Here is a 72,089-nt window from a genome sequence, read left to right as displayed (position 1 = left end):
TTCCTATTGCCACTGTACTCTGCAGAAACTTGTAGCATCGCTTTACCACATTTGCTGTTTAGACATCTTTCTCTGTGTAGACTCCTCTCTTTACATTCAACCTCCTCTCCCTGGGTGAGCTCTCCTTGCTCGTGAATTCTATGACTGTCGATAAGATGATGAGTCCCTAATCAGTACTGTAGCTCAGCTGTCTTTGTTCAGCTCCATATCCTTGTATCTAACCGTTTACTGGACCTCTGTTCCAGAATGGCCCAAACCTAATTGATCATATTTTTCTCTAATTTGCTTTTCCTCTAGATGCTTAGTGAATGAAACCCTATCTGTATGCTCCTCAAGCCAAAAAATTTGGAGTTGTCAACTTCCCCCCCAATTCTATCTTTATGTCCTGTCTATCTTTGAATTTTATTTATTCTAGGCCTATCTTATTAATATGTTTTGCACCCATCACCTTTCTCTCCACCCCAGTCAGCCACTTCAGATCACCCCATTATTGTACCATCCTCCTAACTTGTTGCTCTACCTCCACTCTTGCCAAAACAGTTCTCATTCTCAACCGAGTGCTATTTCTAAGGAACAAATGGGATCTCACCAGTCACTCCATGGCCTGTCGGATAAGGCGTAAGCTCAGAAGTGTTACAGAGTCCTGCATGCTTTTCTCTCCAGCCTTGTCTCTCTCTGCTTCTCTTCCTCATGTAAGTCTTTCAGCCTCATCTAACTACTCACAGTTCTTCAAAGGGAGGTTTGTGCACGTTGATTCCTCTTGGGCTGAGTGAATTGTGTTTTTTTTCTTCATGACTTGGCTCGGAGGATCTCTAGTTTGGAGTGTCTCCTCTATGTCCAGAGAACTCTGCCTCTGACTTTGCACACTGTGCACTTTAAACAACTTACAGGTAGGAACTGTGTATCATCCTTAGAGCATAGCTCAGGGGCCAGCATGGAGGAGGTGAGGTACAGGCTGAATTAAGGAATGAACTGCTTCTGAAGGTGTTGACCATGGCACTGTCGACCTAGTATGTATTTGATTGACCAATGGACAGGATCGCAAGTCATCCCAGTGACCAGTTCTGCATTCCCTGGAAAAACCACATTCCTAGAATCTTATTGATGCTGTCTCTTGTGCCTTCAGAGACAGGTATAATCTCAGTCATGCTTCCTCTCATCCTCTGAGTTTCAGTGATAACAACCATCCCCAGCATTGAAGAAAATTCCAAATAGCTTCAAAGCAGGCAACAAATGACCTTCTGCATAATGTTTGCATGATGCAAAGTGTTTCTATGTCACTAATTTTTTTTCATGAAAATATAATGTGCTTACTGGTTGCTATGTTATTTTTGACTTGCTTATGTTTTAATTTCTTCCATCGGAGTACTAACCAGGCCCAACCCTTCTTAGCTTCCAAGATCAGATGAGATCAGATAGGTTCAGGGTGGTACGGCCATAGACAAACTCCTATCTATTCTTCTTTCCTCCTGGTGACGCTAACCACAGGGTTGGAGGACTCAAATGCCCAGAGCCATTTGGTAATAATTTGAATCCACTAAAGAAAAAAAATTTCTTCCCCATGGTAGAATTTTTTTTTAAATGGTTATAAGCAGGTTTTGTTTTTTTTTTTTTTTTAAAAATGATGATTTAAGCAGAACTTGAAAAATAAAATACAAAAATAAAAATACAAAATAATATGTATAGCATGACCCCATTTTTAAAAATATGAATAATCTTGTTAGCATAGTTTAGAAAAAATTAGAAGAATATGCACTTGGCTTTTAAAGAGTTTTTGTCTGGTGGGCAGGATTACAGGGGACCTTCACTTTTAACATTACTTATTTCTGGTTTTGCTATGAAAAAAATGTGCAGAAAACACTCGTTAAAATTTTATTTATAGGTTTATCCTTGGGGATATTTTGCTTTTCTTCATCCTCAGAGTGGAAATGCTGTCTAAAACAATCAACTAACAAGTTGGCTAATCACTGTTGCTGCCCTGATACCAGGAAGACTATTTTCAAGCTTGGTCCTTTCTCCATGAAAATGTTACCAATTTTTACAAAAGAAACTGTGTACCATCCTCAGTTCATAGCTGAGTCTAGCATGTATCTCTTGTTTAAATATTTGGGGCTATGTTATTCTCTAATGATATCATTATACTGTAAAAGTCTTAGATCTTTATAATTCTGAATAATGATTTCCCAAAACGCTAAAATTTGTCGATTACTTACAGCAAGTAATTTCCAAGTTGTAAGACGACTTCGACAATGCATGGAACTCTGGGGTGGGGGTGGGAGGGCACCTCCAGCAGTGAAGCGGATGAGGGCTTGTGTCATTGCCATTGGGGCCACACTGTAAGTCAGAAATGACCGCGGAGGAAAGGAGTTCAGATGTCCAACCAATGCAAGCCAGAAACCGGTTTAAAACTCTTTGACGGCTTCCCATTTTCTCAGGGCAAAATCCAAACTGAGCACTTACTGTGTACCGGGCATTGTTTTGAGAACAGGATATATATAACGGTAAGCGAAACAGACAAAATTCCCTTGGAATTTTAGACCACATTCCTATGGTTTAAGACAGGCAATAGCAAATAAGTAAAATATGTTGTGTCAGGTTGTAATGAATGCCATGAGGAAAATAAAACATGGAAGATGTAGTGATTTAAAATATGTGCACAAATTCTTTGATACTCTTCCCTCCAAGAGGTTGGGTCTAATTTCTTTTTCCTCTAGGATGGGCTGGAGTTAGTGGCTCACTTCAAACGAATAAAATAAATCAGAAGTAATGGTGTGTGACTTTGGAGCCTAGGTAATAAAGGCACTGTGAATTTCTCCTTTCTCTCTTAGATCACACACTGTGGGAAATGTTAGCTACTATGTCATGAGCAGCCCTATAAAGAGAGTCCCACGTAGCAAGGCACTGAGGCCTCCGACAGCAGCCATCTCAGTGAACCTTCTTGGAAGTGGATTCTCTGGCCCCAGTCGAGCCTTTAGATGACTGTGTCCCTGGCCAACATCTTGACTATAATGTCATGAGTGACTCTGAGCCAGAACCCTTAGAATATATGGGATAACAAATTATTGTTTTAAGCTGCTAAGGTTTGGGTCAATTTGTTACATAGCAAAAGGTAAGTAATACACAAAGAAAATAGGGACTGTGTATGTTGGGTGGTGCTGGCAGTTGCCAGGGCAGTGAAGGAAGGCCTCGGTGAGAAGGAGCCTTGGAACAAACACCGAAGAGGTGAGGGAGGGAGTCATGGTACACCTGGAGAATGTTTCTTGCTACTCTTCCCACGGCACCGTAGTCATACAGAACTTGCCTCAGTTATTGGAATATACCATTTTCCTTCTCCCTTTTTTTTCTTTTTCTTAATACTAGCAATTTCCATTTTTGTTGTTGTTGTTGTTGTTGTTGAGACAGAGTCTCACTCTGTCACCTTGGGTAGAGTGCAGTGGTGTCGGCCTAGCTTGTAGCAACCTCAAACTCCTGGGCTCAAGCGATCCTCCTGCCTCAGCCTCCTGAGTAGCTGGGACTACAGGCGCACACCGCAACACCTGGCTAAGTTTTCTATTTTTAATAGAGACAAGGTCTCACTCTTGCTCAGGTTGGTCTCGAACTCCTGAGCTCAAGTGATCCTCCTGCCTCGGCCTTCCAGAGTGCCAGGACTATAGGCATGAGCCACCATGCCTGGCCACCATTTTTCTTCTTAACACCCGGCCTTCCCACCTTATTTCCTCTTCCCATAACTCACACCTCCTCACCCTTCCCTGCCACTTTACCCCAACCCCCATGCTGGCCACCTCATTAACTCCTCATTTATCCATCAGGTCTTGGCTTAGATGCCACTTCTTCCAGAAAGCCATTTATATCTGCACAGTCTAGGGTAAGTAAACTTTCTGTGTGGCTCCTTGTGGCCTCCCTGTTGTAGCACTTGTCACAATGTATGATGATGGTTTTCTCCCCCCTTTAGAGGGACTGTACTCTGTGAGAACAGGGCCACATCTATTGCAGTCGCAACAGTCATACCCAGCCGAACAGTTGACACTTGTAGAACTCAGTAAATATCTACTAAATGCATGGAAACCTTCTGCTTCTGCTTGAATACAACTCCACCAGCAAATAGCAGTCATAGAACCCTCTGAGGCTCCGTTTCCTCACCTCTAAAACACCTCCTGGAAGGATGATGGTGAGGATGTAAATCACCTAGCAGAGTAAGCTCTGTAGAGTGGTGGCTGAATTGCTCCCTTGTAAGATATTCTATTCCATCCCATCGCTGAGCAGCTCTATTTAGAAGAAAGCTGTTTTCTTAAAACTGGCAAAATTGGGAATAAATATGTTCTTTGCATGGGGCCCATTTTGATTCCTCAACCACAATTAGATGGATATTTTAGGGGATAAGAGAAAAATACTAGTCAAATGCTCCTTTCCTTCATTCCATTCATCAGGTTTATTGAGGTATAATTTACATATAGTGAAATTCCCCCTTTTTAGGAGTTTAGGTCTATGGGTTTTGACAAATGCATACAGTCTCATTATAGTCACCAAACTTTCTACTAATTCTCTGTTGATGACAACTTGAAGCAGTGTACAGTTCTAACCTACACTGCTTCCACTCTCTGCCAAAATGATTCTCTAATTTTAAAAGATTTTAGCTTGTTCTCTCATTGTTTGGGGCCTGGACAACCAGGGGGCGACTTTTTGGCTGAGTCTCTGCCAGCCTGAAGGGCTGCTACTCTGAAGCTTGACCAAACTGTCACCAAAATATTACTGCATTGACTCTGATCCCTTTTATTCCCATCTCTCTGAGCAGAAATTGTGAATGGGCAATACTCTTTAGTTTCCTTTGGGATCCTGAAGGGCAAATTTCTTTCTCTTCTTTAATGAAAATAGAAAAAGCAAGATGGTGACATTTCTAAACAAAAAGGGATTTCTTTAACAAAAAAATTTGCACATGTGCATGAATCTCTATCATACTTGATGTCAACATGTTTGTAACTTTCGCACTTCCTAATCACTTCTTCTTTGTGTTTGTTTTCATTAATTTGATTATAAAATGAGGAAATTTTCCTTATGTTTCTTCCCTCCCACATAACCAGGGCCAGGCATACCTTTAAAACTCAATAAATGCTCTTTTGAGAGACAGTCTTGTGCGGAGATGTGGCTTTGGGCAAATTCATAGAAAGGTCCTTTGCAGACAGATCAGAATTTCTGCACAGAACTTCTATTCAGAATGGCAGATATTTTAATTTATTATGACAAATGAAATTCTTGGCAGTTTAACTGTGGTTTTACTAATTCATGAAATAAACCACCTAGCAATACAGGGTGACAAATGTAGACATCTAGGAAGGTGGATTATCTCAAAAGATCAAGGTAGAGTTTTGGTTCTATCTGTGGGTGCCAAGAAATGAAAGAAGGAAATGTCTGTGGCTCTTGAGGTGAAGTGATGCTCGCGTCCAATTCTTTCCCCCAATCCAGCTCAGTTAATAAGTCATTGTCGAGAAGACTAAACCACCAGGGCAACACAGGGGAATCCCATAGGTGAACACGACATTAGAGTGTGTTTTCAGAGGGGTCTCTGGGAGAGGTTTTCTGGACATCCTGGGGAAGTTAGTGGATATCTGGTAGTAAGTATGCAGTAATGCCCCAGAAATCAATGTGGTGCCAAATAACGCAATTTTCTATTCTGGGATCCTTTACAAAAACCAAAAGTACCTTCTACTCTTTCTCTGTGGCAGTGAATGCAATCAACCACAAATATTTCCAAAGAGGTTATAGAAATTTTAATGTCATAAGAAAGTCAGAGGGTCAGGGGTAGAGTTTAGCCTAATACGTATGTGCAAAAGTCACCAAGAGACACCTAAAATCTTTATAGGTCTGTAATTTTGCCCAAATTTTCTATTAGTTTATTCTTTTGAGCTAACATGTTAAAGAATCTTGCAAAAATACCTATCTGCATTTAAGCTTTTCTAGCTATTAGTGCCTAGGTATGAATTAGTTGGCCATTAGAGTCTCAGTTACCTGGTGCCAGCTTGGGTAGCAGCAACACAGGCCAGGTAAAGTTTTGTTAAGGTTGAGCAGGATGGAGGGTCCCGAGCATGGGGAGTTTACACTGAGGCTGCGCCTCAAGGGGGAAACATTCCAAACCCTGAATAGCCTGGAGGTCAAAAAAGCAACAAGGGCTGGCAGAACCACAGGAGGAGAATGGGTCTAATAAAGAAGATGTGTGTGGTTGTCGTTGTGGCTTTGCATGTAGACTATCCTCAACATGGACCTGCAACTGCTATGCAGAGAGGAGATCAGTGGTGAACTTGGGTAGTCATTACCATGGGCTCATGCTGGGGGTGTACGTGCTGGCTAGTGGTGGGAAGAACTGGACATCTCTTGAGACACAGAGACACCATCCTTCCTGACCCAGCCTTCCTTGAGTGGGTCTCCCAGGCCTGACCTTAGCCCAGAGGATAAGGCACAAGGAGCCTGCTGAGGTCATGTGAGTGCAGGCTTTTTCCTTCACAAAGTGAGGAATGGGCCGTCTGCCCCAGCTTTTCCCTTGGTTCCACAGGCACTCTCTTCTTTCTTGTCATCCTCTCAGTCTCTGTTCCTAAAGTGCGGGAGAAATTTCCTTAAAAACTCTTCATGTTCAATTTGAATAATCATGTAGTTGATTGGAAGTTTTATAGGGTAGCTATATTCTCATTTCCTGTTCTTTTTATTTTACTCCAGGCCATACCCAGTAAAAATATATTAATAAAATGGTATTTTGTGTGTGTGCGTGTGCGTGTGTGTGTGTGTGTGTGTGTGTATAGGAAGAAGCAGGTAAAAACTGACCTATTCGTGCTTCCTGCCCAATGGAATGGGACACCTAGTTGGGAAGATAGAGAAATAACTAGGTTATTTTAATTCAGATTGCCATGTACCACATGCTAGAAAGAAACACAAGGTACTATGTGCCTTAGTTAGGAAATCATAGGTTTTTATGGATTCTAGGAAAGTCTCCTTTGATGACCAGGTATGCCCTTTGCCTGGATCCCTAATGGCTGAAATTCTGTACGTGGAGATGCATTTAGCTGACACTGCATGCTGGGGTAGCATGGCGAATGGCAAACGCCTCCATTAGTCCTGGATTTGTCGTTATGCAGCAGTGTGACTCGGAGAAAGTTATTTCACCTTTCTGAGCCTCATATTTCTTATCCGTAGAATTGGAATAACATACTTTGACAGGTTAATATGAAGATGAAATGAGATAAAATCTAGGGGAGCAGCTCAAAAATTATAGATGGTATTAGTTTTATGATTTATGACAGTATGAATATAAAACAGAAGTGGGTGGAAGTGGGGGTTGGAGAGAAGAAGGAGGGAGGCAAGGGTATAGAAAGGAAGAGATGAAGGTCCTCAAAGCACTCTTGTTTTATTCCACAGTTTTGCTTCCTAATTGAAGATAATAGTCATTTAGAAGTGCAGATAATTGACATTATGGCATTGATGGAGAAAAGGTAGGAAAGACTCTAAAGTGTGTGATGCAGTCTGCCATTGCTGTGCCCTCAGATAAACCATCTTTTCTCCTTCCAACAGAAACTATATTGACATAATCTCACTTCCTTCCTTTTTCTCAGTCCCAGAGGATCTGATGGAGTTCCAAAGAGCCCAACAGGAGCAGCACATTTTCAGAGCTGGTGGAGAACAGCCTGAGAATTTCTAAGTGGTGATGAGAACAAGTCAGATTCAGAGACCAAGACGATGCCAAGCATGAAGAATTTTAATTCTTAGGGAACCTGAAAAGAGACATTCTAGTGGGATTACAGGATTGGGAATGGGGAAAAGAGACAAATGGTGGGCTTCAGTTGGGGTGTTTGACTGAGAATGAGAGAAAGAGAGAGAGAGAGAGAGAAAGGTCATATCCCAAGCAGGAACATCTCTGGTCACTTCCCTGCTCACTTTGGATAAAGGCTTCCCTTGGGGTAAAGTTCAGCACAAATCACCTTCCCATGTGCTTCTCTCTACTGGCAGCATGTGGAGGTGGGGGGAGCAGACATTGAAGTCAAAGAAATCGGTTCTCATTACTCACTTGCCTCCTTATTGTTTGAGTTTCTGATAAGAGATAGAAAAATCTTGGTCTTACTCAACTCATGATCTTGCTCAGGCTGTGTCATGAAGTCGTCAAAACAACTACCTGAAAGTAAAAAGCCTTTGCCAACCAACTTATTATTTTGTTTACACCATCAGTTCTCTGGCTTAGGTGCCCAGGCCATCTCTATGGGGGTAAAATCCATAAGCCACCAACTCCCTTCGCCTCTCTCCCCAAACGCCCTATCTCCCTGGCCCCAGTGCTCCCATTCACACCTGTGGGCCCTACCCTGCCCCCCTCCATAGGGGAAGCAGTATTCGATCTCTGCTCCCGTTGGTCCCCCTATTATTTCAGCTGGAGTAGGGGAGGGGGAGAAACAACAGAGGACAGGGTGGGCCCCTTGGGTCACTGCTCCATTCCTCGTGTGCCCATGAATCGGCAAAGAGGAGGGAGCGGTGAGAAGCAGCATTTGCCAGCTGCTGGAAGGGTCAGTGGCAGCAGCAGTTTGCTGATTCTGCCTGAGGTCTTCAAATATGGCTTACATTTCTCTCACTGCCAGCAGTGCCTGTTCTATTTGTCTTTTTCTCCTAAAGTGGCTGCGCCTTTCTCAGGGATTGCCACATGCCATTTTTGCATTCTGGATACACCAATTATTTGCCAGGTCTTTCTGACTGATCACCAGTACTGTATGAGAGTACTGTTTAAAAAGAACTAGTCCTTAAACCATGTGAAAGTATTAATAGTTGACTTGTTTTTCTACTGAATTGCCTCAATTACAGTTTTGAATAAACATTTTGTGTTGTCGTCGCAAACTGGTGTTAGGTCTAAATCTTACCCACTGGTGGCTCAAGTGTTTCCAGGCATTGACCATTGTCATCCTTGCTCCTTGACTCACTAATAGTACTAAACTGCACCTGCTGTTGGCGTCGCTGATACTAGTTTCTGCCTCTCCAATTCATGCTTCACGTAACTCTCAGGCTCTCTCATTAGGTTGCTGCTTTATGTGGGCTCCTTCTCTGCTCGCCTGCCCGTAACAGCTCTCTACGGCCCCTTGGGTCAAGTCCAGACTGTTCTGGCTGGTATTCAAGGGTGCTCATAAGCTGCTCCTACCCTTTCTATGCATCCTTCTTTGCCATCACTTTCCAACAAGTATATCTACTCTAATCCAATCAGCTGTTACTCTTTCTTCTATTATACTAGCCCCATCTCTAAGCTTTATTTTTATTCCATCTCCTTCTTCTTACAGAGCCCTTCTTTCATTCTTTCAACTGGCCCAAATACTATTAATATTTAAAATTGTACTCATATCCAACATCCTTCTTAAAGTCTTGAATGAATTTTCAATATCAGTTTCTCGAGTCAAGCATCTCTATTGTAGTGGTTGTTACAATTGCATTGCAACATGTTCTGTTCATTTAAAGTTAATGTGTGGGATAATATTACACACTCATTCAAGTGCTTTTACTTTTTCTAAAGGCATGTTAATTAACTAATATAAAAACAATTGAAATTCCAGTTCTCTAATAGATATTTATGTACATTGAATATATTTTTTTTTCAAAAGCAAGTCCACTTCAGATTAAACCTAAGGCTACTACAACACAATCAATGTTAGCTATTTTTGTATTTTCTTTAAAGTAAGAAATGTGAGTCCAAAAACCCCTACTTGGTAAAAGCTAGGAACAAAATTGATATTTGTTAGACAGAATGATATATTATTAGCTTAGTTTACTTAGTTGTGAGAATGTGGAAGTAATAACAAAATTACACCTCTTTTGAAACAGACTACATCTCAGACTTGCCCCGATTCAGAGTGACATCTTGTTCAACTAACCCAAATCTGTGATGCTTCACCCTATTTATAGCCCACGTACACAGGCTTTGAATTAGAACAGTGACAAAGAGAAGGGAAAAGGAGCATTTTCTCAGGAGTGACGTCTGTGATGTTTTTAAGAAACTGTGTTTGATTATTCATATTTTAAAAAGGTCAACAGGGTCGTGAGAAAGTAGGAAATGTTTAGTTTACTGGGCCCACAATTTTCCAATCAGAGACTGAGAGGGTCTGGTTAGACTACACCAAGATACATAGTTTTGAATATGAATTTTTAAAAGTTAGGTTTTAAAATAATCTGTCACCTCTGCAAAATGATCATGAGAAACATTAATAATCCTAAAACTAATTAGAGAACTGGGATGAAATATTCACTGATATTAATTAATTATGCCTTTGAATCTCTGGTGACATAAACAAGTGTGAGTTATTACTCTTTACATCCATTTCCTAGCTAAAATAATATTAATAAATGGAAAGAGAAATGAGATGTACCTATGGACTTTTAAAAATCTGTTACAATAGAGGGCAGACGTTAGGAAGCCGGTGTCAAATTCTGTTTGCACTAGAGTGGTGAGAAATTTGCATAAATGTTGCTTCCCTCTGTCTTTTAAATGGATTTTAGTACTTGGTATTACTAAAAGGAAAATATGCTTCTTTATATTATGACACGTTTCTGTGGGTAGAGTCTTCTTTTTAAACTGAGATACAGTACTGGTTGGCAAGATTTAGCTCCCAGGAAGAAGGGAAAAGTGGTTATGGTTGGCAAGTGTCTTTGTGGGCAAGGTGTGGCAGGTGAGGTGGGCATAGTAGGAGGTTATTTTCGGTACCATTGGGGTTAGCTTAGAGCAGAACTAGAAAGTCAATGAAGTTTATGTTTGAAAACCCTAGTCTTAAGGTTTTATTCTTTGCTGGTATCTCTCTCCCCTCCTCCTCGCTGACCCTGAATCATTTGTTCTTCATGTTCTCAGGAGATGAGGATCTCAATAGTCTCTTTCTCCGAGCCGCCTTGGTACTCGTTCACACCAAAGTAAAAGTGGCTAATAACAGCTTCACATCTTACTTAGCCTATAAAGTAACTAGGAATTAAAACTAATATGTAAGAACTCAGTGGAGAAAACTTTGAAACACTATCAAAAGTGTATAAAAGATCTTTAGTAGAGAGATGGTCGATGCTCTTGAATGGAATGAGTTCACATTATAAAGATGTTAAATCTCTACAAATCAGTCTTTACATTAAATGAAAATCCAATAAAAATTTCTGCTGTATTTTTCAAAGAATTTGACAAATTTATTATAAAATCTATATGAAAGGTCCATGAATAGCTAAGTAGAAAAAGTAGAGTGGAGAGGGTAGACTTTTCTTTCCAGTTATAAAGACACTCGTCAGTAATAAAATATGGAACTGGCTCAAGAACAAAAAGGAAAAAGGAACAAAATAGAGAACTCAGAGATAGCTATTTTATACATATGAGAAATTTATATATGGTAAAGGACTCATTGTTCAGTGGACTGTGTTGGAAAAACTGGCTCCCAATGTGGAGAAGAATAAAACGGATTCCCTACTTCCGTCATATACAAAAATGCATTGAAGACCTGACTGTGAAACATAAAACCATAGAATAAACAGAAGACAAGATAGAAGAATATCTTTGTGACCTAGGGATGGAGAGAGGCTTTTAAAACAAAGTCTTATAAAGTGCAAATCATGCACTGATGACATTCAAATTAAGTTTTCTGTTCAAAGAAGGCCAAATATACGAAGTTAATAGATCACAAATTGGGAGATCACAAATTGTTATGTCTATAACCAAAAAGGGACTAATATCTAAAACATACAGGGAACTCTTATAAGTCAGCAACAGAAAAAGGCCAAAGCCCTCCAGAAAAATGGGCAACTGAGGTAAGTAGTTAATTCATAAAAGGAGGAAACCCAAGTGGCTATAAGTGTATGAAGAAAAATGCAAATTAAAACCATACTGAGGTGCCATTTTAAACCTTCAAAGGCTGGCAAAGTTAAAGCTGGCTAATACCAAGTGTGGGTGGGGAAGTAAGGAAACAGAAAAAGCTTTATTTGCCGATGTAAGAGAGTAGATTAATGCTGTCTTTCTGGGGAGCAATCAGGCAGTATTTAGTAAATGTTAATACACTTATCCCTATGACCCAGTGGATCTACTCTTGGGTAACTATTCCAAAAAGATTCTCAAACTATATCATTACAATGATTCAAGCGAGGCTGCTTAGTGCTGTGATGTCTGTAGTATAGGCACCTGGAGGCAGTGGAGGTGCCCATCACCGGAGGATGAATAAGTAAAATGTGATGGGGACACACTCCAGAATGCTATGCTAGAAGCAAGGGCTACACACAGCTACACCGACAGATTGCAAGATGATCATGCTGAGTAAAAAGGTAAGAAAGAGAACTATTCCTATAAAATAAAAATACATATACACAGTAAATAGCACTTCCTGTTTCACAAACATGCACACGTATTCAGAAATACATATCCAACATTACAGCCGCGGGTATAATGACGGGGTAGTAGGGATGGTGATGAGTGTTTGGCGGGGAGGGAAGGAGAATAATGAGGGTGGTATCTCACACACACACAAACACAAACACACACACACACACACACTCTCATATGGAACAATGATCATGTGTATTGGACTGAGGAGTATGATGAATACAAACCTTTTTGCCTGAGATACAAAAGGTCTTCCTTCTCCTAAGGAGATATGTATTTTAAAGAATGCATTTCCAGTCATGGATTTTCAAGCATCAGCCAACGAGTTGGGAAGTAGTTTTATTCATGCAGTCAAGGAATATTTATTTTGCTGCTATATGCCAGGCACTGTTCTAGGTGCCAGGGGTAGCATAATGAGTGAGACAGCTAAAGCCCACCTCCTGGCTGGGGATTCTTGTTAGCCTTTCCTGGCATTAGACCAGGTAAATTGTTGCATATATCTAAGATCAACCATGGGTACAGTCTGTCTGGGTCCTGGGAGGATGGTGCTAGGGTTACCCTTCATCTGAGGTGGCTTTGGGAGACACTTGGAAATTCACAAGGAAACCACTAAAGAGAAGGCCCATTATGATCTGAAATTATTTAGCACACATACGTCTCCAGTTGCTTTTTCACAGGAGCAGCTTTACGCTATATCCATAATCTCTCTTTTGAGACTCCTGGTATGACTGTTCAGAAAGCCACTCACGGCCCCAGAGAGGGTTTTCACTTTAGTGAGTTTTAGTCAAGATCACTAAAACCTAAGACTGTGGCTCGATTAACACTATCTTATTAATAGCTGGTCCATCAGGGGCACGTAAGAGTAAGAGACATATTGTTGCCATGAAAGACTACTTTGCACTTTTCTGGCATTCTGTTTTTATTTCACAGATATTTATTTCCTATTCAGGAACAATAATGAAATTGGTAAGTAGGACTGGATCAAACTCCACCTTTAGAAGTATTAGGAATGCAGTCCCCAAATTACCTCCATGCACGTTCTCCAAGATAACAAATTATTTATCTATTTACCTATTCATTCAGCATGCTTTTATTGAATCCATCCTAGTGTGTACTACTGTTTTACGTGCTAGAATTACAAACATGAAAGAGACAGAGACTCTTCGTACAAAAGCATATAATTCGTGATGTTATAACTTATTTTTCCATGGGAACAAAATTATGTATCCTTGTCAGGTTCCCAGGCAAAGCAACAAAAGCCTATTTAATCTATAGAATAGCTTAAATCTAGTGCAAATATAATTATACAGGGTTCTGGACAAAAATGGCCATATCTCATATAATAGAAAATTGGGGCCAGGCACAGTGGCTCACGCCCATAATCCCAGCACTTTAGGAGGTCTAGGTAGGAGGATCACTTGAGTCCAGGAGTTTGAGACCAGTCTAGGCAACATAGTAAGACCCCCCCCCCATCTCTACAAAAATTTAAAAAAAATTAGCCCGGCTTGGAGGCACATGCCTGTACTCCTACCCTGAGCCCAGGAGTTCCAGCCTGGGCATCAGAGTTAGACCCTGTGTCAAAAAACAAACAAAAAAAAAAAAAAAAAAAACAAAAAAACAAAAGAGAGGAAAAAACAAAGAACTTGGATAAGGAAGAGTTTCCTCATCTTTTCTTGGGCTTATGAACAACCCCAAGTAAACATTTGAAATGGGTCATTTTTTTTTTCATTTAGAAAAAAGTTCTTTATTTTTAATTGGCAAATAAAAATCATATGCATAGCATTTATGTTGTACAACATGATCTTTAAAAATTTATTTGACACATTGTATTATAATAGTACATATTCATAGGGTTCAGTTTGTTGTTTTGATACATATCAGTGTAGTTACTGTATCCATCATCTCATGCATTTATCATTTCTTTGAAAGATTTATCTTTCTTTGTAAGAACATTCAAAAGCCTCTCTTCTAGCTACTTTGTAATATGCAATATTTTATTGTTAACTATAGTCACCCTACTATGCAACAGAACACCAACATTTATTCCTCCTAGCCAATTATAACTTTGTACCCATTGACCAACCAATCTCTCTCCATCCTCCTCTCCCTCCTCACCTCCCCTGTCTCCGGTAACCACTATTCTACTCTCTGGTCCTATGATAATCCATTTTTTATTTTTTTGATTCCACATATGGGTGAGATGATGTGGTATTTGTGTTTCTATGTCTGGCTTATTTCACTCAACATGATGTCCTCTAAGTTCATCCATCTCATCTCAAATGACAGGATTTTCTTCTTTTTTATGCCTGAACAGTATTCTGTTGCATATACATATCACACCTTCTTTATCCATTCATCCATTGTTGGACACTTAGGTTGATTTCATGTATGTTTTGATGTATGCATATGTCATAGAATGGCAAAATCAAGCTAATTAATATATGCATTACCTCACATACTTATTTTTTGTGATGAGGACAGTTAAAATGTATGCCCTTAGCAATTTTTAAGTATACAATATATTGTTATTAACTATAATCACCATGATGTACAATAGATCTCTTGAACTTATTCTTCCTGAGAGTTTGGGTCCACATTTCCCCAACCTCCCCGTCTCCCTAGCCGCTGACAGCCACCATTCTCCTCTTTGGTTCTGTGAGTTCAATTTGTTTAGATTCCACATATAAGTGTGATTATGTGGTTTTATTTACTCTCTCTAATCTCCTCTTTTGCATCTTTCTCCATCTTCCCAAATGCTCGGTGTCTTCACACAGTTCTGATCCTATATTTTGGCACCTCTTTTATGTCTGTGGCATCTCACAAAATGGTTCAGTTTCTGTGATTATTCACATCCCTTCTCCCAGTTCCTCAACACTCCTGATCTTAACTAGCTGTGAGAAGAAAAATCTGATCGAACAAATTTGCACTAACTCATATTCCTTCCCCCAGAAATAGATATTTGCATTTTGATAGTTGCACTTGCTCTCTGCCCCCACTCTTTGGGAGGGTTTCCAGTTTAGTTTTTAGGTGTTTTTAAAAGATTCAAGGCATTTTTAATAATTTAAAGGCATACAGCCACTATATTTCTAGATTCTTTTCTTCAGATATCCATATGTATCATAAAATTGTTATAAAATTATTTGGAAATATTATTTTGAGATTTTTATGTTGTTTAGAATTAGATAAAATTTCAAGATGAATTACTGTCTTCACAGAATTCTTTTATCTAAAAAAAAGCTTGCATGTTAAGAAAAATGAGGATCAGGTTGTTCATCATTAGTATTTCCAAACTTAAATTGATATTCATTATCATTCAATGAACAAAAATTTTAAAATATATTTGCTTCTATCACAATTATTAATACCACTTAAGAATAGTCCCAGAATGGGAAGAAAACAATAATTAGATTAGCCAAGACTGTTATTTTTAAAACATAAATCTGGTTTAGGATTCAACATGTTTTAAAAAATGAGATTAAAATTATTTTAAAAAATAGGATGCTCTCCATTTATTTTAAAGCGGAGGATATAGGACAAGGGTCCTTTATTTCTCTGATCACCTCTCGTGAGATAAGAATCTATGAAGCTGGTAGGAAAATGAGTCCGTGACCAAAATGCTTACTCAGTTACTCTGGGAGATCAAAGAATATTATACCAAATCTGGACTCTACTAAGACACAGCAATTGTTTTCTTTGAAAAATATGTAGGGTTTAGAAAATTTCTGGGATTTGTCTGTAAAAGCACCCTCGGCCCTAATAGTGACGTTTTAGGAAAACGTATGTATCTCAAGGTGGGAAGGACAGGAGGTGGTGCTTGTGGGCTCCTGTGGTGGTTAGGTAGTTCTCAGAAGATAGTACTGGAAATTAGATAATTGCTGATGTCATATTTTTCACAATAAAAAAAAAATTGGTATCTTGGGGGCTATAAAAGCAGCAGCTTCTATCTTTCCCATCACAAGCAGAATCATCCGAACAGGTAAGTGTTTCAGCACACTTGGTAGAATTAGTTTGTTTGGTGTGATGCTTCTCGACTGATTTTTTTTCCCCTCATATTCTCTTTGCCTCTTGTTTTCTTGATACCAGATTCTCCTTTCTCAGTTGCCACTTGCTCGAGTTAGAGTTGTTTGCAATGGCCGCCCTGCACAAATCTGTGAGCTCCTTCCTCCTAGGGACTCTGGCCGCCAGCTGCCTCCTTCTCCTGGCCCTGTCAGTGCAGGGGGGAGCAGCCGTGCCCATCAGCTCCCACTGCAAGCTTGACAAGTCCAACTTCCAGCAGCCTTATATCACCAACCGCACCTTCATGCTGGCTAAGGAGGTACGCATCTCAATCTCATTGCATCTCCTTGTTCTTAAACTTTTCTTCAGAGCACTTCTAAGGTCTTTAGGAACCCATCATTTATTCCCACAGGTGGATAAATCTTCTATGTCTCTTCAGAGACTCACTGGAGATTGGTTTTTTACCAAAACTCCTTTCTTCCATTTTGGCCTTTACAGTGCGTATGTTGAGCTTTATCCAAAGAGCAGCCATTCAGTAGCCCATCTGATTATTAATTTTGTTCTTTCCCCCATTGGGCATTATTCTAAACTCATGCGTGCATCTGAATTCTGTCTTCGGCCTTTATGAGGTTGGGGAGAGGGGCTGGAGTACATCTCCACTTACAGTGTTTGCTTCTATCTCCTCCATGTCCAGGCACTTAGTCTTTTCTTCTGTTCCAGGCTAGTTTGGCAGACAACAACACAGATGTCCGTCTCATTGGGGAGAAACTGTTCCGTGGAGTCAATGTAAGCTACAGTCGTGATGAGCAGGCAGTGTGCCATTTGTGGTTCTTTGGCGTGGTGGTGATGCTGGTTTAGGTCTTCTGGAGTCCCCTCATGTGACCCCTGCTGTTTCCCTTCCACCTGCAGATGAGAGAGCGCTGCTATCTGATGAAGCAGGTGCTGAACTTTACCGTTGAAGAAGTGCTGCTCCCCCAGTCTGATAGGTTCCAGCCCTACATGCAGGAGGTGGTGCCCTTCCTGGCCAGGCTCAGCACCAAGCTAAGCCCATGCGTGAGTTCTTCCCTCAGCCCACGCCCACCCCCCTGGTTCCCTCCTTCTTCCCTTGAGATCCGGTTCCCCCAACCTTCACTTCTTCCCCCTACACCTATGTTGGCCGTAAGAACTGCCTCTGCAATGCCATTATTGGGAGGCATTGGGAGTCGTAGGGTGTTGGTTTTTGCTATAACCGAGTCACATCTTGAGTTCATGGTGGTGAATGGGGTCTGGAAGTCAAGTGTACAGAAGCCTCATTTGTTTGTTCCTTGAAAAAAAAGCAACTCAGTGTATGCTGGATGAGAAAGGTGTTGGGAGCTGTGAGGAAAAATGCCTAGCTATGGAAATGGTTGAGAGGAGAGAAAAGTGAAAGAGAAAGAAGGAAATGGGAAGGGTTAATGTCAGTGGTGGGTGGGAAGAGACTGCCGCTCCTTTGATGTCATGGGAAGTGACAAAATCGGAGGTGTGTGAAGTCAATGCCTCTGACTATTAGAAACTATGAAGAAAGGTTTGAGTGGAGTGAGGCAGAGTGAAAGCAACCTCGTGTTTACTGAGGCTGAGGAGGGCTTACTTTTCAAGTGAGGGGTTTTAGGTATGTTTCTTGTTCTGAGCAAGCAATTTCGATGAGGGTTTTATTCCTGACAGAATTTGCATAAACCACTCTACTCTTTCCACAAGGGCAGACCTCAGTAGGATTTCTCACAGATGAAGAGGGGTCCCCTGTAAGGGAAGTGACTGGATTTTGGTGTCCCAGGGAATTCAAGAGCTCGGGAAATCTAGGTCACTGGTGAAATCTAGGTCATTGTGGGCAAAATTACTAAGAGCCTTAATTTCAGGTGCATTTGTAACATAACTCAGATGGGGCCTGAGGTTCATGAAGCTTCAGCACAACAACGTTAAAATAGTTACTCTTGTTTTTATTTTGTAGCACATTGAGGGTGATGGCCAGCATGTCCAGAAGAATGTGCAACAGCTGAAAGACACAGTGAAAAAGGTACACTGATAACTATTAAATAAATATTAATGCTAAGTCATTCAATAGGAGAAACGAATGTTTTCCTTTCCTGTCCTTTCTTTTTATTCCTCCCACTTCGTGATGTTTCACTTGATTCTCCTACCATAGGGTTGATTACTTAGGTGCATGTATATATAGATGTGTCTACATATCTATAAATCAATTTCCAAATTTTGTAAATCATAGAATTCTAGAACTTGCCGGGAACTTAGGTCATCTAGTCACACTTCTCCACCGTCTGGGGATGGCCGGTGGCAGAGCCAGGGCTGGAATGCAGGCCTCCTGAATCCCAGGCCTCCACTTTTTCCAGCAGTAATACATATTAGTTTTAGTATTATTAACTATTAGGCAAATTGACTCATGTTAATCTGAAGCACTTGTTCAAAAACAGAAAAGTGCCTGGGGACAAATTTATTTGAACTGATTTTTGAAGCCTTGAATTCGATGCTTTAAAACTTGGAGAAATAAACTCAGAGCAACAACGAAAGAGCTGGACTTGCATATAGGGTGAACTTCTGGAATGACTGATACTGATGTTTAATTATCATGATATAATACCCAATGGCTATTGAATGTAGTTTAAAAGCAAGAGCAGACAATCCCTGATTTCTTTTACACAGCGTCAGATAGAGTGAAAATATTAATAATGGATTTGCTATAGTGAAATGGAGTCTGAATTGTTAATCTTCTCTTCCTTTCTCCCTTCATCTTCCTTTCTAATTTCCTCCTTCTCTCCCTCAACAAATCCTTAGTGGGCATCTGTTTATTGTGAACTAGGGCACATTTCTACAGTGAGTGATACCATTATGTGGCCCATTTGGTGGAAAGAACAATAGTGGAAGGTTCAGACTAGCACTTGTGACTCACCCCAAAACCAGAGGAATGATTAATAGCAGTGAAAGTGATGCTCTTGCAAGCAGGTGCAACGAAATACTCAAACACAAAGGCTCTCGTTGGAGGGATTTTCAGTAATGAGCTTAACCTCATTTCCCCCTTTTTTAAATCTTGATTTTTTTAAAAAGTGTTTCTTCCTTGGTATAATTTAATGAACGCGACCGTTTCTTCCTTTGATAATTGAAGGCTTTGGATTTTTTTTTTTTTATTGTGAAGTTCAATTTCCTTGTTATAGAACTATTACCTAGAGGTGCAGGGCTGGATGTTAGCATGCCATTGACAAGACGTGCTTTGCACTTCTTTACAAGATTCCTGATGTCAGCTTACTTTGGTGTCTTTAGAAAAGTAAAGTGTGAGAGAGAAAAAGCTCACGATGATCCGTGTGGGAAGACAGAGGTTTTTAAAGTCTCTAATCCATGTTGAGAGAATCAACTGTCACGTTTGGGATGAGTTGCCACGTGGAAGAGCGATGACGCTTTTTTCTCTGTAGCACTGGCAAGAGAGGAGTGTTATTCAGAGGCAGCTCCACAGGGGGAAGCATTGGCTGAGCTGTCTGAAGTGGGAGGGCAGTCTTGGGAGGCGCTAGTTCCCTGTGGCTGGAGCAGAACACACGACAGACAATAGGGCAACACAAGCCTTAAAATTCTTTATAGTCTTGGGAGTCGTTGAGAGATATAAAAAAATCTTTTCCACATTATGTCAAGAGAAGTCCGGAAAGGTGGGAGTGTGGAAGAAAGCAGGAAGAGAAAGGAGAACAACACACTTAACAGAAGACGATGATGACAGGATTTTTCCTGAAATAATGCCAATATAATAGATTAGATGAATTTCAGTGGGTGACGCTTTGGGCTTGAATGTGGGTTTTCTCTCCCATTGAGTTTGAGAGCCTCCCCTGTGAACTGCTTGGAAGGAGGAGAAAAAATGGATGTCAGGACTTTATCTGGCGTTCTATTAATTAAAGCAAGTGGAAAGGACTTAATTTGGTATTTTTCTCACAAAAGTGACAATCTGTTCTTTTTTCCTCTTTTGTTGAGAAGGTGGGAACAGAGAAAGCCCCAATGTATCGGTAATTATATGGTTCAAGGCTATGTAAGCTGAGTTGCTGTAAATAATTGGTCATAGTCACGGGCTATGAAGCCCTAATGGGTGGTACTTGGGACCCCCCAGATCCTAGCATTGCTTCAGTCTGCTTGCTCTGGTTAGGGAGGGTGGTCAGCGCTCCGCCCAGCTGTTAAACAGCTTCATTAGTGTGAGGTACACCTGAGACTGATGCCTGCAGGTGCCCAGGTAGCCATCATTTTAAGGTCTTTGGCAAAATCATATTATACTCTTGCTAAAAGGATATTATTAATTTTTCACAAATGGCTAAAACTGGGTTTCTCTCTCTAGTAACCTAATCATGCCATTTCTCTTCTTTAGAAAACACATTATAAATGCTCAAATTCTTTTGTATCCTTATTTTCACAGCTTGGAGAGAGTGGAGAGATCAAAGCAATTGGAGAACTGGATTTGCTGTTCATGGCCCTGAGAAATGCCTGCATTTGATCAGAGCATAGCCGGAAAATGAATAACTAAACCTTCTTGCCTGTTAGAAATCACAATAATATCCCCGAAGGGTTTTTTTTACCAAAAGGAAAATGGGAAGCCAAACTCCACCATCGTGGGTAAATTCCGAATGAACCCCTGCTTCACTTAAAAAGGAAACTGAGGTCACTTCTGTTTATGAGACCACAAGGTAGACCTTCTAAGTATAAAGATATTTATAACATTTTATTGTACCTAGTGTTTGATGCACAGAAAATAATTTATTTTTTAAGCAATTGTCTATTTCCATAAAAAAGATTACTTCCCATTCCTTTCGGGGAAAAAAACCTAAATAACTTCATGCTTTTATAATCAATACCTTATATTTATAAATTTATTTATTGTTATAAGTACTCTATTTATGCTATTTTATTAATATAGATTTATTTATAGAAACATTATTTGATATTGCTACTTGAGTATAAGTCTAATGTTAATATTTATAACAATAATTATGGAGCTATAACATGTTTATTTGACCTCAATAAACACTTGGATATCCTAAGTCTTGTGGCTTTGTGATTTTTCTCCTTCAATATCATCATCATTATCATCTTCATTGTCATGTAATCATTCCCATGACTTTATTCTTGACTCTAAGCCAATGAGGTAGCTATTAGTATTATCCTACTTTATAAATGAGAAAACTGAATTAGGGACATGTTAAGAAACCTTTTATAGCTATAAGTAGCTGACCACTATTGAGTCAAGCCTATCTGATTTCAAGGCTCTCTGCTATGTTGCCTATACTGATTTATTAGATTGATTCAGCACACATGTAATTCTGAAAGAAAAAAAAGGTAAGAAATTGAAAAGAATCCATCTGCATCATTAGCAGTTTATGAATAAAAGAAAGGAGAATATTGCTGGGGAGAAATACACGCGGCCTCTCTATCGCTATACATGAACTATTTTAGTTTCAGTTCAAGCCTATTAGAAAGTGCATTCTCCAGTTTTCCTGTAAGTAAGGCAATAAAATATCAGGGAAGCTGTGTTTCAGGAGTCTTCCCTATGAATGGAGCTTAGCACTGATAGAAAAGTCTTACAGGTGGAAGATGGCAAAATATGAAACACACACACACATACACACACAGAGGGAAGGTTGTACATCTTTAAAATCTGTACAGTGCTACAGAGAAGAGAGAGCAGAGGTAAAGGCTGGATTTGTTCTACTGAGAAATATGAACAAAGGATGCCAGCACTGAAGGCCCATTCCTTGTGGGGAAAGGATTTCGAGAGATTGTAAAGGTCTTTTCATAGAAGTTCAACGTCAATGATCAGAAGAAGTCAGTGGCCAGCTGTTTAAAGTGTTTCCTTCTCCAATCAGAAACCATGTCTGTATTCTGTAGGTCACTCACCAGTTGTTTGCCAAGTTCCCACAGGATTAGGTCACGCCTGGTGGTGAGAGGTGAGAACACACGTGAAACTGCAGGTTCACGCATGGATAAAGTGGGGTCGGTATTGTACTCTTGGGTTTGGGCTCTAAGTGCTGAGAGGTACCAACGCTGAGCTCCAGGGATGATAGAATTATTATTTCTGGGGTCCAGGACTCTTTCCTGTCTTCTTCTAAATGCGTCTCAATGTAATGACTTAAGCAAAATTTGATATTTTACTTGTTTTTGGCCAATCTTCTAGAAATTGAGCCATAAAGTGGAAGACTACCCCTAAAATTGGAAGATTTTTCTAAGAGACATTATAGCTTTTCCATCATGTCAGATATATTTCAGAAGCAGGTAGAGTCAGCCTTGGGTTCTTCTTCCCCAACCCTGCACACTGAATGTGTCAGAAATCCTCTCCACTTTAACTCCAAAATGTTGGCTGAATCTGATCAATTCTCATTCTCTCAATGGCTAAAGCCAACCCAAGCTACTGTCTTCTTTCCTCAGAATTACCATAATATTGTAGTTTCAAAACATCTTCCTACTGTCTGTTTTTAACTCAGGAGCCAAAGTTAACTTAAAAATCAGAAACATTAGGTTGGGCACTTCCCTGCTTCCCCCAATGGCTTCCTTCACGTTGAGAATGAAACCTGAAGCTTCGTCACAGTCCCACCTCCTGGCCAGCCTCCCAGAGGGCCCTTCCCTGCGCTGACACAGCCACAGCCCTCCTGGCCGGGCCACCAACGCACCAGCCTTGCTCCTGCCTCAGGGCCTTTGCACTTGCTGTTTCCTGTGCCCAGAACAATCTTCCCACAAATATTCCATGATCATTCCCTCCCTTTAGTCAGGTCTGTGCTCAAATGTTACTGTCTCAGAAAGACCTACTCTGGCCACCCTGTCAAATACAGCCTCCTCCCTGCCCTCCACACCCTCCCCTCTCCCTCTCCCCCTACCACTTAATTTTTCTTTGTTGTACTTACCACACTTGATGGACGTTATTTATGTACTTTGGCCATTGATTTAATTTTCAGTGTGTGCTCTCTGGGTGTTAACTTTATGCCGGGGGACACAGTGGCACAGGCCATGCAGACGGAGCCCCTGGCCTCATGGAACTCACATTCTCATGGAAACAGAGCAGAGGACATACAGTATAGTAACAGGTGCCGATAAGTGAAGAGAAAGAAAGGAGGGCCTGGGTAGAACTCGACAGGGGTTATTTCAGGTTAAGGGGACCAGAGAAGGCCTCTGGGAGGAGCAGATATCTGACCTGAGTGAGGGCGTGAGGCGAGTGAACACCTGGGGATGTTGCCCTGAGACGGGGCAAGTTTGGGGTGTTCAAGATGCAGTGGGGAGCTTGGGACTGGAGCAGGCGGGGAGAGGGGCAAAGCTGAAGATGAGCCAGAGAGCTGTCTGGGACCAGGCCTGGAGGGGTTTGCAGGCCAGAGTGGGACTTTGGATCCTGTTCCAGGCTAAGGAGAAGCCACCGCAGGGTTTGGGGCCTGGGGAGACTTGATATGGCTCGTGCTTTATGCAGCTCGCTCTGGCTGAGGGTGGAGAGTGGATCCAGGAGGGGTACGGGCAGAAGCAAGGCCAGGGCGAGGGTCTAGGCCAGAAGTGACGGTTGCGCTGGAGCAGGTGGGAGCAGAGCCAGAGCAGCCGTGTGTGACTGTCACCGTGGTGCCCCGCGTGGGTTGCCTGGGAAATAGCAGTTACATACGGATCATACCTAACAGCAAAAGGAATCATTTGGTTTTTCTTCTGGTTCTCCATTTAGACTATGTTATTTCCTAGCAGAATATGCTTCGTATAGGAGTTGAAGTAAAGGCAGGAGGCTTTGTTCTGAAGGGAGGTGAAGATTTGAAGATTTGAATGAAGACACATAAGATAAGGAAAATGACACGTGACACCAATGGTTGAAGGCTGAGGTCTTCTTATCTCAGAGGCAACCACAGCCACAGTGAATTTATCTCTAAAATCTATTTTCAAGGAATGTTTATTATTGAGAAGAACAGGTGGAGGAGACTGAGATAGCTGATCTCAATCAGCAAGAGGAGCAGGTACCGCTGCTGCGCCAGGAGGGCTGGGGGGACCGAAACCGGCCCAAGGGGACTGCGGGCTGTCTTACAATACCCGCTGGCCCAGGGATCTTGTCAGTGGAAAACCGCATCAGCCCAGAGGGGCAGGTCATCAAGCACTCCACGTCTGTGGGAACCAGGGTTTAAGTCACTTTACCGGGTAAGGGACTTCATCCGACTGAGAAGCAGGCAGAGGCTGGGGGCGGGGGGTGGGGAGGAAATGGAAGGGGTGGTGGAAAAGGAAGACTGTGATTCTTAACTTAGATCTTGTGAACAGCTATGGAAGTAGGAATTGCAGCAGATCTGATTTCTGTCCACTAGTCGTTTGTCCTCTCTTCTCCCCTCCTCCCCCCGTATGAAGAGTGCTTGTGGTGGCTGATAATGCAGCTTCCAGGTGGGAACACAAACCTGTCATGGCAGCCGGTGAGATGCTATGTGTTTCCTACATTGGGGACACACATTTTCACCTGGACAAACACAAGAGTGGATGCTGAGGACAAAAGGCGTGGAGGCTGCCCATCTGGCCCTCCAGACCCACACTCTGTCCTTTCCCACTCTACTGTGTGCCCAGAGAGGCTGACATACATGGATCGCCCCATACACATGTTTGCTTTCTATTTTTTTTTTTTTTTAAGACAGAGTCTTGCTCTGTTGCCCGGGCTAGAGTGCTATGGCGTCAGCCTAGCTCACAGCAACCTCAAACTCCTGAGCTCAAGCAATCCTTCTGCCTCAGTCTCCTGAGTATCTGGGACTACAGGTGCACACCACCATGCCCAGCTAATTTTTTTTTCTTCTATTTTTAGTTGCCCAGCTAATTTTTTCTGTTTTTAGTAGAGACAGGGTCTTGCTCTTGCTCAGGCTGACCTCAAGCAGTCCTCCTACCTCGGCCTCCCAGAGTTGCTCTCTGGCTTTTGATAGCATTTGGCTAATGGGAGAAATTAGCCGGAGATTGAAGGTTGGGAGGAGAATAAGGTCAGAGGGTTTGTTCACGCCAGCTCCCTGCCGGGTGTTCGTGGGCTTGGCTGTAAACATCTATTAGAAGCTCCTTGCAGACAGCCCTTCTCCTTCTAGGCCCCTTTCCTAGTTCTGAAAACTGCTCTTAACCCTGGCCTCTACAGGCTACCAGCTAATGTCTTTCTTAGCCAATTACACTATTTCTTGTTGGCTTCCTTAAACTCTTTTCCAAGCCTGTTATGGCTTGAATGTTTGTGTCCCCTCCAAGATTTGTGTTGAAATTTAATCTCCCATGAGATGGTATTAAGATGTGGGCCTTTAGGAGGGGAGGAATAGGAGTAAGGCCCTCATAATAGAAGCTTCACACAGGCGTAGGTCCCCTTTTTGCCCCTCTACCTTCTGCTTTGTGAGGGCACGACATTTGTCCCCTCTGGAGGGCACAACAACAAGCTGTCATTTGGGAAGCAGAGAGAGTATCAGACACTAACCCTGCTGGTGCCCTGATCTTGGATTTCCTAGCCACCAGCACTCTGAGACATAAATTTACCTTCTTTTCAAATTACCTAGTCTGTGGTATTTTGTTATAGTAGCTCACATAGACTAAGACCAACACCTTTAAAAAAATCAATCTCTAATTAGACTCTTCTCCATTACTCAGTTTGAGTGTGCCATGTGCTCTCTACGGGGATTCTGACCTATTCACCCTGCTTCCCCCCCCCCACACCCCCCCGCCCCAGCCAGCAGCAGGATGGAGTCTGGGAATTTAGATGAGATAATTTATGGAGAAAAAAATAAAGTCAGTTTTTGGTATGTCTGAGTTGTAAATTTTTGACCTTGCCATAAAACAAATTTAGAAACAATAATATTTTGGTTTGTAAAATTAAAACCCCTTGTTTAACACAAATTTTTTTTTTTCTGATTTCTCCAACAGGTTTTTCCACAGAGAGGTAGAGGTGCTTAGGCCGATGTGCACTAGCACCTGAAGGAAGCGCAAGGTTTCTTCTCCCCTTTGGCCCCAGAAGCGCCCTCGCTCCTTTCTGCCGTTTCTTTTTCCTTCCTGCTTCTTCCATACACAGGAATCTTTGTTTAAATTGGGCCACTACGTTAGCTAAAGCATGGGAGAATTATTACACCTGAAGAACTCAGACTCCTCTCAATCTTGCATGTTGGCCGATTCTCTTGTGTGCGGCCCTTTTATCTCCTCTTTCCTTGTAACAGCTGCTAAAAATATTCAGGGCAACCCAGCATGTTCCTGTGAGTCACAGTCCTTTCGTTATGTCTATGGGGGCTTAATCATCTGGGGCCGTTCTCTGCATCTTGTGTCTTATTTTAGCAACGTACGTGCAGTTTAACCTCAGTAGCACCTAGACATTGGCCAGCTGTGTCCTTACTAGTAGGCACTGTTTCCTTTTGAAGTCCACATGCTGTGAGATGCTTTTGTGAGCAGCTGTTTCATCTGTGACGTTTTCATCTTGCCATCCCTGCAGATGCTATATTTAGGCACAGTGACTTCCCAGGAATTTTATATATCATATTGCTGCTCACCTCAACGACATGCATAGAAATTTCAATTCAATTTAATTCATAAACAGCTATTTAGATCATAGGGTGTACAAGATCCTGTGTGAGGGGCTGTGAAAACACAAGGTCAGGTTTTATTTGGGTGCTGTCCTTAAGGACCCTGCAGTCTTGTGAGGAAGACAAGCACACAACAGCCCAGGGCACAAGTGGACTGACATATGCTGTAGGACGGGCACCGACATGACAACAATCACCCTTGGGGAAGGTGCCGAAGGTTGCATTTGAGTGATCTTTTGAAGGGCAAGAAGGGTTTCAGCAGGTTCCAATTTCCCCCTATGAAATTTCCCTGTTTTCTTCCCCTTTGCCACCTAGGCATAGCTAATCCCTCCATCTTCAGCACTTGCAAAGCATAATTGCATCTTTCTTAGCGTTTAATCACACTGAAGTTTAATTCCTTGTTATGTGTCTATCTAGAGAGCCTGTCAAGGACGGAAACTGTCGTTCACATTTGTCCTCCCAGAGCCTGAAAATGCCTCACACTTTATAGGTGCTCAGTAAATGCTGGGGATGGATGCACAGAGATTGAACGACATTCCGCGACAAGGAGCCAGATGAGCAAAGGGTTGAACATGTGAAAGGGGACAGAGCGCTCAGGGGAAGGCCAGAGGTCCAGGGTGGCCAGAACTCTGTGTGGGCTGACACAGTGGGAAACAGGGGCAGCAGGTAACATTAATTCTATACAATCCCCTATTCCCTGCCTCTGGAAATGCAGTCGTTCATGGCACTTATGAAAGGGGAGCTCAGTGGACAACAGGATTTGGGTTCACATTGTGCCCCAGCCGCTAACCTGCTACAGGCCAATACAACAATGACGTCAACACTCTGGAGTTTGGGCAGCTGATGCTCTCTGACACTTCCCGCCACCAAATGCCTCACAAGAATTATGGGAAAGCGGATGCTGCAAATTGTATAGACTCACATTCATTCAAAAAGCTCAATACAAAAAACAACCAGTTTTCGACACAGCCGGACAAGAGCTGCTACCACAAGGGGGACATTCAAACAGCAGGAGACCCCTCCACAGCCTACTTGGACCACTTTTGTTGATGACCACTGATGTCCCAGGGCTGCGGGAGCCCCCTGGGCTAAAGTCGCGGTAGCTTCATCCTGAGTTCTCTTCCCACGGTTTGACCAAACCGCTTTCATCTTCAGAAAGTGTTTCCAGTGTATCTGGGCTTGTCCCTACAGTGCATATGACCTGCTCTTCGCTGCCTTGTCATCTTGGAATGGCAGATTCCTTGACCTTAATAGGAGGAGAATAACACCTATCCTCATGGAAGAATTAGATCACTCCATCTTGTCTAGAAGCAGAATTTTCTGCATTGAATTTTAATGATGTTCAGAAAAGGAAAGTAAGGTGCAGCACCCCAAGCCTCTCCCCTCTCCCCAAGTGTGGAGCCCAGGGAGGTGTCTATTTGCCCTACCCCCAAATGCACCTGCCCCAGGCAGGCTTCCCCTCACATCCTTTTGGCCAGAAATGGCTCATGACCATCATTGGCTTAGATTAGGGATGGGAACACTTTTTTGTAGAGGGCAAAGTAGTAAATATTTAGGTTTTGTGGGCCACATATGGTCTCTGTTGTATATTTCTTCTCCTTTCCCTCTTCTTCCTCCTCCTCCTTCCTTTTCTTCTTCCCTGTCCCCTTCTCCTTCTCCTTCTCTTCCTTCCCTTCTCTCCCCTCCTCCTCTCCTTCTTTTCAACCCTTTAAAAGTACAAAAACCCTTCTTAGCTCACAGGCCTTACAAAAACAGGCTGTGGGCCAGATTTGGGTCACCATTTGCTGACTTAGATCATTCACAGTTCATTTTCTGGCACTGGACATATTGACACCCAGACAAAATTCTGTGAGCAAAATGAAAAGGGGGCCGGGCGCGGTGGCTCATGCCTGTAATCCTAGCACTCTGGGAGGCCGAGGCGGGTGGATCGCTCAAGGTCAGGAGTTCGAGACCAGCCTGAGCGAGACCTCGTCTCTACTAAAAATAGAAAGACATTATATGGACAACTAAAAATCTATATAGAAAAAATTAGCCGGGCATGGTGGCACATGCCTGTCGTCCCAGCTACTCGGGAGGCTGAGGCAGTAGGATCGCTTAAGCCAAGGAGTTTGAGGTTGCTGTGAGCTAAGCTGACGCCACGGCACTCACTCTAGCCTGGGCAACAAAGTGAGACTCTGTCTCAACAAAAAAAAAAAAAGAAAAGAAAAGGGAATGGTTTTGTGGGCAACTAATAAGATCTTCGCTGGGTGGCAGAGTGGCAAATGCACTCAGCAATGAGTGTGACTCAGAGTTAGCAAACATTGCATTACATTTCCCTATCGACCCCAGTTGTTACTGCAGAACGATGAACTCTAACCGTGACTATAGTACCATTTTATCTCGTTAGCAATTTTAAAAACAAACCTTATTTTTTAGAGCAGTTTTAGGTTTACAGCAAAATTGAACAGCAAATACGGAAATTTCCCATATACCCTCTGCCCCCACACAGGCATAGCCTCCTCCATCATCAACACCCCTCATCAGAGTGACATGTTTGTTACATTGACGAACCTGCATTCCTGTTAGCCATTTTTTGACAATAATTTTTTTATTACAGTAGAAAATAAATCTCTGTATTATCATAGGAGCCATGCCAGGTTCTCTTGCTGTCTTGCTCCCCTCTGCCACTGCAGTGATCTTCTCTGGCTCCTTCTGCCACTCTGCACTCAGATAAAATGCTGTGGTAAGTAGGTTATGGAATCTGTCTTCCTCTTGGCTGCTGAAAGGGCCAGGTAATACCCAGCAGTGAGAGAAGTTAACACCCCTGGAAAAATCTTCATGGGAGGAAGCCGGCATATAGCTTTCATCCCCTGTCCCCTTCCCCTGGGCTGACCCAAGGCATGGTGTTTCTGCACAGCCTATCTGGAGACTGGCTGTCTCTCTGCACAAAGCACCGACCAGATCACTCATGCGCTGCCACGAATTTGCCTCCCATCCTGGTTGGCCTCATTTCTCTTTTCTGTCACTCTCACTGTTCCCTGATAGAGCGTTAGCCTGCAAGCTTATCCTCATGCTTGATTTTCTGGGGAACCGAGGCTCCAACGTCCTACACAAATTAAGGATTATTGAGTAGATAAAACAGATTTCATCTATTTTTCTCACTGCTTAGAATATCTCCTGGCACCTAGCAGATGCTCAGTAAATATATACATTTTTTGCATTTTGAAAGAATTAATGAATGCATTGATTCAGGGCAGAACCCTTGGAAGACGTGAACACTGCAACAAGTTTGCCGGAAGAATAGGAGACTCCTTGTGAGTTGATTCCCGCCATCAGAGAGCACCCTAGGCCTGCAATACAAAGAAACACAGATGTATTTAACTGCAGCACAAAGAAAAGCTGGTGTGTAGGAAGACAGGGGAGAAAAGATACAGAACAAAAAACAGTAGTCAGCATCAGCCAACGCAGAGGTGCATTAGAGGTTCCTATTTAGCCCAGATGCTCAGCTGATCTGACCCTCCTACCCTTCTGCTTTGGTTTGCAATGCAGAGGAGAGACAGGAAACGGTGAAGACGGCAGGGGAAGGGATGCCCACCGTGGGTGCTATTGATCTCCTAGGCAAAATTAGAAGATAAAGAGCTGCTTGCTTGTGGCTGCCCAACATAGCTCAGAAGTGGGTTGAGAAGAAACTTGCAGAGGCCCTCTCAAAGCAGAGGTTATCATCTGCATGTCAAATGCCCCCACATTTCTTCCTCCCCCTCGTCTGAGCCCTCACTGCCCTCTGGTCTGTGCTCACCCCACGGGGCACCCTGTGCTGATTACATGGGGGTGTCTCCAGTCATCCAGCGGTATTTGCTGTGCACATACCACATGCCTGTCACTGTTTGTAACTGGGGTAATGGCAATGAACAAGCAGACAAAAGGCTCTGCCCTGACAGAGCTCAGAGTTTAGCAAAGGGAGATAAACAGCAAACAAAATGCATGAGTAACATTGCCTCAATTCTTGTTAGATAATGCTAAGGGCTTTGGAAAAAATGAAACAGAAAAGAGAGAGAGAGAGGGAGTGGGAGTGGGGCTAATTCTAATTAGAGCATTGTATTAGATGGCTAGGCTGTCGCAGTAAAGCACCACAGACTCAAACGACAGAAATGCATGTTCTCAGAGTTCCAGAGGCTAGAAGTCTGACATCAAGGCGTGAGCAGGCGGATTCCTTCTGAGGACTCTTTCCCTTTGTTTGCAGACGGCTGCCTCCTTGCATCTTCACATGGTCTTCCCTCTGTGCCAGCGTCCTAATCTCGTCTTCTTATAAGGACACCAGTCATACTGGATTAGGATCCACCCTAGTGACCTCATTGTAACCTCTTTACAGATCCTATCTCCAAATACAGTCACAGTCACATTCTGAAGTACTGAGGGTTAGGACTCCAATATATAAATTTGGGGCAGAGATGATGCAATTCAGCCCCTAACAGGCATCCTGCAAAAGCCTTCGTGGGAAGGTGGTACTTGAGCAAAGACTTGCAAGCTGAAAGAGCTTGCCATCTGAGGGAAAAGCATTTCAGGCAGAGGGAACAGCAAGTGCAAAGACTCTGAGGCCTGCTTGATGGGTTTGAGAAGCAGCAAGGAGGCTATTGTGGCTGGAAGAGGTGTAGGACAACAGGCCAGAGGGTAAGGGGCATAGGCAAGAAAAGATATAGTAGGTCTGTAGGTCACAGAAAGGACTTTGGCTTTTACTCTGAGTTGGAGGGGGATCCGTAAGGGAGAATTCAAGTTCAGACACAAATGCATTGCTCAGCCCCAGTGAGTCTATCAGGTTCTTATGTTGACTGCCCCAGGGACACAAGGCTGAAGAGAGGGACCAACAATTAATACATTTTGGCAGACAAGATACACCTATTTCTGGGGCTCTCACTATTATGACTTGTAAACATTGCCTCAATTCTTGATGCTATTACTGTGAATCTTCCTTGTGATGCACTTAGAAGATGAGATAGAAAGGTTATTTTTAAGTCACATGTGCTTTGGAGGATGCTTGGATTTGTGCATTTTCTCCTCTTCCTTTTGCTAGGCTAGAAAGCAGGGGCTTATTTTCCATCCCTCTTTGTGGGGAGCTATTCTGGAAAATCTGCTTCTGACTTTTTATTTTTGAAATTATGGTTAGGGTACCATTTTCTTTGCAGGTTTTGCAGATGATGCACTTTTCATTGCCAGAGAATGAATGGCCAATACGTACCATAGCAATTTGTCCAACCTGAAAATGCTAAAATAACCAAAACCTAGAAAGCTATGAAGAGTGTTGATATTGCATAATAAATATTGAAATATATAAAACTTTTTTTAAAGGTACACTTATTCTCACACTGTCCATAAGAATATTTTGGAATCATACATAAGTAATGTTTATTTATTAACTAAGAGGCAAGAGGGTACAGTGGTAATACCGCTGGGTTTGTTGTTCTGAGATGTGGGTCAAGGCCCAGGGTGCTATTTGCTGGTTTTGTGCCTTCGAGCAAAATCATTTAACTTCTTTAAGTATCAGCTCTCTACCCATGAACTGGAGAAAACAAGATCTCCCCTACCACTTACAGAAGTGTTGGGAAGACCGAGTAAAGGATATCTTTGTGAAGTACTATGTAAAGTGAGATATTGTTGTAATATATGTGCAAGAGCCATCGAATACCAGGGAACATTTAAGTTGTGCTATTCCCTAGGTTTTTCCTTCTTGTTCCATTTCTCCCTTTTTCTTTAGGCCACTGTCCCGTCTTTTATTTTCTGTTGTCTACCACAGCTGCAGACATTCCTTGTGTCCTGCTCACCAGTGTGGTGGGAGGCTGCACAGAGAGTGGGAAACTCGTGGGCTCTGGAGTCCCACAAACACAGACTGGAATCCGCTGCCTCCTGTGGGCTGTGCGCTGCAGGGCATGCGATGAGTCTTCCCTCCGTGGAATGAAGCAATACCAGCTGCTTTTAGGACTCACCACATTCTCATTAGAACAGGAAGTGCTTGGTTATGCCTGTATTTTAGGATATAAAATTGTCTCCTTCCAGCTACCCGTGGAACATCAAGTTGTCACACAGGATGCTCAAGGCCTCTCTTAATTCCACCGATTTCTGGTTCAACAAACAAGTAACCAGTTCATGATTTCACTTCTTAAGAACACATCTAAATGGAGTTAAATATATTTTAAACATTGGATGAGGTAGGATTCTTTTCTTAAAAATGTTTTTCTAGAGCTACTAAAAAGCTTATGTTTACAGCAGTTGAAAAAATACTTTTCTGGATTGTATAAGAAGGGAAGTACCAGGACCACAGATGAGGCTTGATACAGATGGGACTAAGATACGGCTTCTTCCTCTTCTGCTGCAGCAGTGGCTGGGCTTGCTCGCCTGCCTTCTCTCCTTCCTTCCTTCCCCTTCCTTCCCCCGTCTTTCCTTCCTTCCTCTTTCTTTCCCTCTCTCTTTCCCTTCCTTCCTTTCCTTTTCTTTCTTTCTTCCTTTCCTTTCCTTCCTTCCTTCCTTTCTTTCCCTCCCTCCCTCCCTTCCTCCCTCCCTTCCTTCCTTTTTTCCCCTTTCTTTTCTTTCTTTCTCTCTTTCCTTCCTTTTTCCTTCCTCCTTTCCCCCTTCTTCCTCCTCTTTTCTTTTTTCGTTCTTATTGAGGTGAAATTCACATAACATGAAATTAACCATTTTAAAGTGAGCAGCTGATTGGCATTTAGTACTTTCATAACGTTGTACAACCACCACCTCTATCTAGCTCCAAAACATTTTTGTTACTCCTAAAGAAAACCCCAACCCATTAAGCAGTTTCTCCCCATTCCCCACTTCTCCCAGCCTCTGGCAACCATCTGTCTGTTTTCTGTCTCTCTGTTTTCTGTACATTCTGGATATTTCATATAAATGAAACATAGAACATGTGATCTTTTGTGTCTGATGTCCTTCACTTAGCATACTGTTTTCAAGGTTTACCCATGCTGTAGCTTATATCTGCACTAGTTTTTTTTTTTTTTTTCATGTGGTTGAATAATCTTCCAATGTACTTATATGACACAATTGTTTTATCCATTCATTCACTGATGGACATTTAAGTCCTATCTTCTTTTTAAAGAATGTGAGTCAAATGGTGGAGCCCTTCTACTCAAAACTCCCATATAACACAGTAGAAGCTGAAGCCCACCAATAGCCTAAAAGGCTCTGGGTGATCTGGTCCTGGTTTCTTCCCTGACCTGACATCCTCCCCACCCACTCACCTGCTCTGCCACCCACACAGGCTCCCTAGTGTGTTGGACATGCTAGGCATGCTCTTTCCCTGAGGCTATTGCATCACCGTTTCTTTCCACTAAAACAGGCATTTCCATAGCTAACCCCTTAGTCCCTTCAAGACGTTGCTTAAATGTGAAGCCTTCTATGACCACCACGTTTATAGTCATCCCATACCTGTCTCAGCACCTCCATCTTCCTTGCTCTCTATTCTGTATTCTATTTTCCCAAAACATGGGTGATTTTCTGTCTATATCTTACTTATAACCTGTAGCTTTTATCTATTATGTTTATTTATTGGCTGTTTCTTCCTCCTCCTCCCCCCTGCCATTAGAATGTTTTATGAAATCAAGAATTTTGTCTGTTTTGTTTATTAATGCATTGGAAGCCCTAGTACAACCTGGAAGGTAACAAACACTCGTAAGCATCTGATGAATCAATGCATCAACGATGGAGCATGCAAACCTACCGAGTACAGGTCACCTAGCACAGGGCAGGACGTATAGCCGAGGCTCTCAGGGAACATTCATGTACTTTTCCTCTTCCTGCTTCTCCAGTTACCCAGATTCCAGATCCCCCTTCTTCCCTATCCAGTCCATTCACAGCACTCTTCATTCCTTGTCTAACCGTTTCTCATCTATCTATCTGATGATGCCAATATGAGACCAATGGGTTCCTGGGTAGAACTGTCCAATAGAGACAAAACCAAGGTATCATTATATTGAACATACCTATTTAACTATAACTGTTTCTTTTCTCCCTCCCTCCCTTCCTTCCTTCCTTTTCTTTCTTTCTCTTTCTTTTCTTTTCTTTTCTTTTTCAGGGTCTCACTCTGTCACCCAGGCTGGGGTGCAGTGGCCTGATCATGGCTCACTCCAACCTCAAACTCCTGGGCTCAAGCGATCCTCCTACCTCAGTTTCCTGAGTAGCACCTGGGACTACAGGTATGCCCCACCACGCCCGGCTAATTTTTCTATTTTTTGTAGAGATGGGACTTTGCTATGCTGCCCAGGCTGGTCTTGAACTTGTAGGCTCAAGTAATCCTTCCACCTCAGCCTCTCTAAGTGATGGGATTACAGGTGTGAGCCACCAAGCCTGGCTCCTAATTATTTCTTATCTATATCTTCTGGCTCTATCCTGGAAGAAATATGATGGATTTCAGTTTTTTTTTAAGGATGATTATTTAAAAATAGGTTCACCTACTTCTTATGTACAGTCGTATTGATTTTAGGAGTTAAGATCCTAAGGAATTATGCCAATTACTGAGGTCATTAAATATCATATTTAAGATGCTATATATTGGAAGTTGCACCATTATTTTATGTTACTACTAATAGAAGAAAAAAAAATGCTACTGATTGAACTATGATGTAACACTTTCTTAACATCTAGCACTTGTTTGTTGCTTTTCACGTAGATATATAATTTTGGCCATTCCCCCCAAAACAAACATTTGCTTCTCTAATATCAAATCTGTGCCCCGCTGCTGTGTTGCATCTTTCTGTGAACATATTAAATTTTGTCTGAATGCTGAATCATACAGTAATCTTCTGAAGACATTGTAAGTAGAAATTAAATTGAACACTGTAGTAACAACCACACTCACAGTTCAATAGGAGTGATGACGTCATCAGTGGCTGTGACCAGGTTCAAGCCTGTGCAGGAAGGGACAACTGCAAACGGACTCAGGACTCTATGGATTATAAGACACACTGAAACTTCAGCAACATTAAAATGTGAAACAGTGTGTTCTTTGGAGTCAGCTGAATGGGTTAGCAATTTAGAAATCCCATTAGCTGTTGTTTTTTCTCCATAGAAAAAAGGCAGATCAAGAATTGTGCCACTGAGGGATCCAAGCCAGCCGTGAGTCTGCGGGACTTGGTGAGCTCGTTTTGCTCACCAGAGATGCTGGGCTGTCGGAGAGGACAGCTGGAGCTGTCTTGGGTGGAAGAGAACTTAAATTTTAAGGAAAATGACCGCCATACGGGCATTTGGGATGTGGGGCCATCAATTACGTTTTTGGGCAGATCAATTGTTTGAATGTCCTGCACACTACAAAGCAGTGGCCTTCCCAAGATAGTCACTTAAGGGTCCTAGTCTGGCCTCTGGATGCATGTGAAATTAATCAAATTCCTCAGGCCCACCCACTCTTTGAAATACTGTCAGATTGTTGCTTTTCCTTCACTTTTCTCACTCTCTTCAACATTTCTCAAAGCTTCTGAAGGCCCGTGATAAATTTTAACACTACTCAGAGTATTACACATGCATTTGTTATTTGATTAATAATTCCGTAGCTACCACTTCCAGAGTGCCTCGACAGCTGTCATTGTGTTGAGCGTTCTATTTATATTACTGTATTTTGTGCTCACAAGAACACTCTGAAGTAGGTATAATTATTGTTCCATTTTAATCATGACCAAAACTGACGCTTAGAGAGCATTACTAACTTCCTCAAGGCCATACAACTAGCGAGTGGTGGATCAGACGTCAAAACCAAGTCTCTCTGTAATTCGTAGTAATTTTTATACATTTTGGTATAAGAAACTTGTGAAAGTGATATAATAAATACACATCCAAAGGAGCAGAGAATTACCTTTTAAATTGGTGCCCCAATAATATCATGCACTTATTCTAATGGTTCTTCTGTTACTTAGAAAGCTTTTGGAATTTTCCTTTAAAATACTATTTTGAGTATCCTTAATAGTGGGCACTGTTCATCCTTTGGGGTCAGATTTGACTGCTTTTTAAAGGACCCTAGTGAGCAGGTCTGCTGACTGAGGTGGGAGATGACTATGATTAACGGGGTGACATGGGTTTCAGTCATAAAGAAATGGCCACCATTTTCTTGAGCTGGCTGTAAACCAAAGCAGAGGCACTCTTGGAATCTATGTGATTTTCCTATGGTGATGATGATTTGAGGGATATGAGACATTTATGGAAATACAACTACCATTTCCATAAAAAATAGCGAGCATCCACATCAGCTTCATTTATCAGTAATAGCAATTTGAGTTGCACATAAATTTTGTTGGCACACACCGGGGATCTCAAATTGGCGGCTCAAGGCACTGTATGGCTTCTGGAAATATATTGTGTGGTCCTTTCCTTGCACCCACGGAGTGTGTTAATAGGCTATGCAATTAGACAGATTTTAGGCTTGGCGACAATACAAGCAATTTCGCCCCCATTGTCCCGTATTCACGCACTCAGCACGTTTATATTAATCCCACACCCTCCAAAAGCATTTGAGCTTTCGATCCCTGGCGGTCACACTCTTTCTTTCTAAGGGAACTTTGAACACTCGGCATTCCTCTGCTCAAAAAAACACCTTTGGATATTTCACGTCCTAGTTCAAACACTCCTTCAGCCACTCCCAGCTAAAAAGATTTATTTTTCTGAATTTTTATAGAATTTCAGTGAACTCCACTTGGCATCCCAGTCAGCTGACTTCTGCTGTCGCTTTCTGTGACTAGTTCTTCCTCACTGGATGGGAACTGTCCTTTATCAGAAAGGTGCTCCCAGGGAAATGAGGCTCGGGCTCTTCAAAGAGCCAAAGATCCAATCACTTTTTGAAACGGCAGAAAATACTCCCAAGGTTTTGAACTTCTAACCTTATACTTCTTTTCTTTCTCCTTGCTGCTTTGCCAGTCCAGCCAGCTTAGAGTTAGAATTTAGTCTTGGGTTTGGGGGTAGGGGATGTTTGTTATTGACTCTGCCTCATTTTGATGAATCTCTTACTCCCAACCAGATCCCCAGTGTTGACTTGCCCCTGTTACTACATTAACTCTGTTCATGGCAGGCTCTGGTGATATGTACATCTACTTCTCAGCATATGACTCTGGGCTAGGTCCTCCTCTTATGCTGGGGCTGCCACCCCAAATGAAGCACACTTATGGTCATAGGAATAGCCGGGACAGAATTGAGGGTGGGAGTCCATGGAGCATACACCTGGGTGGTCCCCTAGTACTTAGCACTGTTTTTTGTATAGGCAGGTCCCTAATAAAAATTTGTAATTGGAATAAATTTAAAAAACAAAGCAGTTATAGTAGTAGCTCATGATGTGGAAAAAAATATATTTATTCAACTAATATTGGATATGCTGCTTCTTTAGATGAGGCACCAGGGTAGATACTGAGGATTCAAGAGGAAAAGGTCTGGTCTCTTTCCTCAAGGAATTTGCACTCTCCTGGAAGTCTACAGGTACAGGGCAGGTCTGTCTGGGTGATAAATGTGGATAGAGATACTAGAGAACCTATTAAATTGTGGACCTTAATCCCAGGTCCAGTTTCAAACAAGTCTTGAATATGTTATGGTTGTTACAAAATCTGAGCTGGAAAATTTCTTGCTGCTCACTGCAGGAAAAGGGCTTCTAGGGGAGCCAGGTGAAGGATTTGGCAAAGGATAAATATGAAGCCCACTCGGGTCATGAGCAGGTTTCCTAGGGCTGCCCATTCCACCCCTTGGTTAAATTTTGGGGGGATTCTGGTTAGGAAAGGAGATTTTTAGGCTGGGTGCAGTGGCTCATGTCTGTAATTCCAGCACTTTGGGAGGTCAAGGTGGGAAGATCACTTGAACCCAGGAGTTCAAGGCCAGCCTGAGCAACATAGTGAGATCCTGTCGCTCTATAGATATTAAAAAAAAAAAAAAAAAGATTTTGTTTTTTCCACATAGGGTTTAAAAAAGTTATTACACAGCCTCCTGGAAATCATCCTTTTCTGTATTTGCATGGCATGGCTTTTAAAATAATGAAATCTGCTGTGATATGCATCTTAAGTTCTGAATTTTTTTTGAAACATTTTACCAGTAAGCTTGTGCTTTTACATAACGTCACAGAGGCTGTGGTCAACCTTTTTTGATTATGAAGCAAGCTCTAAAAAAATAGAACAGCCAAAGTGATCTTCCTCTATATGAACTGTATGTTATCTTTCACAGCATCTCATTGGACTGGAGGCTTTGAGGGCTAAAGTAAGTAGGTTACCCTCTCATCTAACCAGCACTCGTGTCTCCCGGGCTGCTGTGAGTGGCATGCGCCCAGAGTGGGGTGGAGGGACATGTTGGTGAATTGCATTTTGAGATCTGGGGTGCTGTTTGTCACTCTGTCTCTTGCCATTGCCAAGCACAAGCAATCTTCCTTCACCAAAAGTTGTTACCCAAGGGGAATACTGTCCCAAGCTGTTGACACCCTCTACATCAAGGCAGCATGTCTCAAAGCAACGATTCCCGTAAGTATTAGGCTTTGATTGAAACGATGACCTAAAGGACATTTGTAATCCTGGATGCAACTTACTTCTTTTTGTTTTGTTGTAGGAAGACCGCATAAAAAATATACGATTATTAAAAAAGAAAACAAAAAAGCTATTTTTGGTAAGCCAGAAAGTCTTTTTCACATTCCTACTTGTTTGATGCTTTTTTCCTCTGCATTTTAATTTTTTCCAGATGGTCATGAAGTAATGATTGGGGGATACTTCAGTGACATTTTAAAAAAAATGCATGATTTACCTTATGCGATTTCTTGTATCTTATTTGCAGAAAAACTGCCGATTCCAAGAACAGCTTCTGTCCTTCTTCATGGAAGACGTTTTTGGTCAACTCCCATTGCAAGCTTGGAAGGAAATACACTTTGTGGAGGACTTTCATAGCCTTCGGCAGAAATTGAGCTGCTGGGTAAGTATGCACAGCAAATGTGGGTTTTGTCCTAGAAACCTGTCTAGAAGAGAGCGTGTAGGATGCTGTCTCTACACCAAAAAGGGAGTAAAAGGAGCTTTGTAATCATTGGCTTGTAGTCCAAGTGGAGAGTTCATTACCAGGGAAATAGCATCAGATAACCACGCATAACTCATAATGCTACTAATTATTATTTCTCAAAGAATGGCATGACACATAAAATATATTGAAGAGAGCTAAGATAATGTGCAATGGTTTTCAAATAAATATTTAGTTTTTAATCGTTCCTTCATTATACGATTTCCAAGTAACTCATTTATTCATTTAACAAATATTTCCAGAGGACCAACTTTGTGCCAAGCACTATTTTAGGCTGCCTTTCTTTTCTTTTCTCTTTCTCCCTCAACCTCTTCTTTCCTATAATGATGGGAGCATTTATATGGCCTTTTTCTTATTTATTTAATTTTTTATGCTTGTATCCTTTTTCAGGCATAGTCTCAGTCAAAATTTAAAAGGGGAGGGCTTGTGTTTTTTGTACTTAAATTATTTGATGCCTCACTATGGTCACAGAATTCCCCAGAGCAAGCAGTGGGGAATTCACTAGGAAGGTAAAAGTGACCAGATTTCTACAAAAACATCCACAATAATAAAGACCAGTGCAGGAAACATAAACGAAAAACAAAACAAAAATATCAAGGCAGCATCTATGCAATGTTAGTTGAATTGCCTCTGTGGGAAGTTTTGAATCTTTTCTGTGCCCTTGGTTAGGGTCCAAGTATGCTCTCTCCAGCCTGTTGCGGTTGTACCTTGCAGATGGTGCAAAGGGGAGTGGGGGTAGTGATCACTATCGCAGTCTTTGGGATGTCAGATGAAAAGAGCTTTCTATTCTGGGCATTGTGGTCACTGAGACTTTAACTCTGGGAGGTGGGTGTTTATTTTTTAAGAGTTAGGATGTCTTTTTCTTGTGGTCTATTAAAGTGCTCAGTAACCCAAGTTCCATATAGTACAGAGGCATTTCATGAGGGTGAGCTGATCAGTTAGGTAAAAAAATTCAACAAATTTAAGTTCTTTTTTTCTTTGTTTAGTTCATGTTTGTTAAGCCTTTGTTTGGGACTTGGGTTGCATGGTTTTTCATAAATGCTTATACTCTCTTAAAGTAAAACAATGATAAAAATTACAAATTGGTACCTCTTTATAGAACACAAGGATAATTCTATGGGCCAGTTCACTTACCTGAAATAATGGGAAAGGTTATTGCTTAGCTTTGGTTTATTCTATATTTAACCTAGAAGGTCATCTTATTAAGACAGTTTCTTAAATTTAAGTTGCATTATTATATAATTTTATATTTCCTGCACCACCAGCTGATTACATTATTATCACTCCCAGTAAGAGAGTTTTTACCACTGAAATACTTGAAGAGGAGGAGAATAATTCATTAAAAGACTTGATGCTGGGGGAAATAACGAGGCCTAAGGCAGTCACTGTAGGCTAGAGGGGAGTCATCCACAGGGACAAAAGAGTCTTTCCCTCTTTTTGCAGAGTGGCCCTCTGCAGTCTTTACAAATGGGGATTAAAAAAAGTACTTCTGTTTCCCTTTTTGCTGGAGTCCTTGACTTCTCTGTTTAGGTGCAAGCCATGGTAGTGACCGTGAGATTTAATTTAGTGTTATTCTAAACGAAGTTTGTTAGTGGTGGGGAGGCACCAGAAAATCCCTGCCTGATACGGTACAGAGTATCTGGATACCCAGAACCCCCACATCTATGTCAGTTTTTACCACTCATTTGGTTTTGTTGGCTCAAATAGTTAGAGAACACATAATGATAGTTACAGCCTAAAACAAGCAAAATTGTAGATACAAAGCTTAGAAAACCTAGATATGTCTAGGGACTCGGGTTTTTGTTTATTCGTTTTTGGAGAAATATTATATTTTCCTAAAGGGACCCAATCTCTCAGTAGAGATGCTTCTGTCAGAGACTTGACCCAAGCAGGGTAGTGTCGCCTCTCCTGTGGGCTGGGCGGCTTAGCAAAGCGGCTGGCTCCCTCTTGTGGCCAAATGCGAGCACATCATCCAATCAGCCTTCCCAACGCGCCACCTAACCGGATGCATTTCTTGGTCCCTTCTCCCATCTAGCCCGTGTCATCTTTGTCAGCTTCAGTTATTTTGTCTCACAAGCTATGAAGATTATGCTCTGGGGTAACCCAATCTCTTCTGTGAAACAGAGAGTGATAGGATTAGCCTGAGCTTTAGAAAGACTCCACAAACATCGATTTAGTGAAATACATACAAGCCTTGTGCCTAATCTTTGGGCCAATCATAATTTTATATTTTGGCAAAAGAAGCTAGTATCTGTTTAATATAAATTTACTGATCATCTGCTCTGTGAGGAATTCTGAATTAGTGACTGGGGCAGGGTTTAGCAGGGAGAAGTTGTAAAACATGAAGTAGGCAACATTAAATATGATACTTTCTTAATCAAAAAATGGATACTAAGGCCGAGCGCGGTGGCTCACGCCTGTAATCCTAGCACTCTGGGAGGCCGAAGCGGGAGGATCGCTTGAGCTCAGGAGTTCGAGATCAGCCTGAGCAAGAGCGAGACCCCGTCTCTGCTAAAAATAGAAAGAAATTATATGGACAGCTAAAAATATACATAGAAAAAAGTAGCCGGGCATGGTGGCACATGCCTGTGGTCCCAGCTACTTGGGAGGCTGAGGCAAAAGGATGGCTTGAGCCCAGGAGTTTGAGGTTGCTGTGAGCTAGGCTGATGCCGTGGCACTCTAGCCCGGGCAAAAGAGTGAGACTCTGTCTCAAAAAAAAAAAAAAAAGGATAGTAAATATAATCAATATATAAATAGCCAATATATAGAAACCAATCACGCTTTTGTAATTAGTTATACATTTCCTCTGCGGTCCCTACTATTGAGGCTGTTGTGGGAAAAATGAGTAAAACACAGACCTTGCCCTCCTGTAGTCGTGTGTGTGTGTGTGTGTGTGTGTGTGTGTGTTGGCAGGAGGGGTAGGGGGAAAGAAATGGGAAGGGAAGGCAAGGTGACTTCACAAACAATTCTCCCAGGAGGAGGGAAGTAAAAGTGCCTTAACAGCAGTACTAACAAAGCTCTGGGGATTCAGAGTCTAAGTGGTCAAATCAACGTGGAAAAGGCCCTGCTTCAAAAGAGGCACCCTGAGGGGGTCCTTGAGTTCTGTGAGTTCTATTTCTGCCACACCTTGGCATATTTCGAAACTGGTGTAAGCCTTCTTCCATGATCAGGAACAGGAGGAAATGGCCCACCCTCTGTTTCTGGGACCTAGAACTCTGGAATCCCGCTGAGGTTAATGTGATGTTATGGGCCAAATAGGATAATGAGGGGCTGATTCAACAACAGGCATGCAGAGGGTGAGACTCCAGACAGAGGAGACAACACAAAGAGCATTGCAATGATGTGCCGGGACTAAGTGGTGGCACACAGTGTCACGGGGAGAGCGAGGAGAGCCTGAGGAAGAGAGTAGTCTGGGATGAGCCCGAGGTTCCTACTGGGGGGCTGGCTGCACGGGAGGTGGTGTCATTCGCTAAGAATACAGAAGCAGAAAGCTTGCAGGAGGGTGAATAGACCTGCTAAAAGTTTGAGACCCATGCATGAGTGTCATCATAACTCTGTAGTATGTAGCTCTCCATATATATTTTGTGTATATTTAAAATTTATTAAGGTATTTATGCATTGTACTTATTTACAGATGTATTGAAGTATAATCAACATACAATTAACTGAACATATTTAAAGTATATAATTTGAAAGTTTTGTTATATGTATACACTTGTAAAACCACCACTGCGATTAAGATAATGAACAGATCCATCACTCCAAAAGTTTCTTTGTGTCTTCCTGCCCCATCTCTCTGTCCCCAAGAGATCACGGATCTGCTTTCTGTCACTACAAGTCGGTTTGGATTTTCTAGAATATAATGTAAATGACATTATATATGTTATACTCTTTTTTGTGGCCTGGTTTCTTTCACCTGGTCATTCACCCATAATTATTTTGGTATTCATTCCTGTTATTGCATGGATCAATAATTCATTTGTTTTTTATTGCCAAGTAGCATTCCATTGCGATTATACACCACAATTTGTTTATCTATTCACCTATTGATGGACATTTGATTCCTTTCCCCCCCACTTTTTGGCTGTCATAAATAAAGTTGCTATGAATATTCATACAAGTCTTTGGAGAAATATTTTTATTTCTCTTGTAAATATCTAGGAGTGAAATGGCTGGATCATAGGTTACATATACTTTTAACTTTGTAAGAAACTGTCAAACTGTTTTCCAAAGTGGTTTTTACCATTTTACATTTCTAGCAGTAACATATAAGAGTTCAAAGCACTCAATATCCTTGCTATCACTTGGTACGGTCAGTGTTTAAAATGTTAGCCACTCTGGTTGGAGAGTAGTGGTATCACATTGTATTTTCAATTTGCATTTCCTCAATTATTAATAATGTTAAGCATTTATTTATTTATTTACATTTGAGGAAGTGCCTGTTCAAATATTTTGCTCTCCTTTTTAAACTTGGGTTGATTGTTTTCTTATTATTGGGTTTTGAGTATGTGGGTGTTTTAAAATATGTTCTGGGTACAAGCCCTTTACCAGATATATAATTTGTAAATATTTTTCTGACTCTGTGGCATCTTCTCATTGTTGTAATAATGCCTTTTGAAGAGATGACTTTTTAAATTTTATGATGTCCTATTTATCCATTTATTTTAATGGACCATGCTTTTTGTCATGCTTTGTGTCATATTTAAGAAATCTTTATGTAACCCAAAAGTCACGGGAATTTTTATTATGTTTTCATCTAGAAGTTTTCTGGTTTCGTATTTAGGTCAATGCCTTTTTTTATATGTTGAGATGATCATATAATTTTTATTTTATTTCATTTTATTAATTTATTTTTATGGAGATGAGGTCTTGGTCTGTTGCCCAGGCTGACGTATAGCAGCACACAATCATAGTTCACTGCAGCCTTGAACTTCTGGGCTCAAGTGATCCTCTTGCCCCAGCCTCCTGAGTAGCTGGGACTACAGGCACGTGCCACCATGCCCAGCTATGATTTTAATTTTTTAGGCAATTGAAATAATGAATTTACACTGATTGATTTTCATAGTTAAACCAACTTTGCATTTCCAGGTTATACTCTACTTGATAATAATGTGTTAGTCCTTTCATATATTATTATACTTAATTTGCTAAAACTTTGTTAAACATTTTTGTATCTACATATATGAGGAATGTTAGTCTACAGTTTTCTTTACTCATAATATTTTTGTCTTATTTTGATATTAGCATAATGCTGTCCTGATCAAGTTGGGAAGTATCCCCTTCTTTAATGTTCTGGAAGAGTTAGTTTAGAATTATTTTTTTTCAGATGTTTGGTATGATTTACCACCGAAGCCATTTTTTTTTTTTTTTTGGCCTGGAGTTTTCTTTGTGGAAGGTTTTAAACTACATAGTCTATTTTTTAATAGATGCAAGGCTATTCAGGTTATCTATTTCCTTTTGAATGCGGTTTGGTAGTTTGTGTCTTTCAAAGATTTTGTTCATTTCATCAAATTTGTCAAATTTATAGCCACAAAATTATTCATGATATTTTCTTAATGTCCTTTTAATGTCTGTGTAGTACAGGATGGTGCCACTTCCCTCATTCCTGATATTGGTAATCTTTCTTTCTTTCTTTTTTTTTTTTTGAGACAGAGTCTTGCTCTGTTGCCCGGGCTAGAGAGCCGTGGCGTCAGCCTAGCTCACAGCAACCTCAAACTCCTGGGCTTAAACGATCCTACTGCCTTAGCCTCCCGAGTAGCTGGGGCTACAGGCATGCGCCACCATGCCTGGCTAATTTTTTCTATATATTTTTAGCTGTCCAGGTAACTTCTTTCTATTTTTAGTAGAGATGGGGTCTCGCTCTTGCTCAGGCTTGTCTCCAACTCCTGAGCTCGGCCTCCCAGAGTGCTAGGATTACAGGCGTGAGCCACCATGCCTGGCCAATATTGGTAATTTTTATCTTTATTTTTTCTTTCTGATTGGTCTGGCTAGAAATTCATCAGTTTTATTGATTTTTGAAAGAACTAGTTTTTAGTTGCATTGAATTTCTCTATTGCTTTTCTGGTTTTCATTTCAGAGATTTTTATTTTGAACATTATTATTCCCTTTCTTCTATTACATTCAGGTTTAATCTGCTCTTTTATTTCTAGTTTCTTAAGGGGGAAGCTTGAGTCATTAACTTGAAATCTTACTTTTTTTTTTTTTTTTTTAGGTGGAAGCTAAAGTTATTAGTTTGAGATTTTCCAAATTTTTATTATAAAAATTTAATGTTATAAATTTCCCTCTAAGTACTGCTTTAGCTACATTCACAATTTTTGATATGTTGTGCTTTTATTTTCATTTACTTTAAAATACTTTCTAAGTTCCCTTCTGATTTTTTTTTTGATCCATGGGTTATTTAGAAAGGTGCTATTTAGTTTCTGTATATTTGGAGATTTTTCCAGACATGTTTCCAACTTTGATTCTTGATTTCATTTTAGTCAGAGAGCATATTTTGCATGACTTTTATATTTGCTGATCCATGTTTCATGAGCCAAAATTTCATCTATTTTGGTAAACGTTCTACATATATTTGAAAAGAATATGTATTCTGCTGTTGCTGGGTTGAGTATTCTATAAATTTCAATTAGATCTAAGTGCTGTGACTGTTTTTCAATTTTTTTTTATGTCTTTACTAACTTTTTTTTTACTTTTTCTATTAGTTATTGACATCTCTGACATTAATCGTGAATTCTTCTGTTTCTCCTTGAAGTTCTATCAGATTTTGCTTCAGGTATTTTGAAGTTCTATTTTTAGGTACATAAATGTTGATGATTGTTATGTCCTCTTGATGAATTGACCCTTTTATCATTACAAAATTACACTTATGTCCGTAATAATATTCTTTGTTCCAAAAGCTACTTTTTCTATACTAAGAGAACCACTCCAGCTTTTTTTTTTATTAGTGTTAGTATGCTATGTATTTTTCCTTTCTTTTATTGTGCTTTTTATTTAAAATACATTTCTCATTAGCTATATATGTTTGGATTGTGCTTTATAAAAAATTTACTCTGACACTCTTCTTATTGGTGTATTTGGACCATTTAAATTGAATGCGATTATTAATATAATCGGGGTTAAATTACACTTTGCTATTTGTTTCCTATTTATCCTGTCTGTTCATTGTTCCATTTTCCTCTTTTTCCACCTTCTTCATTAATTTTTAATGATTTCATTTCATCCCTTTATTGACTTACTGGTTATAACTCTTCTGTGTTTTGCCATTTTTGAGACTTTTCATTCTTTGGTGTAGGACCAGGTTTCCACCTAGTATAATTTTCTTTCTCTTTGGAGGATTTCTTTTAACATATCTTATCTTGTAGTTCTACTGGCAATGCATTCTTTCAGATCTTCTATGTGAGAAAAAGCCTTTATTTCTTCTTTCTTTTGGAAATATTTTTCTACTTATATAATTCTATGTTGATCATTTTTTTTTTCTTTCAATACCTTAAAGATGTTGCTCCACTCCCTTCTGGCATGCTTTGTTTCTGACAGGAAATCTGCCTCCCATTCTTATCTTTGTTCTTATGGTTATCATGTCTTTTACCATGACTTAAAAAAAAAAAGTTTTTCTTTTTATTGCTTGTTTTAAGCAATTCAGTTATGATGTGCATTGAAGTAGTGTCTTCATGTTTCTTGTGCTTGGAGTTGATTGGGATTCTTGTATTCATGAGTATAGGTTTTTATCAAATTTGGAAATTCCTCAGCGATTATTTATTCAATTTTTTTCTATATCTCCTTCTATCTCTTATCCTGTTGAGACCCTAATTATACAGCTCATTTGTGGTTGTCCCACAGCTCACAGATTTTGTGTTTTTTTCAGTATTTTTCTATGTTTCATTTTAAGTAATTTCTATTGCTACATCTTCAAATTCACTAATCTTTTCTTCTGAAATGTCTAAGTCCCATTCAGTACAATTTTCACAGCAAACATTGTAGTTTTATCTCTGGAAGTTTGAACTGAATCTTTTAAATATTTTCCATTTCTCTACTTAACATATTCAATCTTTCCTCTAACTTCTAGAGCATATGGAATAGAAATATAACAACTTTTAAAATATCCTTGTCTGTTAATTTTAACATTTATGTCAGCTCTGGGTTGGTTTCAATCAACTGATTTCTCCCCCTTATTATGGGTCATATTTTCCTGCTGCTTTGCTTGACAGTTCTCACTATGTTGTCTAGGCTGGCCTTGAACTCCTGAGCTCAAGTGACCTTCTCACCTCAGCCTCCCAAGTAGCTGGGACTACAGGCACATGCCACTGCACCTAGCTTAGTAAATTTTGATTGAATGTCAAACATTATATACTTTACCTTACTAGATGCTAGGTATTTTATATTCCTGTTAATATTCTTGAGCTTTGTTCTAGGACAGTTAAATTATTTGAAAACAGATTTTTTTCAGATCTTGTTTTTTAAGTTTTGTTAAGCAAGAGAATCAAAGCATTGTTTAGTTTAGAGCTAATTTTGCCCCTCATTGAAGCAACACACTTCTGTAAACTCTGCCCTATTCCCTGCATTTTCTCTTTCTTTTATTCTTCTTTCTCTTCTTCCTCTCCCCCCCCCCAATTATTTATTAAAGAATTGGACAATTTGTCTTACAGAATTTCTCATAGTCTACATTTTCTAATGGGATGTTCATAGTGTCATTTAATATATTCTTCTCTTTATTTCCCACACATTGGCAATTATGTAGAGAGACTTGCTGAATCTGCACAGTTATCCCTAAGAAGACGTTTTAAAGATGCTTGTGAAACTCAAATACCCTCAGTCTTGAAAGGGAGTTTAACAGTTGTCTCATTGCATTCATAAAATAATTTGCCTAACTACTAGTGATCAGAATTGAAACTGAAAAAAAATCTCCATTAGTTTTCAGGATACTTCATCATCTACTTTAACATTCTGAGAGCCTGAATGGTAACTGGTAGTTAGAGAGACACATTTCTTCATTGATTGTGTGAAATTAATTTTAAAGTCTGATAAGTTTTGGCAAATAGAATATTTGGGTCTTCATTTCTTATAGACTGTTTGATAAATAATTTGTATAATTAATTGCAACTAGCTTATCAAATTGTGAAACATTGCCAATTATTCATCCTTATAATTTCAGAGTTTTAAAATTACAATTGGTTGAACTGATAAAGCAAGAATTGGAAGTGAGACCAATCCTGTCTTATTCTTTCATTAACTGCAAGCCTATGTCTTCAATAACAACAACAACCTCATCTTGAGGTTGTTGGGAGAATTAAGTGAAATAATATGTCAAAGTACTTATCATGTAGTAGTTCTGCAAAATTGTTAGTGTTTTTCATATTGCTTTTTATACAGAGAACATTGACTGTCATCCAATTACATTTTCTCAACAGTTTCCAAAGGAGTGTTTCTCTTAAGCAATCAAATACCTTTTTTTATTGCCTAATGTCAGTGTTACAATGTATCATGTGGATAATTTATACTAGTACTTTAATTTAAAGATTAATAGATTATTTATGAGTAATTGGTTTTATTTTTGGTAAATGTTTTCTAATTATGTTATAGAATCTTTTTGCTGACAAACTCATTCCTTGGTGAATGATATATAACCTCTCTGTCAAAATTATGGGGCATGAAAAATGGCACAGTGGAAGTAAGCTGGCTTCACTCTCCTCTACAAAAAACCAAAAAACAAATATACAGCAATAAGATTATCACCAACAGTATCCAAGAACTCAAATATGAGGATGAGACAGTTCCTGGGGCCACAGAGAAGTGAAAAAGTTTGTGCAGATGGTAAGAGAATTGAACTTTTATATCTGTGACACTCTTCCCTCAGGCACCAAGCATAGGAAAATTTCCCCCCAACTCATGATTACTATATTGGAGAAAATGAGATCAAATTGTATAACCAGCTTCCCCACCATCCTTGGCTTCCCTGGCAGGACTCCTGTCCTTGCTTCAATGCATGGGACACATCGTGAGTGCCTGAAGGGAGAAAATTCCTGAGGACAGCTAGAGACAAAAGGGGGATGTGGGACTATCATCCCCAGCCTGGGAAACTCTGCTCTGTTTCTCTGCCAAAAGAGATGCCAAATTAGAGTGGCTTTTCAGCAGGACCACACTGTAGGAGGTACATTACACAGATCCCCTGGGCACAAACCCCTAGCCAGCCTTTCCACACTGCTGGGGTATCCTTGGGACCTCCCTTATCCAGGATGAGCAGTGTTCTGAATGTTTGCAAGAGCTGAAGCAAACTGGGCTTAAGGATCCATTTAGTGCTGAAAGCCAGGCAGTGACCTAGCAAAAAAGATGATCAACAGATAAACTGCAAAGGAATCTCTAAGCAAACATACCCAATAAAAACCAAAATAAGCCAGACAGAGAAGACTGGAATAAATTGCCAATCCTTCAATGCAAAGACCTAGACATACAATAGCAAACAGGGAACCATGATCTTCCCAAATGGAAAAAAGCAAGGAGCTAACAACCAACCTTAATGAGACAGTGGTGGGTAAGCCCTCTGATCAGAAATTAAAAATATCAGTTTTAAGGAAACTCAGGGATCTCCAAAATAACATAGAAAAGCAATTCAGAAATTTATCAGAGAAATTTGACAGAGATTCAGATAATTAAAAAAACCCCAGAAATCTTGGAACTGGGAAATATATTTGCTAAACTGAAAAATTCACTGGAGGCTCTCAACAGCAGAATGGATCAAGCAGAAGAAATAATCAATGAGTTTGAAGACAGGCTACTGGAAAACACATAGTCAGAGGAGAAAAAAGAAAAAAGAATAGAAAGGAATGAAGAATGCTTACAAGATATAGAAAATTACCTCAAAAGACTGAATCTAAGAATTATTGGTGTTCAAGAGAGAGCTGAGCAAGATCAAGGGGTAGAAAGCATATTCAAAGAAAGAATAACAGTAAACTTTCCAAAACTTGAGAAAGATATAAATATCCAGGTACAGGAAGCTCAAAGATCATAAAACAGATTAAACCAAAACAAAACACCCAAAGGTCTATGATAATAAAACTCTCAAAAGTCAAGGACAAAGAGAGGATCCTTTGTCCTAAATCAGCAAGAGAAAAGAAGTAAATAACATATGAACGAACTCCGATTCATCTGGAAACAGACTTCTCAATGGAAATCATACAAGCCAGGAGGGAGTGGGATGACATATTCAAAGTGGGGGAAATAAAGCTGTCAACTGAGAATACTGTACCCAGCAAAGCTATGCTTCAAACATGAAGGAGATATTATCTTTTCCAAATAAATAAAATCTGAGGGAACTCATCACCATCAGACCCATCTTACCAGAAATGTTAAACAGAATTATTCAAGCTGAAAGAAAAACACCACAAATGTGCAAAAAGAAAACAACCGTAGCTACAAAACCCACTGGTAAAAGTAAATATACAAACTCAGAAATTGTTATGTGCAATCCACTCCTAACTGTAGTATGAATTTGCCACCAATTCACTTTTGATGAAGGTGCCAAAAACATACATTGGGGAAAGGACAGTCTCTTCAATAAATGGTGCTGGGAAAACTGGATCTCCATATGCAAAAGCATGAGACTAGACCCTTATCTTTCACCATACACAAAAATCAAATCCAAATGGATTAAAGACTTAAATCTAAGACCTGAAACTATGAAACTACTAGAAGAAAACCTTGGGGAAACACTTCAGGACATTGATCTGGGTAAAGATTTTTTGAGTAAGACTTTAAAAGCACAGGCAACCAAAGCAAAAATAGTTAAATGGGACTATGTTAAGCTAAAAAGCTTCTGCACAGCAATGGAAACAATTAACAAAGTGAAGAGACAACCTACAGAATGGGAGAAAGTATTTTCAACTTATCCAACTGAAAAGGGGTTAATAAGAATATATAAGGAACCCACTCAACAGCAAGAAACCTCCAAATAATCTGATTAAAAAATGGGCAAAAGATCTGAATAGACATTTCTCAAAAGAAGACATATAAATGGCCAATAGGCATATGAGAAAATGTTCGACATCACTAATAATCAGAGAAATGCAAATCAAAACCAAAATGAGATATCATATCACCCCAGTTAGAATGGCTTTTATCAAAAACAAAAGGAATAGCACATGCTGGAGAGGATGTGGAGAAAGGGGAACACTTGTACACTGTTGGTGGGAATGTAAATTAGTACAGCCACCATGGAAAACAGTATGGAGGTTTCTCAAAAAAACTAAAAATAGAACTCCAATACAATGTAGCACTCCCAGTACTGGGTATGTATACAAAAGAAAAGGAAGTCAATTTATTGAAGAGATATCTGCACTCCCATGTGTATTGCAGCACTGTTAAGAATAGCCAAGCTATGAAATAAACCCAAGTGCCCATCAATGAATGAATGGATAATGAAAATGTGCTGTATACACTCAATGGAATATTATTTAGCAATAAAAAATGAAATCATCTTATATGCAGCAACATGGACAAAACTGGAGGTCTTTATGTTAAGTGAAATAAGCCGGGCACAGAAAGACAAGGGTTGCATGGTCTCACTCATATGTGGAAACTAAAAATGTGGATCTTTGTGGTTATAGGAGGTCAGGAAAGGTGGTGGAGGGAGATGAAGAGAGGTTGATTAATGAATGCAAAAATACAGTTAGATGGAAGAAATAAGACCTAGTGTTTGATAAATTAGTAGGGTGACTATAATAAATGATAACCTGTTATATATTTCAAAATAGGTAGAAGAGAACAATTCAAATGTTCCCAGCATAAAGAAAAGGTAAATATTTAAGGTGATAGATACCCTAATTACCCTGATTTGATCATTACACATTATATAAATGTATCAGAATATCACATGTATCCTGAAAATATGTACGTCTGTTATCTCTCAATAAAAATATTATGGGGCACAGCTCCATTGCTGAGTTAAAAATTTTCTTCACATGCTAAATTATGTGAACTCATTCTGATAAATGGTAACTACACTGAGAATTTAAAAAAATCTACAAGAAAGTTATTTACCCTAGTATCTATTTGTATTTAAGATATTTTAAAACTTTCTGACTTATTTTCTATTGTTGGAATGTGGAGAAATGTTTTGTGAGGGTCTAAAATTATTTTAGGTAAGCTAGTTTATCTATGCTTATCTACATTGGATAATCCTTATAGTTATAGAGAATATGGAAATTGAATAATGTTTTACAAACTCTTCTGTTAAATATTTACTGAGTTCTTGGATATTTGTTGTTAAAATTAAGTGTTTGATTATGAATTTTGTTCTGTAGAGAGACACTTGGCCAATAGTTTATTTTTTTCTCCTTTCAAGAAAACTTGGTTATAAATATAATCATGCTTTCTTCAAGTAAAGCCAGTTTTGTTATTTCTTTCTAAGTTTTGTCTAAACCTTTCTGGTCTCAGTAGTTTTGTGGTGTTGTCCTAGTGTCCATGCTTTTGCCAAACTGACATTTATTTATTTAGCCTATTTTTAAATCAGGCTATACTGGCACACTTTTCTCAACTATTGTTATTTATTTATTTACTTATTCATTTTAGAGATGGGGTCTCATTTTGTAAACCAGGCTGGAGTGCACTGGCTCAATCATAGCTCATTGCAACCTCAAACTCCTGGGCTCTAGTGATTCTTCCACCTCAGCCCCCCAATTAGCTAGCACTAAGATGTACACCACCACACCCAGCTAATTTTTAAATTTATTTTTCTTTTGTATAGATGGGGCCTTGCTGTGTTGCCCAGGCTTGTCTCAAACTCCTGGCCTCTTCAAGTGCTGGGATTAAAGGTGTGAGCCACCTTGCCTGGCCTCAACTGTTACAGTTTTAAGTGCATCTCAGATAATATTTGTAGGAGGACATCATGTGAAAAACTGTGCCAAAAGTCAGGGAATAAGATTTGCTTAAAACTCTACATCTGCAGTCATACAATTAAATTAAGTAATTTAGTCTTTAATCTAATCCCTTATCTATCATTTGTATTTTAGAGAAAAAAAGATTCAGGAAACCAAAACCATGGCCAGAGTAGGAACTATTTTAGTATTAAGGCCAACTAAAAAACCCTCCCCAAACAAACAAATAAAACAAACAAAACAACAAGAAAAGGTGGTTATGATCTAGTCTGAAATTGTTTGTTGAGGTAAATAAAAAATATAAGAGCTTATGTATGGTTTTTACTCCCACAATGGCCATGCGTGTATAATATGATATGGTACAACTGCGGTCCCCAAACCCCTGGCCATGGATGGGTACCGGTCCGTGGCCTGCTGGTACCAGGCTGCAGAGCTCCCCCCAAACCACCACCCCCTTTCATGGAAAATTGTCTTCCATGAAACCCGTCCCTGGTGCCAAAAGGTTGGGGTCCACTGTCAATATAAATCCTTTTTGTAGAGAGAATCTGAGGCTATTCTTTGTGAAAATACAGTGTGGGCAGTTAATTTTCTGAGGGACGGCCATGTCTAGCTGTCCACTCGTTATCCCTGCATCTCAATGCCTCAGAATTGTTGGCATAGAGAGATTTTCCAGGTTTGTTTTAGCCATCATACATAGTATAAATTTGTATGATATTTTAAACACATGAGGATATTGGGGACACACAGACTAAGGATTGCATTGTTTGTTTATCTGATTGTTTTAAACAAAGTCGTAATGTTCACTAATGTCTAGGCCATGCTTCAAACTATTATCAATCCCATAGGCTTGTGGACCTTGAAGCAGTAAACTGATGCTTGCATTTTATTTGTTGTTTTATTCATTCAGCAAACTTTTATTATGTAGTATATAACTCAATGCTATATGGCAGAGGCACTATTCCCTTCCTAGCATATAGTAAATACATGTTGATCTTATAGTGAATAATTAATCTTTCTTTTTACATGACTATCTTACATTTTTCTTTGAGCTGACCTCTAATTATTCTAGCCCTATTAATAAATTTCCTCTAGTCTAGATCACATCTGTTTCAATTGACTGTTAATCCTTTTGTCATGCATTCCAATTTCAGCAACTGCAACTCTAAAATATAAAAGAGAGGAAATTATTTTATAAATTCTTCTTTCTAAGCAAAGCAATCTGAATTATGCCAGTGAAATCTAGCATCCTACTAGCTCTGTGGACACACAACAGTTAAGAAAATAAGAACCTTCTAGATCAGATCTTTACTAGGGGTTATTTGCAGTAAATGATGTTCAAGGCGTCAGAAAGCATCCCATAAACCAGATTGTAGCTCTAGTGGCAACACTGGCATTGTTAGGTTTTTTTTTTTTTTTTTTTTTTTTTCCACCATCAAATCCTGTTTTTCTCCTTTTCAATTCTCCTTGTTCTTCCTAAGGTAACATGTGCCTTTGATGTGAATGAGGTCCAAAGCCTATCTGGTACTTCCTACCCTGCTGCAGGGTGCATTGTACATCAAAGTTCTCTGGGCGGAAGGCACAGTTGACAGGAATGCCTTAATGTTGCACTTCTGCAATGTTCAGACTTTGGTTGGCTTCTTTGGTCTCTCACCTTCAGTGTTCAACATTTATTTATTTATTTATTTATTTATTTTTTTTGAGACAGAGTCTCACTCTGTTGCCCAGGCTAGAGTGAGTGCCGTGGCGTCAGCCTAGCTCACAGCAACCTCAAACTCCTGAGCTCAAGCGATCCTCCTGTCTCAGCCTCCCGAGTAGCTGGGACTACAGGCATGCGCCACCATGCCCGGCTAATTTTTTCTATATATATTTTTAGCTGTCCATATAATTTCTTTCTATTTTTAGTAGAGGTGGGGTCTCGCTCTTGCTCAGGCTGGTCTCGAACTCCTGAGCTCAAACGATCCGCCCACCTCGGCCTCCCAGAGTGCTAGGATTACAGGCGTGAGCCACCGCGCCCGGCCAACATTTAAATCCTAATACATGACTGTAGGAACATGAAGAATGAAGTTATTATTATTTTTAAAAAAAGACTATGTGAACTGAATATAGGACAAAGTTTTCCTGAGAGTTCATATATACACTAAGGACAGATTAGAACATTCCACCCATCCCAAAGGGAAGCATCCCATGTTGCATTGGTTGTTGCAAGTGTACGATAAAATAAACCCAGAGAATAGTCTTAATTCAGGGCTGTTGTCACAGGGAGGTCTGACCCTGAGTTTGTGAATCCTGCAAACTGTACCTTAACCTGACCAGTCTGTGTCTGCAGCCCCTTGAGCACAGGGATTTCTGTGCCTAATCATGAAGTCCTCTGTCACACGAAGAGTTTCTTACATCCTATGCAGGGTCTGGCCTGATAGTAGAGTCCCCATTTGGGCAGAGCCATGACACTGTCACCACATTAAGACCACTGAAGGGACCTGTTGGTTGACCTCAGCCATGTTTTATTCATTTTAGTAAGTGTTATTATTTAGCCACTTCCATTTTATGACTTTTAACTAAGTTTTATCTTTATTTAGTGACACCATTTTGTCACTAGGATAGGAGCTCTCATGGGTGAGTGACTTAACCACTTGGGCCTTGATCTTCCTTTCTGCAAATTGAGAACAATCGGCCAGTACAATCTCCTTGGTCTATTCCAGCACTAGGTTTTATGAGTACAAACTAAGTAGATAAATTAGACATGTTTACCTTTTTCCCCCTTCCGTTTTCTTTAATTAACCCTACGAAAATTTGGGGAAAATAGAGGAGGATGTTAATTTCTTCCCATTTAACTACTAAGTGATTCCTGTGCTCAGATAGGCTTAGAAAACTCACCTACACAAAGGAGACTGGTAGTTTCCCCTGGCCAGGCTACAAGCCAGCTTCTTAAGCTATCAGCCTGCTCCTTTTCCTCTTCTAGAAACTAATATTAATTTTCCGGGTGCTTTCTCCTGGCAATCTGCATGGAACATTATGCTGTGCATTGCATAAGATAGGCAGAGTGATTCTTCAAAAAGTAAAAATTTTTTGTCATTCTCACATCTCCCATGCTTCCCACATTTCTCTTGCTTAATTGCTCCAGCCATGCTATCTTTCTTAGAGTTTCTGGAAAGCACTAAGGTCTTTAATGCCTCAGGGCCTTTGCAACATCTTTCCCTCTGCCTGAGTTACTTTCTCCTGTGTTTCCTCCCCAACTCCTCTCTCCTCTCGTCACTTCACATAGCTGGCTCCTTCTCATTTTTCAGATCTCATTGAAATGTCATTTTTTGAACAAGCCCATCATGACCACCCAATTGAAAACAGATTGTTCCCATAAAGCCCTGTCATAGAGCTTTGTGCATTACCAACATAGGTTTAACTGTAATTTGTCAATTTTAATTTTTTGTTTGTTTTCTTATTTTTCATCTGTATCCCCCATGAAACTGTAAGCTCTGTGAGGAAAGAGACCATGTTTTATTTACCTGCCAGTGCACACCCAGTGTCCAGAACATAAATCCTGCTCAATAAATATTTGTTCGAATGGAAGGAAGAGTAATGCCTCTTTAACAATATTATCTGTACTTTCTGTTGATTTCTTAGATTTCCTGTGATTCATCAGCTAGAGAAATGAAATCCATTACAAGAATGAAAAGAATATTTTATAAGGTAAGAATTCCAACTCCTTATTTTTGAATACTTTGTTTTTTAAAATATGAACAATTTCTGCTATATCTATATCTGTATCTATATCTATATTTTTTTCTGCAGATTGGAAACAAAGGAATCTACAAGGCCATCAGTGAACTGGATATTCTTCTTTCCTGGATTAAAAAATTCTTGGAAAGCATTCAGTAAATTAAGAAGTCAAGTACATTGATTTGATAGTTACTTTGAAATATAATGAAAACAACTAGAAATGAGTTTATAACACTTTATTTCTTTTAAAAAAATTTTGTACGCCATACTGACAGCAACTTATTAATAGGTGATTCAGAATAGATGAGATGAGAATGATTTAATGTAATAAAGCTTTGGAGCTATGTTAATTACCACTAATTTGTACATTTTCTGTATTTTTGAAGAATGTTTCCATCCTGAACATGTTTTGTTACTCTCAAATACTTCATATAAATTTAATTTAAAGGTATTAACATATAACCTGAATTAACTCATGTAATACTTGTGGAGGAAAAATGACAGATTTTTTGAATACAATATATTATTTAGTTTTTGAGACTTAAATAGATGTTATGTATATGATTATTGTCTACTTGAGTGCTTGATAATTATTAAATCCAGTGTGAACTTAGCTTTTAACAGATTTTGATTTTAATTAAACAAACCGTGTTTCTTTCATGTTCTTTTCATGAGAGCATGCTAGAATTTCACTGAGTGCAAGGGGTAGCAACCAGGTCAGATCAGACAGGATACACAAACTGACCAACTTGGAATGATTTACCAAGAACACCTTCAACAGATAACCCAAGACACAAGGACCACGAGTAACGACGTTGAAATGATGCTGAAGACAGATAACATTCCTTCTGGGTGCTGTACGATTAGGAAAGTAGAGAGAGAAGCCAAATAAAAGTCTAAATCCACTTCAAAGTCCACGACAGTCAACTTTTGAAATGTCTGACAACCTCATTTGCACAGTGAGTCCTTTGGTTAAATGAGTAATATGGCTTAACCATGGTTTTGTGTTAAAGGGACTCTGCTTCACTGTTAGTGGCACACAGCCTGAAAGACATGAGAAGTGTCTGATGGCGCGTTCTGAGCAGTCAGTCAATTCACTTCCACCAGGTGGTCATTATGTCCCTGTTATGCATGGACAGCACCGTGATTCGGTCCCCTGTGGTAGGAACAGGCAGGGCTTCCCTAAGGTCTTCACAGATTGTCCTCAGCAGCTCTTTTCTTCAGTGCTTTCCCACCACCCAGTTCTTCTTTCACCTCTCACAAAAATCAACTCATGGTGGATAACAGACTTAAATCTAAGGCATGAAACTATAAGAATTCTAGAAGATAATGTTGGGAAAACTCTTACAGACATTGGCCTAGGAAAGAATTTATGAAGACGACTCCAAAGGCAATCATAGCAACAACAAAAATAAATAAATGGGACCCGATCAAATTAAAAAGCTTCTGCACAGCCAAGGAAACTATCACAAGAGCAAACAGACAACCTACAGAATGGGAGAAAATATTCACATGCTACACATCCAATAAAGGGCTGATAACTAGAATCCATATAGAACTCAAGAAAATCAGCAAGAAAAAAAATCAAACAACCCCATTAAAAAGTGGGCAAAGGACATGAACAGAAACTTTTCAAAAGAAGACAGACTAATGGCTAACACACATGAAAAAATGCTCAACATCTCTAATCATCAGGGAAATGCAAATCAAAACCCCAATGAGATATCACTTAACTCCAGTGAGAACGGCTTTTATCAAAAAATCCCAAAACAATAAATGTTGGTGTGGATGTGGAGAGACAGGAACACTCATACACTGCTGGTGGGACTGCAAACTAGTGCAACCTCTGTGGAAAATAATATGGAGATACCTCAAGGAGCTACAAGTAAGTAGAAATACCATTTGATCCAACAATCACATTATGGGGAATCTACCCAAAGGAAAAAAAGACTTTCTATAAAAAAGACAGGTGCACTTGAATGTTTATAGCAGTACAATTCACAATTGCAAAGATGTGGAAACAACCCAAGTGCCCATCAATACATGAGTGGATTAATAAAATGTGGTATCTGTATACCATGGAGTTCTACTCAGCCACAAAAAACAATGGTGATCTAGCACCTCTTGTATTATCCTTCATAGAGCTGGAGCCTATTCTACTAAGTGAAGTATCACAAGAATGGAAAAACAAGCACCACATGTACTCACCATCAAATTGGTATTAACTGATCAACACTTATGTGCACATTTAGTAGTCATTCATCGGGTGCACATTCATCGGGTGTTGGGCAGGTGGGAGGGGGGGATTGAGAATGGGTATATTCACACCTAATAGGTGTGGTGTCACCGTCTGGGGGATGGATATGCCTGAAGCTCTGACTTGGATGGGGCAAAGGCAATATATGTAACCTAAATATTTGTACCTCCATAATATGCTGAAATTAAAAAAAAAAAAAACATGTTGGTTCTTTCTGCCTTTCCCTTTAATACACTGTTGTCCCATGCCTTGTCTCTATTGGGGACCACATTCCTAGACAAGTGCACAGGACAGGAAAGTTGTGAGCAGCAGGGCACTGGTGAGGGGAGACTGGAGAACTCTTTTCATCTTGTGCTGTAAACCCAAGTCTTCCCAAGCAGCTTTCTTTCCTGAGGAGCGTCTGGAAGAGCTGGGACGTGGAGGATTAGGGACCTGCTCCCTGGCTTTGCCATGCACCAGAGGGAAGATGGTGCACCCACAGCCCTTTCTTGCTCCACTTTAAGGGCACTCAGTGTCTTCCAGGAGCAGGTACCCCTCACTGCTGAGTCTGACTGTGCTGGACCTCCATAGAGCCCAGCGTCCCCAGTCCTGGTTACCACCCATTGCTTAGGGTCCCCAGACATCAGAAGGGCTTGGAAGAATTCAGTTGCCAGTCAGCAAAGAGATATTTACCACATGGACTTTGGGTCCTTAGGGATAAAATTTCATCTGCCTCTCCAATATTTTTCAGTGATAGAATTCAGTGTTTTTGTTTGTTTCTCAAGTTCTTTGGTTTTCCCGAAACAGTCAAGAGGTGGCTAAACTCGGTCAGAAGCAATATAGGAATTTAAAAGTCATCACTGAGTGAAAAAGCAGTATCTATGTGCTGGTGCCTATTCACAAACTTTTTTTAAATGCCAGGAAAAAAAAGCACAGTTTTAGTGTGTTTGAGTAATGACTGATACATTGAAAAGGAAGCCGAGAAGAGAAGCGCTGGTGAGGACACTGTGTCTTGGTGGGGTCACCATGGGCTCAGGGGCAAAACCCTGATACTGAGGTTCCACCCTGGACTTTATCAGAACCAGAGATGATTAAATTTAAGGACATGGCTGTACATCTCTGAGTACCCACGAGAAGCTGAATAGACCCAAAACCCATTTAGCATTTATAGGGAGAGATCCCTTCTGGTAGAGCCCTCTTGGGTTATACCGAGGAGGCTGAATGTCCCATTAAAGCGTTTTGTCTGTCAACACGTATCGGAACTGAAGAAGCTGAACAACCATTAGCACAGGGTAGAGCAGGAGGAGCTTGGGTGCCAGTGAGTAGTGAGGAGTGTTGGACGGAACTGTCAGTGAGGTTGAGAGACCTGGCTAACCCTGAATTCCTTCAGGTCTTTGCCCTCAACAGTAGGCCACCTGTCCCAAGTCAACTCCTCACCCCTGCTCCACTTTTCTCTAAACCACTCCTCTCCCGCTGCCATGCTTGCTTATTGACTGTTCCCACCATATCAGAATATGGGCCGTGTGGGGCAGGCCTGTTGTGTGTGAGCGACCTTGAGGAATGGGATGTGACAGTGCTTCCCAGCTGCAATCCCCAAGAGCTCCTATACTAATATTTGCATAACAATGAATTTAACACATTGTTTTACTTGACCCAAATAAAAGGTAAATAAATAAACAACTCTAAAAATAGGTTACTTGAACAAATACCTTTTTAACTAAAATGCATCCTATGTCTTAATGTAAGTGTAGAATCATCTTGCAACCCCCCAGGGCAGAATGTGTCTCACACATTGGGAAACGCTGCATTTATAATGAATTTCCACTGCCTCATTCTGCCTTAAACTTAGAAATACATGAAATTAGAAGCGGATCATTTTAAACTACCCACAGATACCAGTTTAGAAAAAGTCAAGCCACGGTGTTTAGGTCTCAAACCGGTTTCAGAGCTCCTGTCATTTTTTCCGAAGGTGGAAGGACGAAGTGCACACACCTCGTCAGTCATTCCACGGTTCTGATGACTATGGCTCTTGGCAGAGGACGCCAGGATGGTGGCACCGTCCTTGAACTTCTCCCTTGGCCCTGGTCGGTAGCCATGGTGGATGCAACTTCCCAAGGAGGGAAGCAATCGGAGTCACTGCCTTTCTGTTCGTGAGGCTTCTGGTCTGTTCAGATGTACACACAGGAGTAGGAACGAAAAGTGAAAGCTCAGTCAGGCTGAGTAAGAGGAGCGGGAGAAAATCTCAAACACAGACGCAGAGCTGTGCTGTGAATTACTATCAACATAAGAATTCATAAGAATGGATGTCCTTCGCTACGGCTGTGAGTTGCGAACTGAAATGAAACCCAGTCGATTCTATAAACATTAATTGAATGCTTACAATCTGCCAGTCACACTGTCATGGCTGAGGTCATAATAAGTGAAACCCATAGTTTCTCTGCAGCCATTTAGAACCCAGAAAGGAAGACAGATACAAAGACACAATGAGATGGTGTAATGCAAGCAATACTGCAGAGAGATGGAGATGCATACAAAATGCAGCGGGGTGAGGTCGGCATACATTTCACCGAGGAGGTGAGGATTGAGTTAATTTATCCTGTAAGACTCAGCTTAGGTGCCACCTCTTCCAGCAAACCTTCCTTGATCCCCACTGCCCTCCACTCTAGGCGGGGTTAGATGCCCCTTTGCATAGTATATTTTCAGAATAGCACTTGTCACAGTGTTCTGTAATTTTCTGTTTGCTTGCTTATCTCTTTCATGAAGGCACAGACTTGGTCTTACTGTGTCCTCAGTGCTGTGTCCATGGTGCTTGTCAGGTAGCAGGTGTTCAGAAATCATTTTTTGAATGAAACAATGGAAGAAAACAATGGCAGTGAGACTGGAAAAGGGGACATGGGTTTGGGAGATATTTAGGAGGTAAAATTGATAGATCCTGGTGACCAACTGGCTAAGGGGGGATTGGAGCCAAGAAAATAGTCTAGGATGACTCTAGGGTTCTACATTTTCTACTGATTTTTAGTGAGGACTCATAAAAATGCATTGAAATGAGATTCCAGCATCTCATTTTGGCCAAACACAGAAATGTTTTCAAATTCGGACTTCACAGAAGCCTAGAATCTCATAATTTGAAAGGACCAATAAAGTCACTTTGTCCAACATCTTACACCAAAATCTTCTTTATAACACTGCCCCATCTAATATGCTTGGCCACTTACAAATAAGAAAGACTGCCTTCTACAGAGCCCTTTCTATCTGTACATAATCCTGCCTATTAGAAAATTATTCATATTAATCTGAAATTTATCCTTTTGAAACTTACATATTTTTCCTAGTTCCACAACTTGAGGTATAGAGTAATTGTGACCCATCTTCTACGGGACAGGTGGATTAGTTAGGAGATACATTGAGGAAGAGGAGGCCTTGCCCCTTCCTTTTAAAGGGACAAGGTGGAAGTTACATACACCATGTGTGTTGTACAGAACAGGGCCAGAACTTAGTTACGTACTCACTCCTAGCTGCAAGGAAGAAAGAACCTGTGGTCTCTGTTCGGGGAAGCCACATAACCAGTTAGAAGTTGAGGGCTTTATACTGTGGAGAGAGGGGGAGCATGGACATCGAGTATCACAGCCACATTTTAAATATTAATATTTGGGGACAACCATCATTTCCTCTTGTTTTCATCCCAGGTTCATCATCTCCTCCCACCTAATCTTCTCTTCTCCAGGCTAAATAGCTCCAGTTCCTCACACCTGTTCTTAAATGTCAAGGTTTTGGGTACTTTCAACAGCTAGAGCTTATCCTCTTCCAAATGCATCCCAAACTGCTCTTAATAAATCTTTGTTGGGTTCGGGGGTGGGGGGGGGCCTATGCTTTCTCATAGTCATTTCTTTGCTTTTTGTTTTCATGCTTTATTAGAGTTTTTATTAAAAAATGATGTGCTTATTGTAAAATTGAAATAACATCAAGGCATATAAACTAAAAATCATCATATCCTCTCCACCTGTACTTTCCCAAGTAGAAACAATGATGGCAGTTTTCTGGGGCTCTTTCCACGATTTGCTGGCTTTTACCACCACCACCAACAAAAAATATATGTTCATATAGAGTCTCTTTCCCTTTTTAAGGAACCAAAATGGTATCACACCTTTATTCTACCCTTCAACTAGCTCTTCCCACTTAACACATCAGGGATATCTTTCCAGGTATGTATATGTATATATACATATGTATGGTATGCATATATATACACAAATGTATATTTATATATAAAAATATTATATAGATACTATTTATTTTAATATTTGCAAAATATTCCATGGAATAAATACAGCACAATTTACTCAACCATTCCAGTTTGCTTCAGTTTTTTTGTTCATGTAAAACAGGCTGTAATGAGACTCTGTAAATGTATTTCCTAATCTGTACTTTTATTTTTATGGAAATGCTTTCTAGAAGCAGGATTGTGGGGTCAGAATATATGCTAAATACTACCAAATTACTTTTTATAAATATTTTATCATGAATTTCCCACACATTCTTGTTAGCTCTAGGCATTATCATTATTTGAAAATTTTTGCCAGTCTAGTAGTGGATAAAAATGGTATCATATTATTTTAGTTTGGCTCCTCCTTAAAACTTGTTAAATTCATCATCTTTTCATATGTAGACTCTACTTACATTTTATTTTTTTGAGATACGTGCCATTTATTTCATGAGTTTTAAATATTACCTGAATCTGATTACAAATGGTACATTTTAATCAGTGTTTACATTTCAAATAATTTAATAGGGAGAAACACACCCTGGAGAAGCACATTGTGCCTCGTCACCACCCCAACCAGGCCAACATCTCTCAGCAAGAGATTGCTATGAGGATGGCTTCTCCTTGCACCACGCCCCCCGCCCCCCACCAGCCTAGATTGCAGGGTGCTCCACACCAGCTCTCTGCTGCCCTGGGTATTCAAGGGAGAGGGAGGAACACAGAAATCAACGTAAGTGTTTGCAGCTGCTGTGTAAGGTAGAGGTGGAGACTGAGAAACCTCCAGGGTCAAGGAGCCCATCACTTGCCTATTCAGGTCCTGTCCAAAGCTTCTCTGATTCTTTCCATGCCTTCAAAACAAGAAATCAGATAATCCCAGATGATTTGGAATGAGTAATTCATGACCCCCTTTCCCACAAATGCACTCTGATCCTTTAAGGACCAGGGCTGATGCACTCTTCCCCCTCCATTAAATATATTCATGGATCACTGGCTTTATATTTTTAACTTAGTAGGAAAAATCTTCTTAAACAAAGGTAGTTGGCAAAATAAACTCTTCACAAATAAAGGTAGAAAAAAAGTATCAAGAACTGTGGCTCTCCTTTTTAATTGCAAACCTCTTACCAGGACATTCCACATCTTTTTTCCCCCTCTCTATAATAGGTATCAGCTTCTAACATGCTATATAAATTGCTTACATATTATTTTTATTTAGTATTGTCTGTCTCCTACTAGAATTTAAGTTTCATGGTGGGAGGATGTTCATATGTTTTGTTCACTGTCATCTCTCTAGTATCTTAATCAGTCTCTTACATGAGTAAGTACTCAAGAAACTTCTATTGAATGAATAAATGAGTGGATGGTGTGTTCAGAGATACAGAGAAGGAACCAAGATACCGTCGTTGCCAAGGATGCTAAACATCCTAGCCATGGCTATTTCCTAACCTCACCGACTGTGGTGGGACAGAAACTCTTGCAGGGAGTGGGTGCAATGGCTTCCCAACCATGTGGTCACGTTGCCTTTAAATAGAACTGTTTCCAAAGCAGTTGATTCAAAATGAGGCCCTGGTGATTTTCTCTTTTCCATCTACCCATACCCTTTACAGTCGAGTCCTTTTAGGTCAGGCTTAGCGTGGCTCAGACTGGGAAGGTATATTTGGGGTAGAGATGGACAGCCACAAGTGTCACTAACTTTTGCATAAGATGATCTTTTGACACTTCTTTTTGGAACTTGTGAGAAAGCAATCTCTTCACAGAAATATGTTCTTGCTGGTATTTTTTAGTCATGGTAGTTTTCAAAATTCTGGTGATAAATTGCAATGTTTAGTGGATGGTAGAGTCTCAGCTTACGTTGTGAATAGGATCCTCCATTAGGGCTCCCCAGTCACAATGAACGGTGCAGAATTCAGGAATGGGCTCACAACCCCAGAAGGCCCAAACAGAGTGAATGCCAGGATTTGTAAATGGGCCCTAGGTAATGAGTCTCTTTCTTTTCTATGAACCGTAAGTGTGGATGGTGTAGGCTGTCTTGCCACCATGAAGACAGTGCCAGGCTGAGAATGAAGCCACATGTTAATAACTCAGTGTCTGGGAGTCCGCACCCCACTGAGATTCTTTCTACCTCGCTTGGGTGCTGCTTCTGGATCTTGCTAGTGAGTTTCTGTTCTACCTGAACTCTATAAATTGTGAGACCTAGGAATAGACCTTGAACCCCTTCTAATCCCTATGTACTCCATTGCTCTAGATATGTCTAACTCACCCCCATGGCTTTAAATGCTATCAGTGTGCTAATGTCTCCAGGCTTGAACTATCCCCCGAAGTCCATGCTCAAGCACCCACCTATGTACTTGATATTTCCATGGAAGGCATCTCAAAAACAGTATGTCAAAACCAGAAATTTTATTTTTCCTTCTAAAATCAGTTCATCCTCTAGTCTTCAGCCATGTGGTAATACAAGACAGAATGATGTCATGGTTGAGCACACAGATTGAAGGCAGTAATGCCTAGGTTCAAATATAGGCTGTAATTTAACATCTGGGTGAGCTTAATCTCTCTGTCCCTTCCCTCCCTTATCTGCACAACAGGTGTGATGGTAATAGTACTTATCTTGTAGGGTTGTTGTGAGGTTTAAATGAGGTAATATATGGAAAGGGGTTAGAGCCATGACTGACATACAGCACAAACCTTATAAGCATAAGCTATTATTATTACATGATAAGTTGTCACCTACTCAATTGCTAGGGTCGTCTTTACAATTTCAAGGATTCTTGATTTCTTCTTTTCCCTCATACACCAAGCCAAATTCATCAGTACAGCACTTCAGTTCTACCTCCAGAACATACCCTGAATTCTTCTGCTTCTCCTACCCCCACCTGCATACCGTGTCACTGCCATGTCTCACCTGGGCATTGCAAAAGCACTTTCTCTAACTGGTCCCTTTGTCTCCACTCACCCCTGCCCCTGAATCCAGCTTCATCACAGCTTTTAGAGAGAACTTAAGACGTGTAAATCAAAGCATATCCCTTCCTGTTTGGTATATTTTAATGGCTTCCCTTACACTGAGAATAAACCTTATTATCTGGCCAAGAAGAACCTATAAGAACTGCCTGGCCTTCCTCTCTGACCTTGTTGCCTTGCTGACCTTTCTGTCTCTGAAACATGCAAGTTCAATTCTGTCTTGGGCGCTTGCACTTGCTACTTCTTCTTCGTGGAATACCCTCCTCCAGTTCTCTGCGTAGTTGGTTCTTTGTAATCAGGCCTCAGCTCAAGTGTCCCTTCCTTTGAGATGACATTTCTGACCCAGCTAAAGCTTCCCCATCGACCCCTAGTAACTATAATCAAATCACGTTGCTTACTTCCTCCAAATTATCCCTATTCTATGAAATTATCTTGTTGATTTTCTTTGCTTAGTTTATTTTATAGCCTTTCTACTCTCCCCACAACTGTGCTTTCTAGATTCTGACACACTGCATGATCCTCAGAAATATACTGGCTGTGGCCATCTGGTTAAATGTATAGTGTGACATGCCGCCTTCCCCACATCAGTCTCCAGCTGGGTAATGATACAGATGTCTATTCTTACAGAGCAAAATGGCTTGCAGAGCACTTTGGGGACGTTGTCTTGTTCATCCTTAAAATAACCGCCTGAGATGGCAAGAGCATTTTCCAACTGTTAGCCTGACATTCGGGGAGTCCTCAGCAGTCCTGCTGTTCTCACTGGTCCTAACCAAAGCTTCAGCATAGCGCAGGTGTTCAACAAGAATTTGCAGAATAAGTGACGAGTGAGTTTACAACTCCATCTCTCGTTACCCTTTGACATATATGCTTCCCTTGAGACCAGTCTCTTTTTTCAAAAGCTCCCCATGTGAAACCAGCTTATTTCTGCTCTCACGTCCTTGTGTGTGCCCGTCTTCATCTGCTACGTCCTCTTCGCTCTTCTATTTCAAGCCAGACTCTATATTTATCTCACAGTCTTCTTTGCTCTATAAAAGGCTTCTGCGGCCACTGGAGCCCACAATGAGTGTTCCCTGTTGGTTAATTTCCCAGTGTGATCAAAGCTTGGCTAAAAATATAGATTGAGCTTTCACTTTGTAGCTGATTTCATTGAAACTATTTCCAATTCTGCTGATTTATTCTAAACAAGTTTATAGCTTTCCAAGTGTTTCCACAAATTTTATCACATTGCACTTTTTATTCATTTAGCCAACCAAGATTTATTTGTTTTATTTTTTGTGTGTCAGGCTCTGTCAAGCAGGTGAAAATACTATTCTAGGTGGGGGTGGGGACAGAAATAAACAAAGAAGTAAACATAAAGGATGTCGGATGATGCCCAGTGTTAGGAAGAACAGACAAGCTGGGAGGGGGACAGGGATGGGGACAGGGGTTTGCTCTTTGGTGTGCTCAGGGAAAACTCATTGATGAGGTGACATGTTTGCACAGATCTGAAGGATCCTCACAATGACTGAGGAGTAGACAGCAAATGTATTATTGATTTTGTTTTCAGAATCTATGTGGATATAGAAACTCAGGCTTGGGGAGGTTAAGTATTTTTAGAAACATCACATAATTATCATGAAACAGACTAAAACCATAATCTGGAAGACTTCACACTTCCCTGAGTCACATGTGTGCCTTACTTTCTCTCAGGTAAGTTTCTCAGTTATCTGATGACTAATAAATGGCAGAAACAATGGAAAACTATATGCTCTTGATTCACCAGATGATTTCTCCATATATATATAGTGAATGTGTTTACTGAATGAAAAATTGGGCCACAAACTTTGAAAAGTTCTGAAGTGCTTGGAGGAACGATGGGACCACATGATTGAAGTTGACACCACATCAAGAATATATGGCCATCATAAAAATTCAGATCCCCTGGCCCTCATAGCGAGCACTCAGTACAAACTAAGGTGTCCCTGGCTCCTAAGAAAAATGCAATCATGTGACTGAAATCAGCTTTTCTAACTCTGTTCCATGGAATACATAGCATTTCCCCAATACATTAATAGTTTTCTTGTTTTAAACTTACAAAAGTATTTCTTTATTTAACAAGTTTAATAAACTGGTACCAACTATTAATATATTTTCTATATGGGGAATTATAACACACATTAGAATATTAAAAGGTAGAGAAGTTCCACACTAAAACAACTCTTTAACTTTGTTTCACCTGAGTTTCTAGATGATTGTTCCAAGTATATGTTAGCTTTATAAGCACTTGGTAACATCATGTGTCTTTGTTTCACAGAAAATATCTTGGAAGACACCAATTCCTACAAGTAATAATCTTGAGATGAAGCAGAGCTAGAAAAGATTTAGTACTTCTGACTTATCTCTAGATGTCACTCAAGGGAAACAAGATAAGGATTAAAACTGATTTGCTTCACTTCTTAAAATAAGAGATGGAAGTCAATTTGTTCCTCCAGTTACATTATGTTAGGAAAAGAGTACGCGGCTCGCATTTCAATCTCTCGCACCCTGAATCTCTTTCCTCAGCATATAAATGTGTAAAAATCTCTGTGACAGAAAGAAACCTTGCCTCAAGCTCACCTTCAGCCTCTAGCCACAGCCCTATTCTTCTTCTGTTTGCAGCTGATTTTCCTGAAAGAGTTGCCTGTGTTTGTTCCTACTTCTTCAGTCATCATTCACTGCTCACACTACTGCAAATCATTTAACCAATAGTTACTTGTGCCAGGCACAGTTCTAGGCACAGGAAACAAAAAAAGTCTCTACCTTTATGGGGATTATGTTCTTTTAATGGGAAATAGGCAACAAATTAGCAAACACAAGTATAAAATGAGTTTAAAACAAGTATAAAATGGGAGAATGTTCTGGAGTGAGAGTCCCTCTGTCATCACCTGGTCTCCTGGATCAGGCAGCTTCTGACTTCCTAGAACGTAGAAGGTGCTAAAGTGAAACAAAGAGCTCGCAGAACGCAACTTGCCTCATCCGGTCACTGAGGTTGTGGGTTGGTCTTGATGATTCTAGGCTTGTGATTGGAGCATATTCTTGACAAAGGTATAGTCTTCACTCAGAGATGCTCTTGATGACCAGTATTTCTCCTTCTCCAGGGAGTTTTGTGGCCTCTACTGGAGGAGCTTTTTGGGTAATTGTTTTCTTACATGGTTGCAGGAGGTGGGATACTGCTCAGACGTTGGGGAAGAGTAGATGAGAATTTTAGGCTTCCAGCTCAGGCCTTTGTCCCTTAAGAAGCTGTGTTACTTAAGAAAAAAAAAAAAGACACATAAAGGATAAAAAGGGAAAATTTGTATCATTTCACAAATAACTAGATAGCTTTTCTGTGTTCTCAGGACTCCTAATTCAAAATTTTCAGCATTTCATCTGGTATTCTGTTAATATCCTTCTATAGCGAATGAGTTCTACCTCTATGTCCTCAACTACAAAACCTAAGAAATACAGATATATTGTCAAAGAAGAACTTCTCCGCCCTGAATTGGAACAGCAGCAATGCACAAAGGCATAAGTATAGAAAACTTTCCAAATTTAACTATAGGACCTAAATATACAAATAAAGACGTTCCATTCAAAATAGGGGTAAATAGTTAACTGATCTTAGGTTGATGATCAGTTTTGTAAATATAAAAATAACAGTCAATATCATAGAAAAATAGATCAATGAGTCTTATTTAGTCAAAAATTTTAAAAAGAATTTATTTGAAACTACTTTTAACAAATTTAAAAGGCAAAAAAATTGGAAAAAGTTATGAAAATGCTTAATATGTTTAATATATAAAGAGTTTTTATCAGTAAGTAGGTGTAAAAGGTAGTATAGATAAATGATATCAACCTAAAATAATTTTTAAAAAAGCAGGTAGGAAAGTATATCAGTTTGTTATTTTCAAACATCAGCAGCACACAGTAAGTCCTCATTTAGCTCTCTATCTGGGGGTGTGTTACCATGTGAGGGTGCGTTAACCAAGGCTTGGTTTGACTGGATGACACTGCCCATCTTGGCTTTGTTCCGCTCTTACCCTCTTCCCAGGACCTACGGGGGTGAGTGTAAACACACAAGGCCTCTTAAGGCTTGAGGTCTCTCTCAAAGCCTAGGCTCAGAACTGCCAGATTGTCATGTTTTCCTTATTTGATTGGCCAGTGCATGTCAAATCCAAAGACAAGGAGCCGAGGAATATTTCTGTCCCTTTAGCAGGAGGAACTGTAAAGGCATGTGACAAAGGGTGTGGATGAAAAGTTGGGTGAAGAATAAGGGCCACAAACATAATCTACAATAGGAAGTCATAGCTTGGAAGCTGATTGTAGGAAGTAATCTGTGAAAGCTGAGTAAGGATGCTTTGCCTCCATTTGCAGTGGCTGCAGGATCCTTGAGCTGGAGAACACTGGAGAAAGTGGAAGGCTTGAGGGGTTTTTTGCATTTTCACTTTGGTTGGTAGTCAAGTTTGACATGGATAATGCGTCAAGTGACAATAGTGTTTGTAAAAGAACTTTAATGCAACCTTGCTTTGAAGTTATTGGGTTATCAGTGAGAACCTGTTCTGATGCCACCAACATAAATTCTTGACAAGATGAATCAAGAATAGTGTAGGTTAATTCTCGAGAACCTTCCCTCATGGTGAAAATAGTAGCAGCTCCCAAAAGTAAAAATACGTAAGTCTCTCTTGATGGAGTTTTACAGCCTGCATTAGTTCTACTTTGGATAATTGGGGAATTTTCATTGGCTGAAGTCTGGTTCATCACACAGTGGGCTGCCGGTGTGGATTAAACCGTCCTCAGTCGAACAAATCAATGACAACTTCATTAATGATGGGGACAGAAGGAATCATTTCACTGAGGTTCGATCTCTGAATTCCCATGTTGAGGATTAATATGTCCTGTGATAATGCTGCCTAACAAATCATCCTCAAATCTCAGTGTTTTCAAACAATGTCTTGTTCATGGATCTCTGGGTCAGCTTGGGCTGTTCTGCTCTAGGCTTCAGGCTGCTGGCCCAGTTACAGGTATATGTCACAAATCATTCTACAGCCAGTGGCAACCTAGGGTATGCTCTTTTCATGCCATATGGAAGAAGAGCAAGAGGCCAAGCCAAATCACACAGCATACTTTAAACTTCCGTATACATGATATTTGTTAACATTCCATTGGCCAAATCCAGTCAGCTGGCCAATCCCAACATCAGTGGGGA

At 40.4% G+C, this 72,089-nt stretch overlaps 2 protein-coding genes across 2 annotated transcripts; both read left to right on the top strand.

Annotated features, from left to right (window-relative positions):
- The first annotated feature begins 16,300 nt into the window (after positions 1–16,300).
- On the top strand, positions 16,301–21,375 carry IL22 (interleukin 22). Its single transcript, XM_069491068.1, has 6 exons — positions 16,301–16,322; positions 16,430–16,661; positions 17,063–17,128; positions 17,252–17,395; positions 18,306–18,371; positions 20,754–21,375. The coding sequence occupies exons 2-6, from the start codon at positions 16,476–16,478 to the stop codon at positions 20,829–20,831; spliced, it is 540 nt and encodes a 179-aa protein (XP_069347169.1). The 5' UTR covers positions 16,301–16,322; positions 16,430–16,475; the 3' UTR covers positions 20,832–21,375.
- A 17,768-nt stretch (positions 21,376–39,143) lies between these two features.
- IL26 (interleukin 26) lies at positions 39,144–57,593 on the top strand. Its single transcript, XM_069491751.1, has 5 exons — positions 39,144–39,314; positions 39,400–39,456; positions 39,622–39,756; positions 57,339–57,404; positions 57,507–57,593. Exons 1-5 carry the CDS (start codon positions 39,144–39,146, stop codon positions 57,591–57,593), a joined length of 516 nt encoding a protein of 171 aa, XP_069347852.1.
- Positions 57,594–72,089: the final 14,496 nt, after the last annotated feature.

The sequence above is a fragment of the Eulemur rufifrons genome, chromosome 16 (assembly GCF_041146395.1).
Source record: "Eulemur rufifrons isolate Redbay chromosome 16, OSU_ERuf_1, whole genome shotgun sequence".
NCBI lineage: Eukaryota > Metazoa > Chordata > Mammalia > Primates > Lemuridae > Eulemur > Eulemur rufifrons.
The sequence above is the reverse complement of the archived record's forward strand: the minus strand, read 5'-3'. Positions and strand labels throughout refer to the sequence as shown.

Excerpts from the sequence above, each read along its gene's own strand:
- IL22 (XM_069491068.1), top strand. The coding sequence starts at position 16,476 with ATGGCCGCCCTGCACAAATCTGTGAGCTCCTTCCTCCTAGGGACTCTG. Across the intron at positions 16,662-17,062 it reads CCTTCATGCTGGCTAAGGAG|GCTAGTTTGGCAGACAACAA; the intron begins GTACGCATCTCA and ends CTTCTGTTCCAG. Across the intron at positions 17,396-18,305 it reads GCACCAAGCTAAGCCCATGC|CACATTGAGGGTGATGGCCA; the intron begins GTGAGTTCTTCC and ends TTTATTTTGTAG.
- IL26 (XM_069491751.1), top strand. The coding sequence starts at position 39,144 with ATGTTGGTGAATTGCATTTTGAGATCTGGGGTGCTGTTTGTCACTCTG. Across the intron at positions 39,315-39,399 it reads GTCTCAAAGCAACGATTCCC|GAAGACCGCATAAAAAATAT; the intron begins GTAAGTATTAGG and ends GTTTTGTTGTAG. Across the intron at positions 57,405-57,506 it reads TGAAAAGAATATTTTATAAG|ATTGGAAACAAAGGAATCTA; the intron begins GTAAGAATTCCA and ends TTTTTTCTGCAG.